We start from the raw sequence: 60,948 nt of genomic DNA, 5'->3' as shown, positions 1-60,948 counted from the left end.
TTCCCCTCTCCCTTCACACCTGTCATGTTCTTAAAATAATCACTGGCACACAGTGCAGATATGTTGAGGGAGCTAATGCAGTTATGCTTTGCCGCTAATCACATTAGAGCACACTGATACTCTCTCTGAAACAATGGTGTATTTGGGCATGAGAGGGTGAGCCAATTTAATTTGAGAGTAAGAAAAAGCTTTTAAAGTCACCTAGAGGATGACTGATGCCCACACTTGCATTTCTATAATGTATCCTCTTCAAGAATCAACGGTTATGTATCGTAAATAAAATTATCATTGAACAGAAGGAGATATTCCTGTTTGTGCCTTTAAACGCTCTGAGACAATAAAAGTCACCTAGAGGATTTGGGCAAGGTTCCAAGACCGTACAAGGCTACAGCCTCCCTAAAAGGAAATTGTATTTGGACTGCCAATGAATGTTAAAAGTTCACTCTATTGTTGGCCATAGAGGCAGCAAGTCCCCCAAGATCAAAGGTTAAGTTGGCCGAGGTTAGTCTGGACGTTTTGTTTTTCCTCTTTTGATTCCGCAAACCCACAGGATCCAGTTTTAATTAAAATACAGAGAATGTCTTAGATGTGATAAAGCAAGCCAGTCTGTGGCAGCAAATTAATTATATCACTGGTGGGTATTCTAATTTCTACAGGGGATTTTGACAGTGAAATTGTCTTCTGGGTGTAGCTTATCTAACCTCGACTGAGACCTTGCGTTAGGTCCTTGAGCAAGCTAACAGTCTTATAACATGCGGGAAAACCAGTCGGTCACATCCATAATGTAAGTGCCTTTAGCTTTATTATTGTTTATTTTTTATTTAACCTTTATTTAACCAGGTAGGCTAGTTGAGAACAAGTTCTCATTTGCAACTGCGACCTGGCCAAGATAAAGCAAAGCAGTTCGACACATACAACAACACAGAGTTACACATGGAATAAACAAACATACAGTCAATAATACATAGCCCATCCGTAAACAGCCCATCTATGTCAGGTGCAGTGATCTGTGAGCTGTTCTGACAGCTGGTGCTTAAAGCTAGTGAGGGAGATATGAGTCTCCAGCTTCAGTGATCTTTGCAGTTCGTTCCAGTCATTGGCAGCAGAGAACTGGAAGGAAAGGCGACCAAAGGAAGAATTGGCTTTGGGGGTGACCAGTGAAATATCTCTTTGGAAAGCAACTGATTTCGTAGATTTTGATAACTAGGGACGGGACATTAGCGAGTAATATACTCGGAAGCGGTGGGTGGTGTGTGCACATCCGAAGTCTCACTAGAAGATCGCTCCGGCACCCTCTCCTGCGGCGGCGTTGTTTTGGGTCGGCCTCTGGAATCAGTTTGAATGCCCTGGGAGGTGCAGACAAAGGATCCGCTTTGGGAAAGTCGTATTCCTGGCCGTAGTGCTGGTTGTGCTGGTAAGTTGAGGTCTCCCTGATATCCAATAGTTCTTCCCGACTGTATGTAATAACACTTCAGGTTTTCTGGGCTAAGAATGTAAGAAATAATACATAAAAAACGAAACACTGCACAGTTTCCTAAGGACTAGAAGCTAAGCTGCCATCTCTATTGGCGCCATCTTACTTTTGATTCTGGATTTGAACCAGGGACTGTAGTGACACCTCCCACAGTGAGATGCTGTGCCTTAGACCGCCGCGCCACTCGGGAGCTCATTATATATGGCGGTGCCTGCAGATCCAACTTTTCTCAGACATTCTTTTCCCTGACTAAAGGTCCAAAAGCTTCTGCGCGTGTGCGGATCACATTCTGCGTATGTGTTTCTGTACCTCTACTTTACACAAACCTTTTTGTGGTCTCCTTCCCTTCACATTTCCCACTGATAATCATTAATAAATTGTTCAAGTTTTACTGGTGAAACCAACCGTTTGATCCTGTTCAGTTTCATGGGGACATTGATTTAGAGCCTCTTGAGTTATACAGTGTTTGTCACGCCCTGACCTTAGAGAGTCGGTTTTATTCTCTATTTGGTTAGGTCAGGGTGTGACTTGGGTGGGCAAATCTATATTTATATTTCTTTGTTGGCCTAGTATGGTTCCCAATCAGAGGCAGCTGTTTATCGTTGTCTCTTATTGGGGATCATACTTAGGCAGCCCTTTTTCCCACCTGAGATTGTGGGATCTTGTTTTTGCATTGTGCTCTCTAGCCCTGCAGAACGTTAAGTTCGGTTTTGCATGTTCTTGTTTTGTTGGTGTTCATTATTAAAGTTAATGATGTACGCCTACCACGCTGCACCTTGTTCTCCTCATTCAAATCAAATCAAATGTATTTGTCACATACACATGGTTAGCAGGTGTTAATGCAAGTGTAGCGAAATGCTTGTGCTTCTAGTTCTGACCATGCAGTAATATCTAACAAGTAATATAACCTAACAATTTCACAACAACTACCTTATACACACAAGTGTAAAGGAATGAATATGAATATGTACATACAAATATATAAATGAGTGCTGGCCGAACGGCATAGGCAAGATGCAGTAGATGGAATAGAGTACAGTATATAGATATGAGATGAGCAATGCAGGGTATGAAAACATTATATGAAGTGACATTGTTTAATGTGGCTAGTGATACATTACATCAAGATGGCAAGATGCAGTAGATGGTATAGCGTACAGTATATACATATGAGATGAGCAATGTAGGGTATGAGAACATTATATAAAGTGACATTGTTTAAAGTGGCTAGTGATACATTTAATTACATCAGATGGCAAGATGCAGTAGATGGTATAGCGTACAGTATATACATAAGAGATGAGTAATGTAGGGTAAGTAAACATTATATAATATAAAGTGGCTAGTGATAAATTGATTATATAAATTTTGCCATTATTAAAGTGCATGGAGTTGAGTCAGTATGTTGGCAGCAGCCACTCAATGTTAGTGATGGCTGTTTAACAGTCTGATGGCCTTGAGATAGAAGCTGTTTTTCAGTCTCTCGGTCCCTGCTTTGATGCACCTGTACTGACCTCGCCTTCTGGATGATAGCGGGGTGAACAGGTAGTGGCTTGGGTGGTTGTTGTCCTTGATGATCTTTTTGACCTTCCTGTGACATCTGGTGGTGTAGGTGTTTTGGAGGGCAGGTAGTTTGCACCCGGTGATGCGTTGTGCAGACCTCACTACCCTCTGGAGAGCCTTCCGGTTATGGGCGGAGCAGCTGCTGTACCAGGCGGTGATACAGCCTGACAGGATGCTCTCGATTGTGCATCTGTAAAAGTTTGTGAGTGTTTTTGGTGACAAGCCTCCTGAGGTTGAAGAGGCGCTGCTGCGCCTTCTTCACCATGCTGTCTGTGTGGGTGGACCATTTTAGTTTGTCCGTGATGTGTACGCCGAGGAACTTAAAACTCTCCACCTTCTCCACTACTGTCCCGTCAATGTAGATAGGGGGCTGCTCCGTCTGCTGTTTCCTGAAGTCCACGATCATCTCCTTTGTTTTGTTGACATTGAGTGTGAGGTTATTTTCCTGACACCACACTCCGAGGGCCCTCACCTCCTCCCTGTAGGCTGTCTCGTCGTTGTTGGTAATCAAACCTACCACTGTAGTGTCGTCTGCAAACTTGAGGATTGAGTTGGATGCGTGCATGGCCACGCAGTCATGGGTGAATAGGGAGTACAGTAGAGGGCTGAGAACGCACCCTTGTGGGGCCCCAGTGTTGAGGATCAGCGGGGTGGAGATGTTGTTACCTACCCTCACCACCTGGGGGCGGCCCATCAGGAAGTCCAGGACCCAGTTGCACAGGGCGGGGTCGAGACCCAGGGTCTCGAGCTTAATGACGAGTTTGGAGGGTACTATGGTGTTAAATGCTGAGCTGTAATCGATGAACAGCATTCTTACATAGGTATTCCTCTTGTCCAGATGGGTTAGGCCAGTGTGCAGTGTGATGGCGATTGCGTCGTCTGTGGACCTATTGTGGCAGTAAGCAAATTGGAGTGGGTCTAGGGTGTCAGGTAGGGTGGAGGTGATATGGTCCTTGACTAGTCTCTCAAAGCACTTCATGATGACGGAAGTGAGTGCTACAGGGCGGTAGTCATTTAGCTCAGTTACCTTAGCTTTTTTGTGAACAGGAACAATGGTGGCTCTCTTGAAGCATGTGGGGACAGCAGACTGGGATAAGGATTGATTGAATATGTCTGTAAACACACCAGCCAGCTGGTCTGCGCATGCTCTGAGGACGCGGCCGGGGATGCCGTCTGGGCCTGCAGCCTTGCGAGGGTTAACACATTTAAATGTTTTACTCACGTTGGCTACAGTGAAGGAGAGCCCGCAGGTTTTGGTAGCGGGCCGTGTCAGTAGCACTGTATTGTCCTCAATACATTCAAACGACGAGCGTAACAGTGTTGTTTTCACGTAGCTTACAGTGTTGTTCTGAATGATGTACAGTGAGTGAATTTTAGAGCAGATGGTGTTAACAAACTGTGGGCTAACATACCTACATATTTGCCTAGTGGTGGCTGTTGAGTCTTGGCCACATGAGATAAAAATGCGGTGTCGTTTCTGTCTTACAGTAACGCTATACATGCTATTATATTCGGTTCTGTTATTTAGAATACAATCATTATGTGATCTTGCAGACATTGATTCAGCTTTGATCTAACTTTTAAACAAGCCCCATTAGCTAGAGTAGTCTGTTCTCCACAAGTAGAGCAGAGACTGCGTAAATTAGAGAATAAATGCATGTGCAGAACGTGATCCACACATGCGCAGAAGCTTCGGGATCTTTAGTCTGATGAAAAAAAGGTCAGGGAAAAGTTGGTTCTGCATCCCTTCTGCATTATATATCAGCAGAAAGTATCAGGAGAATCAGGAGAGTATAAGGTGAAATTTGATAGACATGTAGTTCATCCTATGACGCAGCTGTCTCTTACCCTTCGACAACCTACAGATTGTGTTTGTGCTGTATCTTGTAGCTCCCTCAGGTATTTTCAGTGTCTTCATAGGTCTACTGCTGTAGATTAATCACTATGGCTCTATTTACCTTACAGTGCACTGACTGTCCACCCACCCCAGGCCACAGAGGCCACGTCATACTCTGTGGCCTGGCGTAGAGCCTGCCACATGGGCAGTTGCCATATGCTTCCATATGCTTTACATGATAATTACATATCAAGTTTATAGCTACTGTAGCTTATAGCAAGACATACCTGTATAGAAAGATCAAGGACTGTTGATGGAGAGAGCAAATAACAGACAATGTATCAGCTTTCAACATGGATGCTTTGTGTTCTCATATTTTATGCTATACTCTACCATAGTACCTGGCCATGGGTGCAGCTACCCCAACAATTTATGTGGCAGATGCTTTATTGCTAACATAAGTTATCCACAGTTCAATTCAGATGAAATCAATTCACTAAATTTTTTTACAACAATGTTTTTATGGAGACCCATTGCAAGCAAAGAGTGTGGAGAATTCCATTACGTTATCAGGTTGAACGGCTTACTGAATCATATAACCAAAAACTCATTAGAAGAATACAACAAATCCCAAGGCTAGCTTCACACCACCTCAACCCCTCTAGTCTGTCCACCCATAAATTTCAATTATCCACCCTATAAGAGAGAGAGTGTGAGGGGGAGGGAGCGAGTGAGTGGGGAGAGGAAGAGAGAGAGAGTGGGGGAGGGAGGGAGAGAGGGGGAAGAAGCAGAGAGGGGGAGTGAGGGCGAAAGTGAGGAGGAGGGAGCGAATGAGCAAGCAGGGAGGGAGAGAGAGAGGGAAGAAGATGAAGGAGGAGGAGGAAAGATGGATGGATGGATGGATGGATGGAGGGAGGGATGGAGGGAGAGAGGGGGGAAGAGGCAGAGAGGGGGAGTGAGAGAGAAAGCGAGGCAGAGGGATGGAGTGAATGAGCAAGCGAGGGGGAGAGGAAGGGAGAGAGGGAGGAAGATGCAGAGGGAGGAATAGACAGAGAGAGAGAGAGAGAGAGAGAGAGGGAGGGAGCGAGGGAGGAGATGAAGAGAGACGGAGGTAGGGGGGAGGGAGCGAGACGGAGGGAGGAAGAGGCATAGAAGGAGGAGGAAGAGAGAGAGAAAAATATATATTTCCATCATTTCCATTATATATTTCTCAATCTCATTTCAACTGAATCTCTTGGGTCTGGGTACAAACAAGGCACACAGCCCAAATCCCTGCCTCTCAAGGCTTTCTATTCTCCTGCTGTACACACCCCAAAGATAGCTGTGTATCAGACCACCGCTCACCACAACCAAGGTCTCTGTCTTCTTTTGTGAATACCAGACATGAACAACAGCATCAGCTGAAGTGTCTGAGGTTAGATGAGATTTGGCCTGAGGGAACTGTAAATCCCCAAAAGTTTGCCTTGACCAGAGAAACAGAGAGAGAAAGAGAACATAGAGATCCAGACAGATAAAGAGCGTGACTAGGGGGGTTTCAAGCGTTTTTATTTCTATGTTGGTATTTGTATGGTTCCCAATTAGAGGCAGCTGATTATCGTTGTCTCTAATTGGGGATCATACTTAAGTTGCCTATTGTTCCCACCTGTGTTGTGGGATATTGTTTTCAGTTAGTGCCTTAGTGCGCTCTGTACTGGACGTTCGTTGATTCTTTGTTGTTTTTGTTAAGGTTTACTTTAAAATAAAATATGTGGAACTATACGCACGCTGCGCCTTGGTCCGCTCCTTTCGACGATCGTGACAATTTTAGTGTTCCACAGGCCCACAATGCCCCATAATATCAAAGCGAAAACAGTTTTTTAGAACTTTTGAAAATGTATTGAAAATAAAAAACAGATACCTTATTTACATAAGTATTCAGATCCTTTGCGACGATACTCGAAATGAGCTCAGGTGCATCCTGTTTCCATTGAACATCCTTGTTTCTACAACTTGATTGGAGTCCACCTGTGGTAAAGTCAATTGATTAGACATGATTTGGAAAGGCACACACCTGTCTATATAAGGTCCCACAGCAAAAAGCAAGCCATGCGGTCGAAGGAATTGTCCGTAGAGCTCAGAAACAGGATTGTGTCGAGGCACAGATTTGGGGAAGGGTACCAAAACATGTCTGCAGCGTTGAAGGTCCCCCTCCATCATTCTTAAATGGAGGAAGTTTGCAGCCACCAAGACTCTTCCTAGAGCTGGCCCCCATCCAAACTGAGCAATCGGGGGAGAAGGGCCTTGATCAGTGAGGTGACCAAGAACCTGATGGTCACTCTGACAGAGCTCCAGAGTTCCTCTGTGGAGATGGGAGAACCATCCAGAAGGACAACCATCTCTGCAGCACTCCACCAATCAGGCCTTTATGGTATAGTGGCCAGACGGAAGCCAAAGGACTTTCAGACCATGAGAAACAAGATTCTCAGGTCTGATGAAACCAAGATTCAACTTTTTGGCCTGAATGCCAAGGGTCATGCCTGGAGGAAACCTAGCACCATACCTACGGTGAAGCATGGTGGTGGCGAGCGTCATGCTGTGGGGATGTTTTTCAATGACAGGGACTGGGAGACTACTCAGGATTGAGGGAAAGATGAACGGAGCAGAGTACAGAGAAATAGTTGACGAAAACCTGCTCCATAGCGCTCAGGACCTCAGACCAGGGAGGAGGTTCAACTTCCAACAGGACAACAATTCTAAGCACACAGCCAAGACAAAGCAGGAATGGCTTCGGGACAAGCCAGAGCCCGGACTTGAACCCAGTCGAACATCTCTGGAGAGACATCAAAATATATATATTTTTTAATTTTTTAATTTAACTTTATTTAACCAGGTAGGCTAGTTGAGAACACGTTCTCATTTGCAACCTCAACCTGGCCAAGATAAAGCATAGCAATTCGACACATACAACAACACAGAGTTACACATGGAATAAACAAAACATACAGTCAATAATACAGTAGAAAAAATAAAACAAAAAGTATATATACAGTGAGTGCAAATGAGGTAAGATAATGGAGTTAAGGCAATAAATAGGCCATGGTGGTGAAGTAATTACAATATAGCAATTAAACACTGGAATGGTATATGTGCAGAAGATGAATGTGAAGTAGAGATACTGGGGTGCAAGGGAGCAAGATAAATAAAATAAATACAGTATGGGGATGAGGTAGATAGATGGGCTGTTTACAGATGGGCTATGTACAGGTGCAGTTATCTGTGAGCTGCTCTGACAGCTGGTGCTTAAAGCTTTTGAGGGAGATATGAGTCTCCAGCTTCAGTGATTTTTGCAGTTTGTTCCAGTCATTGGCAGCAGAGAACTGGAAGGAAAGGCGACCAAATGAGGAATTGGCTTTGGGGGTGACCAGTGAAATATACCTGCTGGAGCGAGTGCTATGAGTGGGTGCTGCTATGGTGACCAGTGAGCTGAGATAAGGCGGGGCTTTACCTAGCAGAGACTTGTAGATAACCTGTAGCCAATGGGTTTGGCGACGAGTATGAAACGAGGGCCAACCAACGAGAGTGTACAGGTCGCAGTGGTGGGTAGTGTATGGGGCTTTGGTGACAAAACGGATGGCACTGTGATAGACTGCATCCAATTTGTTGAGTAGAGTGTTGGAGGCTATTTTATAGATGACATCGCCGAAGTCGAGGATCGGTAGGATGGTCAGTTTTACGAGGGTATGTTTGGCAGCATGAGTGAAGGATGCTTTGTTGCGATATAGGAAGCCGATTCTAGATTTCATTTTGGATTGGAGATAATTAATGTGAGTCTGGAAGGAGAGTTTACAGTCTAACCAGACACCTAGGTATTTGTAGTTGTCCACGTATTCTAAGTCAGAGCCGTCCAGAGTAGTGATGCTGGACGGGCAGGCAGGTGCGGGCAGTGATCGATTGAATAGCATGCATTTAGTTTTACTTCCATTTAAGAGCAGTTGGAGGCCACGGAAGGAGAGTTGTATGGCATTGAAGCTCATCTGGAGGTTAGTTAACACAGTGTCCAAAGAAGGGCCAGAATTATACAGAATGGTGTCGTCTGCGTAGAGGTGGATCAGAGAATCACCAGCAGCAAGAGCTGATGTATACAGAGAAGAGAGTCGGCCAGAGAATTGAACCCTGTGGCACCCCCATAGAGACTGCCAGAGGTCCGGACAACAGGCCCTCCGATTTGACACACTGAACTCTATCAGAGAAGTGGTTGGTAAACCAGGCGAGGCAATCATTTGAGAAACCAAGGCTGTCGAGTCTGCCGATAAGAATGTGGTGATTGACAGAGTTGAAAGCCTTGGCAGGTTGATGAATACGGCTGCACAGTAATGTCTCTTATCGATGGCGGTTATGATGTCGTTTAGGACCTTGAGCATGGCTGAGGTGCACCCATGACCAGCTCTGAAACCAGATTGCATAGCGGAGAAGGTACGGTGAGATTCTAAATGGTCGGTAATCTGTTTGTTAACTTGGCTTTCGAAGACCTTAGAAAGACAGGGTAGGATAGATATAGGTCTGTAGCAGTTTGGGTCTAGAGTGTCACCCCCTTTGAAGAGGGGGATGACCGCGGCAGCTTTCCAATCTTTGGGAATCTCAGACGATACGAAAGAGAGGTTGAACAGGCTAGTAATAGGGGTTGCAACAATTTCGGCAGATAATTTTAGAAAGAGAGGGTCCAGATTGTCCATCCCAGCTGATTTGTAGGGGTGCAGATTTTGCAGCTCTTTCAGAACATCAGCTATCTGGATTTGGATGAAGTAGAAATGGTGGGGGCTTTGGCGGGTTGCTGTGGAGGGTGCCGGGTAGTTGACCGGGGTAGTGGCAGCCAGGTGGAAAGCATGGCCAGCCGTAGAGAAATGCTTATTGAAATTCTCAATTCTAATGGATTTATCGGTGGTGACAGTGTTTCCTAGCCTCAGAGCAGTGGGCAACTGGGAGGAGGTGCTCTTATTCTCCATGGACTTTACAGTGTCCCAGAACTTTTTGGAGTTTGTACTACAGGATGCACATTTCTGTTTGAAAAAGCTAGCCTTAGCTTTCCTAACTGCCTGTGTATATTTGTTCCTAACTTCCCTGAAAAGTTGCATATCACGGGGGCTATTCGATGCTAATGCAGAACGCCACAGGATGTTTTTGTGCTGGTCAAGGGCAGACAGGTCTGGAGTGAACCAAGGACTATATCTATTCCTAGTTCTACATTTTTTGAATGGGGCATGCTTATTTAAGAATGTGAGGAAGTCACTTTTAAAGAATAACCAGGCATCCTCTACTGACGGGATGAGGTCAATGTCATTCCAGGATACCCCGGCCAGGTCGATTAGAAAGGCCTGCTCACAGAAGTGTTTTAGGGAGCGTTTGACAGCGATGAGGGGTGGTCGTTTGGTCGCAGACCCATTACGGATGCAGGCAATGAGGCAGTGATCACTGAGATCTTGATTGAAAACAGCAGAGGTGTATTTAGAGGGCGAGCTAGTTAGGATGATATCTATGAGGGTGCCCGTGTTTATGGATTTTGGGTTGTACCTGGTAGGTTCATTGATAATTTGTGTGAGATTGAGGGCATCAAGCTTAGATTGTAGGATGGCCGAGGTGTTAAACATGTCCCAGTTTATGTCACCTAGTAGCACGAGCTCAGAAGATAGATGGGGTGCAATCAATTCACATATGGTGTCGAGGGCGCAGCTGGGGTCAGAGGGTGGTCTATAGCAAGTGGCAACAGTGAGAGATTTGTTTCTGGAAAGGTGAATTTTTAGAAGTAGAAGCTCGAATTGTTTGGGTACAGACTTGGATAGTAATACAGAACTCTGCAGGCTATCTTTGCAGTAGATTGCAACACCGCCCCCTTTGGCAATTCTATGTTGGCAGAAATGTTATAGTTAGGGATGGAGATTTCAGGGTTTTTGGTGGTTTTCCTAAGCCAGGATTCAGACACGGCTAAGACATCCGGGTTGGCAGAGTGTGCTAAAGCAGTGAGTAAAACAAACTTTGGGAGTAGGCTTCTAATGTTAACATGCATGAAACCAAGGCTTTTATGGTTACAGAAGTCAACAAATGAGAGCACCTGGGGAGTGGGAGTGAAGCTAGGCACTGCAGGACCTGGATTAACCTATATATCACCAGAGGAACATAGAAGAAATAGGATAAGGGTACGGCTAAAGACTATACGAACTGGCCGTCTGGCACGTTCGGAACAGAGAGTAAAAGGAGCAGGTTTCTGGGCACGATAGCATAGATTCAAGGCATAGTGTACAGACAAAGGTAAGGTAGGATGTGAGTACATTGGAGGTAAACCTAGGCATTGAGTAATGATGAGAGAGATATAGTCTCTAGAGACGTTTAAACCAGGTGATGTCATCGCATATGAAGGAGGTGGAACAACATGGTTGGTTAAGGCATATTGTGCAGGGCTAGAGGCTCTACAATGAAATAAGACAGTAATCACTAACCAGGAAAGTAATGGACGAGGCATATTGATATTAGAGAGAGGCATGTGTAGCCAAGTGAACATATGGGTCCAGTGAGTGGTTGGGCTGGCTGGGGACAGATTCAGACATGTAGCAGGCCGGTGCAAACAAGCTAGCAATTAGTAGGCCGGGGCTAACAAGCTAGCAGAGGCTAGCGAGGCCACACATCCAACCTGACAGAGCTTGAGAGGATCTGCAGAGAAGAATTGGAGAAACTCCCCAAAAAAAGGTGTGCCAAGCTTGTAGTGTCATACCCAAGAAGACTTGAGACTGTAATCACTGCCAACGGTGCTTCAGAAAAGAAAGTACTGGGTAAAGGGTCTGAATACTTATGTAAATGCCCAAAATTCTAATAACCTGTTTTTCCTTAGTCATTATGGTGTTAAGTGTACAAAGCGTTGAGTACACCTTCTTAATATTGTGTTACATCCCCCTTTGCCCTTAGAACAGCCTCAATTTGCCAGGGCACAGACTCTACAAGGTGTCGGAAGCGTTCCACAGGAATGCTGGCCCTTGTTGACTCCAATGCTTCCCACAGTTGTGTCAAGTTGGCTGGATGTCCTGTTCATTTTTGATACACACGGGAAACTGATGAGCTTGAAAGAATAAGCAGCGCTGCAAACCGGTGCGCCTGACATCTACTACCATACCCCACTCAAAGGCACTTAAATCTTTTGTCATGCCCATTCATCCTCTGAATGGCACACTTACACAATCCATGTCTCAATTGTCTCAAGGTTTAAAAATCCTTCTTTAACCGTCTCCTCCCCTTCATCTACACTGATTGAAGTGGATTTAACAAGTGACATCAATAAGGGATCATAGCTTTTACTTGGATTCCCCTGGTCAGTCTATGTCATGGAAAGAGCAGGTGTCCATAATGTTTTGTACACTCAGTGTAAACTGTGTGTATATATATATATATATACACTGCTCAAAAAAATAAAGGGAACACTTAAACAACACAATGTAACTCCAAGTCAATCACACTTCTGTGAAATCAAACTCTCCACTTAGGAAGCAACACTGATTGACAATAAATTGCACATGCTGTTGTGCAAATGGAATAGACAACAGGTGGAAATTATAGGCAATTAGCAAGACACCCCCAATAAAGGAGTGGTTCTGCAGGTGGAGACCACAGACCACTTCTCAGTTCCTATGCTTCCTGGCTGATGTTTTGGTCACTTTTGAATGCTGGCGGTGCTTTCACTCTAGTGGTAGCATGAGACGGAGTCTACAACCCACACAAGTGGCTCAGGTAGTGCAGCTCATCCAGGATGGCACATCAATGCGAGCTGTGGCAAGGTTTGTTGTGTCTGTCAGCGTAGTGTCCAGAGCATGGAGGCGCTACCAGGAGACAGGCCAGTACATCAGGAGACGTGGAGGAGGCCGTAGGAGGGCAACAACCCAGCAGCAGGACCGCTACCTCCGCCTTTGTGCAAGGGGGAGCAGGAGGAGCACTGCCAGAGCCCTGCAAAATGACCTCCAGCAGGCCACAAATGTGCATGTGTCTGCTCAAATGGTCAGAAACAGACTCCATGAGGGTGGTATGAGGGCCCGACGTCCACAGGTGGGGGTTGTGCTTACAGCCCAACACCGTGCAGGACGTTTGGCATTTGCCAGAGAACACCAAGATTGGCAAATTCGCCACTGGCGCCCTGTGCTCTTCACAGATGAAAGCAGGTTCACACTGAGCACGTGACAGACGTGACAGAGTCTGGAGACGCCGTGGAGAACATTCTGCTGCCTGCAACATCCTCCAGCATGACCGGTTTGGCAGTGGGTCAGTTGTGGTGTGGGGTGGCATTTCTTTGGGGGGCCGCACAGCCCTCCATGTGCTCGCCAGAGGTAGCCTGACTGCCATTAGGTACCGAGATGAGATCCTCAGACCCCTTGTGAGACCATATGCTGGTGCGGTTGGCCCTGGGTTCCTCCTAATGCAAGACAATGCTAGACCTCATGTGGCTGGAGTGTGTCAGCAGTTCCTGCAAGAGGAAGACATTGATGCTATGGACTGGCCCGCCCGTTCCCCAGACCTGAATCCAATTGAGCACATCTGGGACATCATGTCTCGCTCCATCCACCAACGCCACGTTGCACCACAGACTGTCCAGGAGTTGGCGGATGCTTTAGTCCAGGTCTGGGAGGATATCCCTCAGGAGACCATCCGCCACCTCATCAGGAGCATGCCCCGGCGTTGTAGGGAGGTCATACAGGCACGTGGAGGCCACACACACTACTGAGCCTCATTTTGACTTGTTTTAAGGACATTACATCAAAGTTGGCTCAGCCTGTAGTGTGGTTTTCCACTTTAATTTTGAGTGTGACTCCAAATCCAGACCTCCATGGGTTGATAAATTGGATTTCCATTGATTATTTTTGTGTGATTTTGTTGTCAGCACATTCAACTATGTAAAGAAAAAAGTATTTAATAAGATTATTTCTTTCATTCAGATCTAGGATGTGTTGTTTAAGTGTTCCCTTTATTTTTTTGAGCAGTGTATATATATATACACACTGTATATATACTGTATATATACACTTAGTGGGCAGTTTATATGGTACACCACCCCTTTCACGAAAGTGGTTCACTTCTACAGACAGTGAGTCATGTAGCCATGGCTTGCTATATAAAGCAGGCAGACAGACATCGAGGCATTCAGTTAGTGTTCGATTTAATATTAGACTGGGGAAAATGAGTGACCTAAGCGACTTTGAGATTGGTATGATCGTCGGTTCCAGTATCTTCGAAACGGCTGGCCTCCTGGGCTTTTCACACACGACAGTGTCTAGTGTTTATCGAGAATTTTCCAACAAACAAAAATCATCCAGTCAGTGGCAGTCCAGTGGGCGAAAACAGCACGTTGATGAGAGAGGTCGAAGGAGAATATCAAGAATCGTGCAAACTAACGGGGCCAAAATAAGAAGATCCAGAACTGCATCTTGGAACGCACAACTTGTTGGTTCTTGTCACGGATGGGCTATTGCAGCAGACGACCACACCAGGTTCCACTCCTATCTGCTAAAAACAAGAAGAGGCTCCAATGGGCATGCGATCACCAACACTGAACAATTGAGGTGTGGAAAAACATTGCCTGGTTTGAAGAATCCCGGTTCCTGTTGCGTCATGCAGTTGGCAAAGTCAGGATTTGGCTTAAGCAGCATGAGTCCATGGCCCCATCCTGCCTGTTGTCACGGTACAGGCTGGTGGCAGTGGTGTAATGGTGTGGGGAATGTTTTCCTGGCATGTTGAGTCCCTTGATACCAGTTGAGCAATGTTTGAACGCCGCACCGTGTAGAATCCATGCCAACAAAAAAAATCAAGCTGTTCTGGATGCAAAAGGGAGGTCTGACCTGGTACTAGATGGGTGTACCTAATCAAATCAAATGTATTTATATAGCCCTTCTTACATCAGCTGATATCTCAAAGTGCTGTACAGAAACCCAGCCTAAAACCCCAAACAGCAAGCAATGCAGGTGAGGAAGCACGGTGGCTAGGAAAAACTCCCTAAAAAGGCCAAAACCTAGGAAGAAACCTAGAGAGGAACCAGGCTATGAGGGGTGGCCAGTCCTCTTCTGGCTGTGCTGGGTGGAGATTATAACAGAACATGGCCAAAATGTTCAAATGTTCATAAATGACCACCATGGTCAAATAATAATAATCACAGTAGTTGTCGAGGGTGCAACAAGTCAGCACCTCAAGAGTAAATGTCAGTTGGCTTTTCATAGCAGATCATTGAGAGTATCTCTACCGCTCCTGCTGTCTCTAGAGAGTTGAAAACAGCAGGTCTGGGACAGGTAGCACGTACGGTGAACAGGTCAGGGTTCCATAGCCGCAGGCAGAACAGTTGAAACTGGAGCAGCAGCACGGCCAGGTGGACTGGGGACAGCAAGGAGTCATCATGCCAGGTAGTCCTGAGGCATGGTCCTAGGGCTCAGGTCCTCAGAGAGAGAGAGAAAGAAAGAAAGAGCGAAAGAGAGAATTAGAGAGAGCATACTTAAATTCACACAGGACACCGGATAAGACAGGAGAAATACTCCAGATATAACAGACTGACCCTAGCCCCCCGACACATAAACTACTGCAGCATAAATACTGGAGGCTGAGACAGGAGGGGTCAGGAGACACTGTGGCCCCATCCAATGATACCCCCGGACAGGGCCAAACAAAAAGAATATAACCCCATCCACTTTGCCAAAGCACAGCCCCCACACCACTAAAGGGACACTTCAACCACCAACTTACTATCCTGAGTCAAGGCCGAGTATAGCCCACAAAGATCTCCGCCAACGCACAACCCAAGGGGGGGAGCCAACCCAGACAGGAAGACCACGTCAGTGACTCAACCCACTCAAGTGACGCACCCCTCCTAGGGACGGCATGGAAGAACACCAATAAGCCAGTGACTCAGACCCTGTAATAGGGTTAGAGGCAGAGAATCCCAGTGGAGAGAGGGGAACCGGCCAGGCAGAGACAGCAAGGGCGGTTCGTTGCTCCAGAGCCTTTCCGTTCACCTTCACACTCCTGGGCCAGACTACACTCAATCATAGGACCTACTGAAGAGATGAGTCTTCAGTAAAGACTTAAAGGTTGAGACCGAATCTGCATCTCTCACATGGGTAGGCAGACCATTCTGTAAAAATGGAGTTCTATAGGAGAAAGCCCTGCCTCCAGCTGTTTGCTTAGAATTCTAGGGACAATTAGGAGGCCTGCGTCTTGTGACCGTAGCGTACGTGTAGGTATGTACGGCAGGACCAAATCGGAAAGATAGGTAGGAGCAAACCCATGTAATGCTTTGTAGGTTAGCAGTAAAACCTTGAAATCAGCCCTTGGATGCATGTCATATGACCTTTTGAACCTACATTATTCAGAAATGAAGATGGGTGTTGTTAAGAAACATTACTGATGACAAACTTAACTGACCCACTATTTGTTTTGTGTCCCATCTATGATCTATTATCGATACTAGAATATTGCCTTAGCTATTGCCTTAGCTATAAAGATTAGTATAAAGCTTTATGTTAAGGAATATTACCGAGGTCAAAATACCAGACCCATCATTAGTTTCCTTTGCAGCTGCAAAGGAATACACTGCCAAAGCGTATATCAGCTGCCAAAGCGTATATCAGCTGCCAATCCATATATGAGCTTTAGGAGGCTGAAACTGCACTTAGGCAGTAGGCTGGCTGTGTGCCTGTGCACTTATATAAACCATCCTAAATTCATTATTGGTGCCAAGAGAATGTTGTCCTTGTTGTGGCCAATGTTACATTCATTTCTGTTTTCACTTACAGCCGTTGAAAATTAGCCAGCTGGCTAAATCTGGCACATTTACAGAGATGTTGGTTCAACAGTAAATGCCCCAAATAGTCATATTATACTGAATTATTTATTTCCTCACCCAGCCAACATATTGAAATTTGTCCCAGTCAGATAAACCAAATCAAGTCAAGTGAATCACGTTCTAAAGTGATTTCATTACAAATGAAAACTATTATGATGAGGATAAGAATGATGATGCTGAAGATGAGGAGGATAATGATCTAATTATTTTCTTACTCCCAGGATGTCGGATGACAGGATGTCGGGAAACTTGTCTCTTTGGTCGGCGACGCCAATGTTCCCACCAGAGAACTCCTCATTTAACTCCTCCCTCCCTCCGTCGTTCACGGACTGGGAGGCACCCACCTTCACCGCCGCTGCCCGCGTCCGCGTGGCCGCCACCATGGTCCTCTTCGTGTTCGCTGCCTTCTCCAACCTCTCCGTGCTGATCAGCGTGGCATGGGGCCGCGGGCGCCGCCTGGCCGCCCATCTCCGGCCACTCATTGCCAGCCTGGCCTCTGCAGACCTGGTGATGACGTTCGTAGTAATGCCGCTGGACGCGGTGTGGAACGTCACCGTGCAGTGGTACGCCGGTGATACCATGTGCAAGCTGCTGTGCTTCCTCAAACTGTTTGCCATGCACTCGTCTGCCTTCATCCTGGTGGTGGTCAGCCTGGACCGCCACCATGCTATCCTGCACCCATTGGATGCGCTGGATGCCGGGCGCAGGAACAAGAGGATGCTGCTCGTTGCCTGGGTCCTCAGCCTGCTCCTGGCCTCCCCACAGGTGGGTGTACATACGGTAGCATCTACATCGTTCTCAGACTACAGCATATCAACATGGATAGCCAATTAGTAAACCTTGTATTGATTGATTGCTGATCCACTATCTTACTAGCCTGTTATCCACATTGAATATCACTCCATTTCACTATAGTTTGACTTCACTGAATCATTTTGCGCCCGCATTCAATTAATCATTTGCGCCTATGTTTGTAATGGTTATGCATAACAATGCGGTCCATGACTGGATCACCATTTACGAATCAGAAAACCAAATCTTTTGATCGACAACATTTTCCCACATGGGTCTTAAGCTAAACCTTACCATTGTTTCTTAGAGGACTACTTTCTAGCTGATCAAAGTGTCCTTCTACTGGAACAGGTCCAGACTGAGTCGTGTATAGGAGCAATAGTGAAATGGAGAGCTATTCAGTTTGGATTCCGGGCTAGTAAGAGAGCAGGGCTGCAATCGATCATAAGTTGCTCACTGTCTTCCTCACACAATAGAGCATACAGTCAGTGTTCTGCCAATCAAATTAAGTCCTATGGGTAGGTGGGTGGTGCATTGTGAGGAAATTATCTCTCAGCAAAAAAGAGAGCATTTTTAAGGTTGGTGTATTCAACTGTAATTCTATAGGACAAACACACCAGCTCTTGATTGTTGGCTGTAGTAATGTGAGTAGAATGGCTTAGAAGAGGAAGCAGCTGAAGCAGTCGTCAGCTTGGTAACAAAGTGTTTCTCTAGTCAAATAAAATGATCAAATTGGCTGAGGAGGTCAACTGCATATTGATTATAGTCCCATCCCAATCCAAACAGTAGTGCTGTGAATGATATAAGCCTTTACCCACCCTGACAGGCAGGGAGAGAGAGAGAAGGCAGGGAGGGAAAGAGAGATTGCTTTCACTCAAGTGTATATACAGTGCATACGGAAAGCATTCAGACCCCTTGACTTTTTCCACATTTTCTATGTTACACCCTTATTCTAAAATGTATGAAATTGTTTTGTCCCCTCATCAATCTACACACAATACCCCATAAAGACAAAGCAAAAAAAGTGTTTTAGATTTTTTTGCAAATGTATAAAAAATTCAAAGTATTCAGACCCTTTACTCAGTACTTTGTTGAAGCACCTTTGGCAGCTATTACAGCCTCAAGTCTTCTTGGGTATGACGCTACAAGCTTGGCACACCTATACTTGGGGAGTTTCTCCCATTCTTCTCTGCAGATCCTCTCAAGCTCTGCCAGGTTGGATGGGGAGCATCGCTGCACAGCTATTTAAGGTCTCTCCAGTGACGTTAGATAAGTCCAGGCTCTGGCAGGGCCACTCATGGACCATGGTAGACTTGTCCCAAAGCCACTCCTGCATTGTCTTGGCTGTGTACTTAGGGTCATTGTCCTGTTGGAAGGTGAACCTTCAGCCCAGTCTGAGGTCCTGAGCGCTCTGGAGCAGGCTTTCATCAAGGATCTCTCTGTACTTTGCTCCGTTCATCTTTCCCTCGATCCTGACTAGTCTCCCAGTCCCTGCCGCTGGAAAACATCCCCACAGCATGATGCTGCCACCACCATACTACACATTAGGGATAGTGCCAGGTTTCCTCCAGATGTGACACTTGGCATTCTTGTCAAAGAGTTGAATCTTGGTTTCATCAGACCAGAGAATCTTGTTTCTCATGGTCTGAGTCTTTAGGTGCCTTTTGGCAAACTCCAAGCAGGCTGTCATGTGCCTTTTACTGAGGAGTGGCTTCCGTCTGGCCACTATACCATAAAGGCCTAATTGGTTGAGTGCTGCAGAGATGGTTGTCCTTCTGGAAGGTACTCCCATCTTCACAGAGGAACTCTGGAGCTCTTTCATAGTGACCATCGGGTTCTTGGTCACCTCCCTGGCCAAGGCCCTTCTACCCCGATTGCTCAGTTTGGCTGGGTGGGCCAGCTCTAGGATGAGTTTTGATGGTTCCAAACTACTTCCATTTAAGAGTGATGGAGGCCACTGTGTTCTTGGGGATCTTCAATGCTGCAGAATTGTTTTGGTATCCTTCCCAGATCTGTGCCTCGACACAATCCTGTCTCGGGGCTCTACAGACAATTCCTTCGATCTCATGGCTTGGGACCTTATATAGACAGGTGTGTGTGCCTTTCCAAATCATGTCCAATCAATTGAATTTACCACAGGTGGACTCGAAACAAGTTGTTGAAACATCTCAAGGATGATCAATGGAAACAGGATGCACCTGATTTCAATTTCGAGTCTCATAGCAAAGGGTCTGAATGCTTTTGTAAATAAGGTATTTCCGATTTTTATGAAAAAAACAGTTTTCACTTTGTCATTATGGGGTATTCGGTGTAGATTGATTAGGATTTGAATTTATTTAATCAATTTTAGAATAAGGCTGTAAAAACAAAATGTGGAAAAAGTCAAGAGGTCTGAATACTTAATAAGGCACTGTGTATATTAATTCATTTGAGATGTATTGTCAATTGGTCTTTATAAACAAAGCATGTGGACTTTTTCAATTTTACTCCTATTGAAACCATTTTTCTTTTGCAATATTTTTGTATTTACATGTATTTCATGCCAATAAGCACTGATTTTGAATTTGAATTGAGAAATGAGGGAGTAGATTTCATTCCATGCTCACAGATCAATTTGTAGCCGAAAGTACAGTACTTTGGACACTCAATCAATTCCATTTGATTTGATTTGAGTTCAGAGTTGAAGGCCCCATTGCACTGCACAGAGAGAAAATTGCTTTCCCTCCCAGCATGGCTAGATTTCTGAGTGTTCCCTCTTTTTTTTTACTGTCACAGAGAGAGAGTTTACCACAAATCCAATCCCCTTAATGTCAGCGCCTCGGAGAGATGACATTTCTGGCTGTCAGTGGACACAACATTGGAGGTGCTAGTCAGTGGCTGTTGTTCCAAATTAATAGGAAGGGAACAACACAGAACTTCTGCTGTAGGAGGGAGGGAGAGACACAAGGCGGGGGAGTCAGTCGACCGTAGACAAGGGAGAGAGATGTTAGCTCAGAGAAAGGAGGGTGGGTGGTGAGTTGTGGAGAGATCAATGTGGACCCTTTACCAACCACACACACACACTAGACATGGATTGCCATTCTATGGGAAATACATGTTCCTGGTTAAGCAATTAAGTCAACCCATCTTATGGTGACTGAACACAGCGCTGGTGACTGTGAAGAGAAATAAATGGATTAATCAATCCATCTCATTTACTATGTACGCAGGCACGCACACACGCAGGCACGCACACACACACTTTAAATGATGATAATCATGGAGCAGATATTATGTGCAGACAGAAGCCATCTCATCTTGAGTGTTTCCATGTTTATGCTTACTAATTGACCAATGATTTTCAAGGATTGGTGAAGTTGGTCAGTGGTTCAATTCATTCAGCACAAAACCTGGTTGAATCAACATTGTTTTCACATCATTTCAACAAAATAAATCTACTGTATGTGATGACATTGAATCAACGTGGTAAACTGACTGGATTTTCAGAAAGTCATCAATTTAATAAGGGAATTTTGTATTTTTTTCACCCGGCTTTTAACCTAAATCCAATGACATGGTGACAATTTTTGTTGATTTCATGTTGAATTCATGTTGGTTGACTTTACCACTGAACAAAAATAAAAATGCAACATGCAACAATTTCAAAGATTTGACTGTTTAATCTGCTTCTTGATATGCCACAACTGTCAGTGGAATGGATTATCTTGGTCAAGGAGAAATGCTCACTAACAAGGATGTAAACAAATTTTGGCACAACATTTTAGAGAAATAAGCTTTTTGTGCATATAGAACATTTCTGTGGTCTTGTCACGTCCTGACCATAGTAAGCTGTTATTTTCTATGGTAGAGTAGGTCAGGGCGTGACAGGGGGGTTTTCTAGTTTAGTTTTTTCTATGTTGTTATGTTCTAGTTTTGTATTTCTATGTTGGGTTGTTCTAGTTTTGTATTTCTATGTTGGGCTTTGTTTGGGATGATCTCCAATTAGAGGCAGCTGGTCATCGTTGTCTCTAATTGGAGGTCATATTTAAGTTAGTGTTTGTCCCACCTGGGTTTGTGGGAGATTAATTTTGAGTAGTGTATGTTTCACCTCTGCGTCACGGTTTGTTGTTTTGTCATTCAGTTTATTTATGTATTGCATAGTTTCACTGTATAAATAAAATGTGGAACGACACACACGCTGCACTTTGGTCTTCTCCTTTCGACAACCGTGACAGGTCTTTTATTTCAGTTCATGAAAAATAAAGAACACTTTATATGTTGCGTTTATGTTTGTTTAGTATAAATGTATTTACGTTTGTGCCCAGTGGTAGGTGACTGAAAGACGATTTTATTAGCACTTTATTAGCACAGTACAGCAGAACGGTGGCACCCTCAAAGGCCCTCATCAAAAACAGTGCCAAAAATAGAATAGCGAAGTGAAGCTCTCCCAGCAGGCAAAACTGGTTGCAGTGATGTTTTTCTGACATCTTCTGTAATGTCATGGTATACTATTTGTAAAAGTTGTATTTTCCAGAAAAAAACATCTTTACCTAGGCGTAATATTGCTGACTTTTCTTCAACCAGAAAAACTGTTTACATTCATAAGTCCTTATGATATTTTCTCAACTTTTGTCTGCTACGATAGCTATAGATATGAGGACATTATGATGGAAGGTGTTATAAGGGAAGGGAAGCTATTATCTTCTGGTTCCCCATGCCATTTGTATTTGTGTAATTATAAGAGATATGTGTGTCTGAGAGTGATGTCTGCAAACAGTGCCTTCAGAAAGTATTCACACCCCTTGACTTTTTCAAACTGTGTTGTGTTACAGCCTGAATTTAAAATGGATTAAATACACTGCTCAAAAAAAATAAAGGGAACACTTAAACAACACAATGTAACTCCAAGTCAATCACACTTCTGTGAAATCAAACTGTCCACTTAGGAAGCAACACTGATTGACAATAAATTTCACATGCTGTTGTGCAAATGGAATAGACAACAGGTGGAAATTATAGGCAATTAGCAAGACACCCCCAATAAAGGAGTGGTTCTGCAGGTGGGGACCACAGACCACTTCTCAGTTCCTATGCTTCATGGCTGATGTTTTGGTCACTTTTGAATGCTGGCGGTGCTTTCACTCTAGTGGTAGCATGAGACGGAGTCTACAACCCACACAAGTGGCTCAGGTAGTGCAGCTCATCCAGGATGGCACATCAATGCGAGCTGTGGCAAGAAGGTTTGCTGTGTCTGTCAGCGTAGTGTCCAGAGCATGGAGGCACTACCAGGAGACAGGCCAGTACATCAGGAGACGTGGAGGAGGCCGTAGGAGGGCAACAACCCAGCAGCAGGACCGCTACCTCCGCCTTTGTGCAAGGAGGAGCAGGAGAAGCACTGCCAGAGCCCTGCAAAATGACCTCCAGCAGGCCACAAATGTGCATGTGTCTGCACGTGGAGGCCACACACACTACTGAGCCTCATTTTGACTTGTTTTAAGGACATTACATCAAAGTTGGATCAGCCTGTACTGTGGTTTTCCACTTTAATTTTGATTGTGACTCCAAATCCAGACCTCCATGGGTTGATAAATTGGATTTCCATTGATTATTTTTGTGTGATTTTGTTGTGAGCACATTCAACTATGTAAAGAAAAAAGTATTTAATAAGATTATTTCTTTCATTCAGATCTAGGATGTGTTGTTTAAGTGTTCCCTTTATTTTTTTGAGCAGTATATATATTTTTTTCACTGGCCTACACACAATACCCCATAATGTCAAAGCGAAATTATGTTTTTTTAATTTTTTTACAAGTGAAAAGCTGAAATGTCACTAAGTATTCAACCCCTTTGTTATGGCAAGCCTAAATAAGTTCAGGAGTAAAAATGTGCTTAACAAGTCACATAATAAGTTGCAATACTAGTGTTTAACATGATTTTTGAACGACTACCTCATCTCTGTACCCCACACATACAATTATCTGCAAGGTTCCTCAGTCGAGAAGTGAATTTCAAACACAAATTCAACCACAAAGACCAGGGAGGTTTTCCATTGCCTCGCAAAGAAGGGCACCTATTGGTAGATGGGTAAAAATAAAAAAAGCAGACATTGAATATCCCTTTGAGCATGGTGAAGGCATTAATTACACTTCAGATGGTGTATCAATACACACAGTCACTACAAAGATACAGGCGTCCTTCCTAACTCAGTTGCTGGAGAGGAAGGAACCCACTCAGGGATTTCACCATGAGGCCAATGGTGACTTTAAAACAGTTACATAGTTTAATAGCTGTGATAGGAGGATGGATCAACAACATTGTAGTTACTTCACAATACTAACCTAAATGACAGAGTGAGAAGAAGGAAGCCTGTACAGAATCCAAATATTCAAAAACATGTTTGCAACAAGGCATTAAAGTAATACTGCAAAAGAAATAGGCAAAACAATTCACTTTTTGTCCTGAATACAAAGTGTTGTGTTGATTTGGATTTGCCCCAAACACACATTACTGAGTACCACTTTCCATATTTTCAAGCATAGTGGTGACGGCATCATGTTATAGTTATGCTTGTAATCATTAAAGACTGGGTAGTTTTTTAGGATAAAAAGAAAGGGAGTTACAATTTTGTCTTAAATCTACTTGAAAATCTATGCCAAGTATCAGAACTCAGGATAAGGCCCAGATGCAGACAGCTAGAGTCACAGATGTTTATTGACTCAAACAGGGGGCAGGCAAAAGACTTGTTTACCTCTATTGTAATCGCTCCTCTTTCACCCCAGCTGCCAAACTAACCCTGATTCGGATGACCATCCTACCCATGCTAGATTACGGAGACAAAATGTATAGATCGGCAGGTAAGGGTGCTCTTGAGTGGCTAGATGTTCTTTACCATTCGGCCATCAGATTTGCCACCAATGCTCTTTATAGGACACATCACTGCACTCTATACTCCTCTGTAAACTTTTCATCTCTGTATACCTGTTGCAAGACCCACTGGTTGATGCTTATTTATAAAACCCTCTTAGACCTCACTCCTCCCTATCTGAGATATCTACTGCAGCCCTCATTCTCCACATACAACACCCATTCTGCCAGTCACATTCTGTTAAAGGTCCCCAAAGCACACACATCCCTGGGTCGCTCCTCTTTTCAGTTCGCTGTGGCTAGCGACTGGAACGAGCTGTAACAAACACTCAAACTGGACAGTTTTACCTCAATCTCTTCATTCAAAGACTCAATCATGGACACTCTTACTGACAGTTGTGGCTGCTTTGTATGATGTATTGTTGTCTCTACCCTCTTAACCTTTGTGCTGTTGACTTTGCCCAATAATGTTTGTACCATGTTTTTGTACTAGTACCATGTTGTGTTGCTACCATGTTGTTGTCATGTTGCTACCATGCTGTGTTGTCATGTTTTGCTGCCTTGTTATGTTGTTGTCTTATGTCTTTCTTTATGTAGTGTTGTGTCTCTCTTGTTGTGATGTGTCTCTCTTGTTGTGATGTGTGTTTGTCCTATATTTATATAGTATTTAAAAAAAAAAATTATCCCAGGGCCCGTCCCCGCAGGAGGCCTTTTGCCTTTTGGTAGGCCGTCATTGTAAAGGAGAATTTGTTCTTAACTGACTTGCCTAGTTAAATAAAGGTTAAATAAAAAAAATACATTAAAAAAAGACAGGTCAAAGGCAGGCAGAGGTCCGTAATCCAGGGCAGAGTCATTAAGGTACAGAACAGCAGGCAGGCTCGGGGTCAGAGCAGGCAGAATGGTCGGAACCAGGGAAACAGAACTTGAGACAGCAGGGAGAAAGGAAAACATGTTGGTAAGACTTGACAAGACAAGACAAACTGGCAACAGACAAACAGAGAACACCGGTATAAATACACTGGGGATAATGAAGAAGATGGGCGACACCTGGAGGGAGGTGGAGACAAGCACAAAGACAGGTGAAACAGATCAGGGTGTGACAATACCTGAAAATTGTTGTCTAGCAATAATCAACAACCAATTTGACAGAGCTTGAAGAATTTTGAAAAGAATAATGGGCAAATGTTGCTCAATCCAGGTGTGGAAAGCTCTTAAGAGACTTACCCAGAAAGACTCACAGCTATAATCACTGGCGAAGGTGCTTCTACAAAGTATTGACAGGGGTGTGAATACTTATGTAAATTAGATATTTCTGTATTTATTTTCAATAAATAAATAAAATAAATCTAAAAACATGTTTTCACTTTGTCATTATGTTGTATTGTGTGTAGATGGGTGTAATTTGTATTTATTTGATCCATTTTGAAATTGAGGCTGTAACACAACAAAATGTGGAATACGTCAAGGGGGTATGAATACTTTCTGAAAGCACTGTAGCTGACAAAGCCAAAGGAAATACGCTGATTAACATTGATTTGTGTGTGTCCTTGTGCGTTTAATTGATATTGAGTACTGGTGATGGAGGAAGTGGAAAACAGCGAGCAAGAAGCGGTGTGTATGACAGTCTGTCATGAATTGCATGAAACACTGAGAAAGTGCAAGAATTTGCCTTAATAGTAAATTATAATACAGCAAAGGGAAGAAAACGATATTATGCTAGTTAAAATATATTTTTTAAGACTATTTGAAATATAAAAGCATAGACAGTTAATTTCCTCCATTCCAGATAGGAATGCAGGACTAGGGTAAGATGTGAGAGCAATATGAACCCTATCTATGGATCATAACTGGAGTAAAGATAATTCATTTATTTCCAACCTCAAGAGTAACAAAGTATTGGCCTAAACATTCACAAAAGCACCCATGGGCTATCACACTTGTGCTCAGTGTTAAAATAAAGGAGCTGGCAGCCTATTTAGTTGGTGTGGAGCAGCAGCTGTCTAGACAGTCAGTAGGTCAGATGTAAAAATAGGTGGTATTTATTTACTGTACAGGTAATGGAGGAGACTGGATACAGAGGTTGTATTTACAAAATATATAAATGCAGAAACATTATACCAAAATAGCTAACAAAAATATGTTCTTAATACTTAATACTTATCTTGTTAAATTTATAAACATAAGCATTTACAATAAACAGTTAAAACACCCCAAAATGGGAGTGGCAAAAGTCATGAACATGACTGGCGATTGTGCTTGCTCAGTACTGTACAAGATTACTGTATTATATTACAGATTCCTGATATGCTATAACAAGGCAATTTAAAAACGATAGAGATTAAAAAATGATAGAGATTTATGCTTTAGGACTTTAGTCTTCACATTAAATTCATATAACTGTTATATCATATCACTTCTATATCATATCACCTCTGGTGCAGAAACTGTTTTGAAAGGAATCATCATTCTAACAGATTAGAATAGATTGATTTTGTAATAGATTTCTGATTAGGTCATTCAAAGGCGGCTGAGTGCGTGAAATTGTCTGTCCTATGTAATTATACTTTTCTTCACTCCATTAACGTATGTATGTATAGTAATTCTGTACTTATTAATGCATCATTGCCCTCATAACTGACCAATCAATTTACCACACCAGGAGACCAAGTTAACATGGTATTTTATTTCTGATAGGCGCTACATATCATCTACCCTGTACAGCCAGAGAATGGGCCCCACCCTCTGAGGGCTCGATTCAACCCTTATCGCGGAAGTTCAGTACTATAGCGCAATTGGAATTTAAAGGACATTTCTAATTGAGCCGGATTATGCATTGCTTACTGTGAATGCAGTCTCCAAGGATCAATGAACATTGCCTTTAAACTTCAATCACACTATAGCGTTGAACCTCCGTGATACGGATTGAATCAAACTCCGAGTCTCATTCGTCTCTAGGTTTCTTCCCTCTAGGGAGCTTTTCCTTGTCACTGTGCTTCGTATGCGCTTGCTGGTCAATAGGTCAGGTTTACTTTAAAGACCTGTTGCTGTCAAGAAGGCTTGAAATACATTTTGTATTGATTGATTAATAGACCTTTATCATGATTTCTCACTACCCGTTTGTCTTTCTTTATCTCATAGCTGTTCATTTTTCGAGCAATCAAAGCCGAGGGAGTGGAATTCACTCAGTGTGTGACGCATGGAAGCTTCCACCATCGCTGGCAAGAGACGGTCTACAACATGTTCCACTTTGTCACGCTTTATGTGTTCCCCCTGTTAGTAATGAGCTTCTGCTACACCCGAATCCTCATCGAGATCAGCCGTCAGATGCACAAGGGCAAAGGTGTGTGTCTGTGTGTTAGTGTAAAAGGTGAAGAGACTCTGCACACTGCATTCTTTGCTTTTGTGATATATTTGACTATTGGATGTTTCGACAACACATACTTGATTGTCATATTTAGAGCCCAGAGTTGTTACTGTCCACAGGATCTGACCAAGAAAATCTCTTCTTTTTTTGTACCTTTATACACTGAACACCTTCCTAATATTGAGTTGCACCCCCTTTTGCCCTCAGAACAGCCTCAATTCGTCGGGTTATGGACTCTACAACGTGTCGAAAGTGTTCCACAGGGATGCTGGCACATGTTGACTCCAAAACTTCCCACAGTTGTGTCAAGTTGGCTGGATGTCCTTTGGGTGGTGGACCATTCTTTATACACACAGGGAACGGTGTATGTTACAGTTCTTGACACACTAAAACCAGTGCACCTGTCAACCCGTTCAAAGGCACTTAAATCTTTTGTCTTGCCCATTCACCCTCTGAATGGCACACATACACAATCCATGTCTCAATTATCTCAAAGCTTAAAAATCCTTCTTTAACCTGTCTCCTCCCCTTCATCTACACTGATTGAAGTGGATTTAGTGATATCAATAAGGGATCATAGCTTTCACCAGGTCAGTCTATGTCATGGAAAGAGCTTGTATTCCTAATGTTTTGTACACTCAGTGTTATAATCTCACTTTTTGTACATCTAATACATGAATCAATCAGTCATAGTCAGGTCCTGATCAGGTTACATGGTCAGGAAAACCCAGGGCTCTTGTTATCGTCAACGCCTTCAACTTACATAGTACCATTCCATATCTCCTCACAAACTGTGTATGTCTGTTATCACTTCAGGTGGGGAGCCGTGCCTGAGGCGAAGTGGTGCCGACATGATCCCCAAGGCGCGAATGAAGACCCTGAAGATGACCATCGTGATCGTGGTGTCCTTCGTGATTTGCTGGACGCCATACTACCTCCTGGGCATCTGGTACTGGTTCCAGCCAGCCATGCTCCAGGAGACACCCGAATACGTCCACCACGCCCTTTTCGTCTTCGGCAACCTCAACACATGTTGCGACCCAGTGATCTATGGCTTCTACACGCACTCCTTCCGGGCTGATCTGGCTGATGTGGTCGCCTGCTGCTGCCGCTGCCGATCGCAGAACATCTCCCCGAGGTCCTTGGACCGCCTGGCTTGTCGGAGGGGCAGGGCAAGCAGAGAGGCAGAGTCTGACAATCCCAGTGGTGACCAGCCAAGTGGAAACCTGGGGTAGATATCCGTGGGCCTCTTGTTCAACTGCAGTGTAAAAAAATACATATGTTGATTTAACGTACAATTGTAAACCAACCAGCTGCAATAGGATTGTGAGTTTGCTCACATTTGGGCATACAGTAGCTGAAGTAACATACATTCTCAAGTTGAATTGTATGTTCACTCGACTTTGAATTTTAGGTTGAGTAAACATACAATTTAACTAGAAAATGTATTTAACCTTATTTGCATATTTCCCTGAGTGCCTTGCCTTTTGAGTGAATTGTATTTACCACCCATGACTGTATTTGTTAGTGACAGAGACATGGTTGATGTATTCAATGGTTTTCAGTACTGTAGCTATCCCCAAGTGAGTGTCTAAGTTAATATGTCATCTTTAAAATGTATCTATTTATGATAATATATTCTATAAATCGTAAGGTATTTTTTTGAGGGCCTAGTTACACCCTAACACAATGGTCTGAAACTCTTAGTTATAGGTCACACCAAGCCTGCATGTCACATTATGCTGGCTTGCAAAGTGGTGTATAATTCCTGTTGGAATCTAGCCAGAGTGAGGATAGCCAACAATTGGAACTTTTAATAACCCACAAGGTCCATTCAGAATGACTGCCGGGGTAAGGAATGTTGATTATTAAGACAACCTAAATCATATAAACTGGAACAGACATCTCAGAAACAGGTGCATTAAGTCCAACTACTAACAGATTGGATTAGTTTAGAAACATTTATGTTATTTATGTTTGTGTAGCATAAGATTAACCAATCAAAGTACATGCAAAAACACAAGTATTGAAACAAACCATTCTGAAACTCAACCTGCAAAAGAGCATGCTGGGAAATATGAATATGTTGGTGTGGTTTTGATTTGTTTTGAGAAAACATGAATTTGTAAGTTTATTCAACAAGCGTTTTAAAATTCAGCTAACTTCGAGCAGAGACTGTTGAGTAAACACACTTTAACACATTAACTCAAATGCCGCTCAACTCACAGAATAACACTTGGTTAAATTGGCTGGTTTACAGTGTGTGGGATGGAGATTATTTTACTCCCTGATCTGTTTAGTGCCCGTTTCCCAGACCCAAATTAAGGGCTCTTGTCAAAGCGACTCTAACAGGCAGGAGGGGTGAAGTCAGGCGCAGGAGACTAAGGTAGATGAAACACACGTTTAATGAACAAAGTCCAAAAGTGACGTAAAACAAGGCAGGGTACAAAACTCAAGCGACAGGTAAGAACCCTAAATGAGTCGGGACGCAGCCCAGCAAACCCTAATGCCTAAACACAGAATGGCAGAGGAAAATCAAATCCCCAACCTACGATAAAACGACACAAAATAATCCCGCACAAACCCAAACCAAAAACAGACAGACTAAATACCCCCACTAATGAACTAACACAAAACAGGTGCTAACCTAAACAGACATCACCAAATGAAAAGGAAAAGGAAAAGGAGATCGGTGGCAGCTAGTAGGCCGGCGACGACGACCGGAGAGGCGCCACCTTCTGTAGACGTTGTGACAGCTCTATTCAATCTGTATCGCTGAAGTTCAGCTTTACAGCATAATTGAAATTTAAATGCGAAGACTGCATTCACGGTAAACACTGATTAAATAGAGTCCTAAGACTAAACCAAACACGTGGTCAATTGAGACTCCATTGAAATAGCTTTTTAGTCTAGGTTATGGCTTAATCTGGAAAACTGGCCCTTTTTCTATTTCCTGTGTCACATACAGCTTCATAAAGCTTGGTAATGGAAGAATGGATTCTAGAACATTACCCGTATTATTGAGTGGGTCCTGGCAGTTCCACTATGAATGTAAAGACCTCCAGTGTCTTACACAGAACACTCAAACACTTCCTTTAAACCAGTCTCTAGGGGAATATCTAGTTAACTAGTACCTTGGATTAAAAGTACATTTCTTCAATGAATGACTTTGTATTTTGGGATTTCAGTGACGACCCTGGTTGCAGTACAGTACATTCCTAGAAAGGACAGCCGTTGAACCTTTTTTTCTAAGAGGTTAGATATATCCACAGAACAGTATAGACTTCCTAGAGAACTGCTTCGCTTCTGACACTAACCAAACAACTCTTATGTACCCAAGGAGGATCATATTGAACATCAAATATTTGGACCACATACTTTGGGTCTTTGGCCAGGGAGGACAGAACCTTGGGACCTCTTTTGAATTTCTATCCTCTGGATCATCACACGGGAATTACTACAAGATGAACTAACTGGGCATTGTTGATGTCTCAGCAAGAACCAAACGCTCATTACAACTAATTCCTGAGTAAGTCTGTCCACAGGCTTCTGTATGTCTTAAACAAATCCTACTGTATCGAGACAGAATTGTTTTGGTGATACAGCGTAGGCTCAGTTGAACTGTTTCTGAGAAATGTTTACTGCTTTAGTCAAAGGGAAGGCAATTACAATTTAGGTCTCCATGGAGCCAGTGACGTTATAAGCTAGACCCAGAAAAACAAATGCCAGTGAGTAGGCAACGGGTCAGTGTTTAATGAGGAACAAATTCCTATACAGAGATTTGTGTTTTCTCAACGTCTTGTGTTGTACTCAGCCTAATCATCTCTGTTTACGCACCTGACATATTCAACTCTTGTAATCATCCCATGCATGGCTAAAACGTTCCACAGAATCTTATTGGTCCAGTATGGACGAATTTCGCTGTTTGGATCAGGTTGTCTTATTTTTCCCCTATTTATGTTTGTCACAGAAAAGGGTTTGTTAACAAAAATATAGCAAACAACTACTTAGCGCTATCTCAAATACTTTTTGTAAGGGGCCAGGACTGCCAAACGCCATATTCTTTTCGAAGTCTTCCATTGGGTAATCTGAGTACGTTCCCCCATATATTATACTAGCAGTGGATAGACGGTCATCACTGAACTCTATGCAGGGCTGTGACTGTATCCCTGAAGGAGGGTCCAGTCGTAAAGTACACCACCTCTTCTAGTGTCAACTCTTCTCCTGGTCCCTCGAGATTGGACTGGAAGTTGCCCCACTCCTTCCTGTTGCTTCCATCGTCAACAACCTCTTGACCAAGAGCGTCTCGATGATCTCAACAGTCTGTTTGATGTCGATGAAGCACATTGTGCCACAGAATAGCTCTGGGTGCTTCTCCAACGCCTCCGAGTTATTTCATCTTTAAACTTAGCGATGGCTGCTTGATTCTTCATGTTGAAATGCCAGTAAAGGTACTCTGAAACCACCTTCCTCTATTATTTGTCCTTGATTTTCTGTCGGTAACAGTAGCACCCAGCGTTCTTGAACATATGGATGTTCTCCAGCATGGTGCAACTGAAAGTGTTGATGTCCTTTGACTGGAACAGTTTATCCAAGATTTTCTTGACACACAAATCCAACATTTATTTAGTGTCAGTGTTGAATTTCACAGTTATTTTTCTTTGTGACCGCCGTTGTCCACTGCCTCTTCGTTAGTGCCATTGAGTATTGTCTGTAAACTTCACTATAATGGCATGTTACGGATCTTTATAGGGCCAGACTACAAACAAAACAAACGAAACACAACAATAATGTGGTTTTAATAATAAGTGCAAGATACAGTGCCTTCGGAAAGTATTCAGACCCCTTGACCTTTTCCACATTTTGTTAGATTACAGCCTTATTCAAAAATGGATTCAATATTTTTTTCCCTCATCAATCTACATACAATACCCCATAATAACAAAAAAAAAACAGGTTTTATAGATGTTTGCTAATTTCTTAAAAATAAAAAACGGAAATATTACATTTACATAAGTATTCAGACCCTTTACTCAGTACTCTGTTGAAGCACCTTTGGCAGCGATTACAGCCTTGAGTCTTCTTGGGTATGATGCTACAAGCTTGGCACACCTGTATTTGGGGAGTTTATCCCATTCTTCTCTGCAGATCCTCTGAAGCTCTGTCAGGTTGGAAGGGGAGCGTTGCTGCACAGCTATTTTCAGGTCTCTCCAGAGATGTTCGATCGGGTTCAAGTCGGAGCTCTGACTGAGCCACTCAAGGACATTCAGAGTCTTGTCCTGAAGCCACTCCTGCGTTGTCTTGGCTGTGTGCTTAGGGTCGTTCTCCTGTTGGAAGGTGAACCTTTGCCCAAGACTGAGGTCCTGAGCTCTCTGGAGTAGGTTTTCATCAAGGATCTCTCTGTACTTTGCTCCGTTCATCTTTCTCTCAAACATGACTAGTCTTTTAGTCCCTGCCACTGAAAAACATCCCCACAACATGATGCTGCCACCGCCAAGCTTCACCGTAGATATGGTGCCAGGTTTCCTCCAGACGTGATGCTTGGTATTCAGGCCAAATAGTTCAATCTTGGTTTCCTAAAACCAGATAATCTTGTTTCTCATGGTCTGAAAGTCTTTAGGTGCCTTTTGGAAAACTCCAAGCGGGCTGTCATGTGCCTTTTACTGAAGAGTGGCTTCCGTCAGGCACTCTACCATAAAGGCCTGATTGGTGGAGTGCTGAAGAGATGGTTGTCTTTCTGGAAGGTTCTCCCATCTCCACAGAAGAACTATGGAGCTCTGTCAAAGTGACCATCGGGTTCTTGGTCACCTCCCTGACCAAGGCCCTTCTCCCCCGATTGCTCAGTTTGGCCAGGCTAGCCAGGTCTATGAAGAGTTTTAGTGGTTACAAACTTCTTCCATTTCAGAATGATGGAGGCCACTGTGTTATTGGGGACCTTCAATGCTGCAGACATTTTTTGGTACCCTTCCCCAGATCTGTGCCTCGATACAATCCTGTCTCGGAGCTCTACGGACAATTCCTTTGACCTCATGGCTTGGTGTTTGCTCTGACAAGCACTGTCAACAGTGGGACCTTATATAGACAGGTCTTACCAAATCATGTCCAATCAATTGAATTTACCACATGTGGACTCCAATCAAGTTGTAGAAACATCTCCAGGATAACAAATGGAAACAGGATGCACCGCAGCTCAATTTCAATTTCGAGTCTCATAGCAAAGGGTCTGAATACTTATTTTTAATACATTTGCTAACATTTCAAAAAGCCTGTTTTCAATTGTCATTATGGGGTATTGTGTGTAGATAGATGATCCATTTTAGGTTAAAACATCTTTAGGATAGGGGGTGGTCTTTTGACATCCGGATGAAAACCGTGGCCAAAGTAAACTGCCTGCTACTCAGGCCCAGAAGCTAGGATATGCATATAATTGGTAGATTCGGATATAAAACACTCTAAAGGTTATAAAACTGTTAAGATTATGTCTGTGAGTATAACAGAAGTTATTTGGCAGGCGAAACCCGAGGACAAACCATCCATGAAAATATTTGTTTTGAGTTCACTGTGTTTTCAATTATTTTTCTATGGTAAACTAGATTTTTGAGGCACCTGGTTGCAGTTCCTATGGCTTCCACTAGATGTCAACAGTCTTTAGAAATTGGTTGATGTTTTTCCTTTGAGAAATGAAGAAGTATGGCTATTCAGAATGAGAGTCAAGTCAAGTGGACTCTTTTGTTTGGGGCGCGTGACCTGTAGCTCGCTCCACTTTGATTTTATCTGCTATTGAACACAGTATATTCCATCTTAAATTGTATTGATTATTTACGTTTTAGGATACCTAAGGATGAATTAGGAAAGTTGTTTGAAATGTTTGGACAAAGTTTACAGTAACTTATTAGATAATTTGTAGTCATGTTGGGCGAGTTGGAACCGGTGTTTTTCGCCAAATAAATTGACATTTTGGGGACATAAAAAAGGAGTTTGTCGAACAAAGGGACCATTTGTGATGTTTCTGGGACATATTGGAGTGCCAACAGAAGAAGATCTTCAAAGGTAAGGCATGAATTGTATCGTTATTTCTGACTTTTGTGTCACCACCTGCCTGGTTGAAAATGATTGTTATGCATTTGTATGGTGGGGTGCTGTCCTCAGAGAATCGCATGGTTTGCTTTCGCTGTAAAGCCTTTTTGAAATCTGACACCGCGGCTGGATTAACAAGAAGTTCATCTTTATTTTGACATATTGCATGTGTATTTTCAAGAATGTTAAATATTTACAATTCTGTAGTTTGAATTTGGCGCCCTGCACTTTCACTGGATGTTGGTCTAGAGAGGTTTTAAGGCTGTAAAGTAACAAAATGTGGAAAAAGTCAAGGGGTTTGAATACTTTCCAAAGGCACTGTATATCAAAAGCGCTGGGTTATCATACATTTTTGTTATCAGTACATACTATTTTTATTATTATTTTAGTTTTACAGATTCTATTTCTAAAGCCTATTCAATTGCTTGAGACAATTTATTGTATTGTTGCAAGCTTGATTTTCCCAGTTCAACAACATCTAAAGAGGATGTCCAGATCAGGTCATCTTCTGATTGATTGAACGCAATCTGTAACAAGGGAGCGGTCGAAATGTACACAATTGTTACCCGGAGCAAAATGAGGAAGGGGGAAGGTTTAATGTTTTTTTATTTAGTCCAGGGGAGGGTCATGTATTTGTAATCTATTAAATGTTATATTGCTCAGGGTTTCAGGATTAGTTGCTTATTATAGTATCTCGATGTGTGCCCGATGATGCCCCTCATCTCTGATTCCCTGCTGGTCGTGCAATATCAAGTGCTCCTAGTGTGGTCTATATATACTATAGGCTATAAGCATAGGCTATACAAAGAACATGCTCAGAGAAGCAAAGGGAAAATATATATTTCTAAGAAAATGCACTTCCTTCCCAAGTTTTGCGCTGGTATGGTGTACAGTATATAAAACTAGGCTACACTGCATTACACACACTGCAATGGATTGGCCAGGCCTGCCCTGCTCTTGCTGATTTAAACACTTTTTAGCTGCCTAATCAATGACTGTGCTGTGTATGGTGGCACTTCAGGAGGCAAGTCAAAGCTTTCTTCCAAAAATAATGTTTTATTTGTCCAAAAAATGCAATATATGTTGTGTGCGGAACTAGGCCTACTGACGTCCTGTTCAATTTGAAAGGGAGAACATGAAGATGAGAAGGAAGACTGGAGGTAAGCTTGCTACGGCTATAATTCTGAAGCTATTTATCAGCGTTAATGACCTCACCATAAGCCTTATTTGAGGAATTGGCATAACTTGCATTACTGTGACGCGGCAGCCGCGGAGATGGACAGCGCTTGGGTGCTGATAGGAGGCTAATTCATTTAAAAAGTCCTCCTTTTAATTTTACTTTAGGCTACTAACCACAAGATGGCTTTGTGTTGGAGCATATTTCTTCCTATTCAAGAAAGAGCTTGTTGTGTTAAGTTAAAACCAGGGCTAGAATTGAGGAGAAATGTGAGTGTATTGGGGCTTTTGTTAAAGAAAATGACTCAAAGCATAGGCCTATCCCTTGTTAGCTTAAGATTTTGAAAATACTTACATGGACCTGATTATATCAAGCAATCTATAATGACTCATTAGTTCGCAATTCTTTATGCTAGAATCTATGTGAAATGCTGGGAAAGACGCGACTCCGATGTATATGGAATATCTTTGGTTTGTCTCTATGACATTTAGAGGTTGCACAACAAACTTCGATAGCCGAGGAGACAAAAAAATGTACTTTGCTTGGGAAGTAATGTGTGATTCTGTCACTATCAATTGACGTTGGACATTTAAACAGGCTATTAAACTATTTACTAACCATAAATCAGTCAGGCGCAAGCCAGGTAGCCTATATTATTATTATTTCAAAGCTATAGACTGCCATTTAAGAAATCAATTGTGAAGCATTTGTGATATGCTACAGGCTGGCAGGAGCACTCAACATTTCAACACATCAACAACTGCAATTCAGAAGGCTATACAGTCATTCTCCAGTGCCTTTGAATTAACTTTTAGAAACATGAGTTTGTGGATCATGCGGTGAGCTATGCATGCCTAGTTTGTTCATTTAGCCTAGCAGATGATCTTATATTACCATGCCCTAATCACGGTCAAAACAAATCTATTTTGTAACAACAATATAATGGAGTAATAGAATAGAATAAATTAGAAAATGAACATTTCCCAAATTCCCAAGTGCATAGGCCTACCTGATGATATGCAGCTGCTGTGCTAAACAACACTTGTCTTTTTCTCGAACTCATTGATGATCAGATACTTCACTTGTAACTGGTTCTGTTGCGTTCAATGTTTATAGTTGATAGACAACTATAGCACTCTTCCAAACTTGGACTATCCTCTTTTTTAGCAGTAGCTTGTTTTGATATCAAAACGTCTCCGGTGCGGGTGCTGTAGCATGCGTTGTCATGCTCTGTTGGGTTACTCTTGTACATTCTGCTCTTCTTCAGTCATGTAAAATGACGTATAATTGCATGAAAGGCGTTTATAAACGTTTTTTTTCTTCTCGGAATGCAAATAATATGATAGATTCATGCAGTGCTTTCATTATAATGAATATCTTTTCACCCTTACCCTTGTCGGAGGTGGTCTGCGAATCCACAAACTTCTGGTTACTTTTCCATTTAATGCTTAGAAAACGAAGAACAGTCTCTAAAACTGCATATCAGCACTGGTCTGACCTATGAGTGAGGGTAAATGGTTGGCATGTTCTCTGCTATCCACTTTATGTTTTAATTATTATTTTGGGTACAGTGGAGGGTCACTTTTTTTCAAGTATTCAGGAAGGGTTGGGAAAAAATATATTTTACTGAAGGGAGTGCCATCCATTTTAATTTCAAAGGGGTCCGATTATAAATAGATGTATCCTTCATTAAATACTGAACAAAAATATAAACGCAACATGCAACAATTTCAAGGATTACAATTACAGTTCATATAAGGAAATCAGTCAATTGAAATAAATTAATTAGGCTTAATCTATGGATTTCACATGACTGGGCAGGAGCAGGTTATGGATGGGCCTGGGAGGACATAGGCCCACCCACTTGGGAGTCAGGCCCACCTACTGGGGAGCCAGATCCAGCCAATCAGAATGAGTTTTTCCCCACAAAAGGACTTTATTACAGACAAAAATACTCCACAGCACCGCAGGCGAAGAAGCCAGATGTGGAGGTCCTGGGCTGGTGTGGTTACACCTGGTCTGCAGTTGTGAGACCGGTTGGACGTACTGACAAATTCTCTAAAATGACGTTGGATGTTGTTTATGGTAGAGAAATTAACAACAGCTCTGGTGACATTCCTGCACTCAGCATGCCAATTGCACGCTCCCTCAAAACTTGAGACATCTGTGGCATTGTGTTGTGTGACAAAACAGCACATTATAGAGTGGCCTTTTATTTTCCCCAGAAAAGGGTGCACCTGTGTAATTATCATGCTGTTTAATCAGCTTCTTGATATGCCACACCTGTCAGGTGCATGGATTATCTTGGCAAAGGAGAAATGCTCACTAACAGGGATGTAAACAAATTTGGGCACAATATTTGAGAGAAATAAGCTTTTTGTGCGCATGGAAAATTTCTGGGATCTCATATATTTCAGCTCATGAAACATGGGACCAACATTTTACATGTTGCATTTATATTTTTGTTTAGTATAAATAAAGTACAGTCCCAGTCAATAAATTAGTTTTGAATATTGCCCCTCATTACAGATTTCGTCTCACGGTTCCAATGAAGAGATGCCCAGACTGATATTGTAAAGTGAAACAATTCAGTTTAGATCCAGGCTAGAATTGTGACGCTTGATTCTACCAACCAGCCTATGTTATGAGTCCCAAACAATGTTAGTCATGCCATTAAACTATCAAAATAAACTCCCAGCAATTTAATGGGTATTTACCAATGTTTCGCCATCACTGTGCGTTCCTCAAGTCATTCCATTAAACATGGTATATTATATGATCAACACAACATAACCAACCATAATAATGCTAATGCGGGTTCTGGTTGTTGTGTCTCTTTAGTATATGTTCAAAGTGTATTAATGTTGATTGACAATAAAAGTCTATGCTCCATCACAGGAGAACTGTGTACTCTGATTTTGCTCTCCTCAGCTGAACCATCCAATGTTCTATCAGGGTTTGTTACCATACTTGTTACAAATGTTACATTTCTGATAACCATATTTCAGCCTGCACAAACCACGTGATAAGTGTTAGTCAACTGAAAACTGAACACCTCATTGATACAACTCTGCAATGAAGATCTGGAGTCTGATTCCAGGCCCAATGACAAACGGTTCACATAAAAAAATACTTTAAATTGTTCAGTCATTTAATGGTGCATTTAACAGTAGGTCCATTACTTTAACCATCAATAATTTTAAAAAACTACACATAAATAAACAGTTATGGTTGAAATTGTGAGAGTCATCATGCTTGTAAGCCTATTAAGCTTGAATAATGGTATATAAATGCGCTTAAAATGGTCATAAGACAAAACTCTTATTCCATCATGTAGCCTTGCAAGGGTTTCACTGTTGAGGAACATTCTCACTTTTGGTTGGGATGCATTGGTGAAATTATTTATTATGGCATCATGTCAAGATCTGCCCAACACGCTCTAAATAACAACAACCTCAAATGTGCCCACGTGTTGACACTGACGCCATGTAACAGTACACAAAGAACGGGGTCTAGAAGGTCAGTGTGCAAAATCCATGAAAGATCACCGAAAAAGAAACAAAGTGTTGTATGTCAAATATGTCAACACAGGAGAGAAAAAGTATGTTTTCCATGCAATTTGTTTAGCTTTTTTGGGATACATGAATTCTGATGGACGATTTAGCTTAGGTAGTTAGCTACAGCGATGGGAAACCGAGGCTTTCTGAAGCCTTTGGAGCTTTCACCAAATTGCGCAGAAAAACAGTTGATTACTCTGAACATGAGGCACATTAGTAACATCTGCTGGTCAGCAATACATACAGTGTCAGCGTTTGATGTTCACAGAGGTTTTCCCCCCACAATATTCACCAAACTGTGGCGCAGCACTTAGTCGGGGGCCTTAGTAGCCTACAAACAGTTAGAATAACAGGTTTGCATCATACATCATGCTTCCCTTTTTTGCATTCAAGTTTACATATATAGTTTTTTACTAAATCTATGGTATTATTTAGGATGTTTAAGACAGAAGCTTACACTATACTAAATAAAGCAAATTATTTGAACAACAATGTGCAAAAAGTGTGGTTTAACATAAACTAAACATTAACTGAAGATTTTAGAGTGGCCTTTTATTGTCCCCAGCACAAGGTGCACCTGTGTAATGATCATGTTGTTTAATCAGCTTCTTGATTTGCCACACTTGTCAGGTGAATGGATTATCTTGGTAAAGGAGAAATACTCACTAACATGGATGTTAACATATTTGTCCGCAACATTTGAGAGAAATAAGCTTTTTGTGCATATGGAAAATGTCTGTGATCTTTTATTTCAGCACATGCAACATGGGACCAACATTTAACATGTTGCGTTTGTATTTTTCTTCAGTGTATTTACCGTCTACAAAATAGACTTTCCATGCAATCTGTTGAGTTTTTGGTGATTAGCTAGCACACTAGCTAGCTAGTTTTCTAACCTTGACTAGCTAGCTAGCTACCTAAAGCTGCCAAATATGCTATGGTCGCTACTCCCTAGCTAACTAGCTTGCTAACATTAGCTGGGCTTGATTTTCTTATCTTCCTTGAACCTTGTTCTCAGGGTATTACGTGAAACACACCCAGCATGTTAACATCAGCTAGCTTGCTAGCTAGCTACTTGTGTCAACACAAGCACTATAATTGCCAACTGGATAACACAACAATTAGCTTCTCTACCACAGATTCTCACAAGGTCTCAGACTCCAGGATGGGAAAATGCTTACAAGAAAGAAACAGATTAAGACAGACAGTTGTCGATTTCCATTGTTGTAATGTTAAAAAGGGAAGAAAAAGACAATCCCATTTTCTACATTAGCAAGCTATGTCGGCTACTCACCATACAATACACTACAGATTTGAGTCACCACTAGAATAGTTATTTTTATGTTATTGAGTAGGCCTATGTCTTTATTTAATCTAATTAATCAAATTATCCATCTAACAATAAAAATACTATAGGAAATGTAAGGTATTTTTACATCTTGCAATACATTTTACAAAAGTAGAAGCTCATCGTTTGTTTGTGGGTATTTGCACTTGGGGAAAGGGGGATACCTAGTCAGTTATCCAACTGAAATGTGTCTTCCGCATTTAACCCAACCCCTCTGAATCAGAGAGGTGCAGGGGGCTGCCTTAATCAACATCCACGTCTTCGGCACCCGGGGAACAGTGGGTTAACTGCCTTGCTCAGGGACAGAACGGCAGATTTTTACCTTGTCAGCTCAGGGATTCAATCCGGCCACCTTCCAGTTACTGGCCCAACGCTCAAACCACTAGGCTACCTGCCGCCTCAATACTAGGTAAAGAGTAATAAGTAATTAAATTACAATTCACTTTAAATAGCTAAATCCTGTGTAACAACTAGTGATAATCTTGTACTTATTCAAATATTATAGACATGTACTCTGTGGTGTATTACTGTGTTTATTTTCTCACTAGGATGGCACTTTCAGAAGCTGAAGATTAGATTGTCAGAATGGGTAATGTACTTTGTAGGTCCACAATAATTACAAGTAAGTACACCTCAAGATACTCTTCATTTTAAATCCTGTGTAGCACCTAGTAATTACATTGTACTTATGCAGATATTACATGTAATCTGTACACTAGTGTGTTTATATTCTCACTTGGATGTTGCTTCTGGAAGCCTTAAAATAAATGCCAGGTTGTCAGGATGGGTAATGTACTATATAAGTACACATTAGTTACAAGTAAGTGCCCCTCAAGATATACTTCTTTACAACTATCTAAATCCTGTGTAACACTGAGTACTTACATTGTACTTATGCAGATATTACACGTACTCTCTTGTGTACTAGTGTGTTTATCCTTTCACTTGGATTGCAAGGAGGTTCAGGTTGTCATAATGGGTAATGTACACATTAATTAGAAGTTATTTTTGTATTATTATAACCTGTGATGACACCCATATGGTAGACCCCAGTCAGTGAGGTTGACCTATATTTGATCTGTTTTTGTAAACTCAATCAAGTTAACCCAGATGGTACACTTTTTGGGGGCAAGTGCTAGCAACAACATTGAGTGGAGATTTTGAAGAGTGCGCATTCACGGGTAGGTAACTAAAACCTATTGATCCTCCAACCTTTGTAATATCAAACACCCAGCGCATCAGTTCACAAGAGATTGCATTTTGTGACAGTTATTACTGAATCAAATGCAGCTGAGAAGAAACTAAACACTTGTAACAACCTCTGTAATTACAGACTGCAATTACCACCAGTTACATGCTGTTATTACAGTGTAACTATGAGTTATTACAATCAACTACAATACGTGCTACAGTGTCATTATATGTGTAATAATAAGGACCCCTTAAAAAAGTGGTTCTCAATCCTGGTCCTGGAAAAAAAATTACAAATGTTTTTGTGCTAGCACTACAAAACTGATTCAAATCATCAACTCATCATCAGGCTTTGATGATTTAAATCAGGTGTGTAGTGCTAGGGCAAAAACTAAAATGTGCACCCCTTTGGGTCCCCAGGACCCGGATTGAGAACTACTGCCTTAAAATGAAGTGTTCCCAAACATTATCTGCATCAGCATACCCTCTGGGTAACCAAGACAAACTCATTTTCCCGATTTCACTAATATCATCAAAATCAATGAATCACAACATGTTTTTGGGTTCATTCAGTAGTTGTTACCTGATTAGGTAGAATCAAGTTGAAAAATAATGTTAAAAGTACCATTTATATTCCTAAAACACAAGATGAAAATAATACTGCTGCTGCTTCCTGTTGTGATGTATTTTTGATATATAGCCGACTGCATAAACACAGATTTTAAATGACCAAATGTATTATCAATATGCTGACATAAATTGCAATATGTTGAAGACAAATACATCAAAATTACTCCCTATACACACACGTGTCACACTTTTATTTAACCTATATTTAACAAGGCAAGTCAGTTAAGAACAAATTCTTATTTACAATGACGGCCTACCCCGACCAAACCCGGACGACACTGGGCCAATTGTGCGCCGCCCGATGGGACTCTCAATCATGGCCAAATGTGATGCAGCCGGTGTTCAGATGAATCTGCACTTGTATTCAGATTACTGGTATTTTGCTAAATTAGTACCTTCAAAATTGCTCACGAATCAATATTTAGCAAGCGGTCACCCCAGACTGAAACTGATTAGTTTGTTCTACTATAATCAATAGCTGTGCAGATTAATGATTCACATCAATATTGTAGGGAAATCAATGGAACTGGGACAATTCACTGCTGCTACATGTGCTATTTGCCCTCCTCTAAAACACAAACCACAATGAATTTGGGTATACTACATATATACACTTGTTAATTAATCTCCTTCTGGGACAATGTTTATGGTAGATCGCCAGTAAGAAAAAGGAAATAACACTTTTTTGACTTGATAATTTTAACAAATCATCTCTCGTAGGGTAGGTCTAAATAGTGACAAGGGTTGTCTCTTCCTTGAGTGATAGGTTGACTGTCAAATCCGTGTATTTGTTTGTGGCCGGTTGCTTTTATAAAGAACTGCGTTCTAAGTCCTGCGACGGTATGATCAAAACAACGGTACCAAATCAAAGATATGAATCTGTTTAAAGCAATCAATTCATTTTCATCTGGATGACTATAAACTTTTATATTATCACCAACAATCTGAGGTAAAAATTTGGACTAATTTCACTCAATTGTATGATGTGAAATGCGAGCTTGTAAGGTAGTAACACAAACTGTCCACATTAGGGAATTTTTAGTTGTTGCCCACAAACAAACTATTCCAACAATGACATCTATTTCTTACTCATTTAACTGTTTAGAGAGCTTAAAAATGCTCTTAAACACAATTTAACTGGGTGCGGTAGACTACAGTTTCTATAATGTCTATGCAGCTGCCTGAACGTTTGCAGTCCCTACTCTGTGGATCTCAAGCTGACGCTTTTTGATGATGTTTTAATTCATTTTTTACCGTGTGTGTCTGCCTGTACAAAGAGGGAATGAAGGGGTGAGGGTGGATGTTAGAGATAAAGCAGTGGAACGTTACAGCTTTCTGTCTCGTTCTCTGTCTCGTTCTTTCTCTGTCAATCTGACAGAGGGACACGCCATTACACACTGGGTGGCTCTGATGTGCTTTCCCAGTTCTAAGGGGATATAAATCATTATTTAATCTCTCTTGCCAAAAATATAATGCATGTGTGTGTTTGTATGTGTGTGTGAATTGGTGTGTACAGTATGTGTGTGTGTGTTTTGTGTATGTGTGTGCGTGTGCGTTTTTGTGTGTGTTTCGGATTGAGGGCTTTAGTACCATAAATCACAGGAATCACTATAGGCTTGTTTTTGACACAATAGTTAGGAAGCATCCTGTACAGCAACGGATGAAATCGGTCTCACCGTGGCCATCTAGTTGAATCACCTCAGGACAGTAAGTGGCACCTTATCTCCAAAGGTCTTGCCCTCGCCACAGCCACCCATCACTGTGTGAGACAATGGGCAACTGAACTTATCACCCACCGACTTTCACTGCTCCCACCCACAGACACAACTATCACAGACACAACTATCACCAACACAACTCCTATGGGGTGTCGGCATGACGAAGAGTGACCTGAATAAACATCACATCACTCCTAATTTGAATGTATATTTTTTTCGCTTCCCCTGGTGAAATGCGGCCTTATTCGCTCTTCTCCACGGATTCGTGCTTCCAATTTGCGGAGTTCAGTGGATGATACTGAGGGGAGAATGACTCATAATAATGGCTGGAATGGAGTAAATGGAATGGTATTAAACACATAGTTTTCATGTGTTTGATACCATTTCATTCACTACATTCCAGCCATTATTATGAGTTGTCTTCCCCTCAGCAGCCTTCACTGGTGGAATTAGATTAGAGCAAAATGGAAGATGAATATAATGTGAAGGCTCTGGAAGGACCTCCTGTTTATACTCCTAATTCAGCCTTAATCATACTTTAATGAAATCAACTGACATCAGAAACCACGGCTAGATGAACGCTTTATTTTACCAGTAGCGTTGCGTGGGTTAAATCCCTGAGGAAGCCAAGCCAGAAAAAAAAGCCATATTACAACCTATGTGTTGTGATAATTGGGCTGTTAGCTCTATAACCTGTTAGTTCATACGCCTTGCGACCGTGATATACAGGCCTGAGGCTGAGACAATAAGAAGACACAGTGGCTGAATAAATTCAATTCAACACCTTTGTTTCATGGGCGGCAGCGTAGCCTAGTGGTTAGAGTGTTGGACTAGTAACCGTTACAAGATCGAATCCCCGAGCTGACAAGGTACAAATCTGTTGTTCTGCCCCTGAACAAGGCAGTTAACCCACTGTTCCTAGGCCGTCATTGAAAATAAGAATTTGTTCTTAACTGACTTGGCTAGTTAAATAAAGGTTAAATAAAATCACAAAACTGGAGAGCAACCTCTGTGTGGTGAAGTCAACAAAGCATATTGCATGTAACAAACCATGACCTACATCATGGTCAAGCAAGTTAATGTTTCTGACTTTTTCTGACCACTAAACAACCTCTACTATCCCAGCACCATTTCAACATAATCAAATCACAGTCTAATACAGTGACAAATTATATATACCAAAAACAATTTAGTCCAATCAACGTAAGCTAAATATGATGTGGCTGTCCATGGTTCTGATTGCTGTGTGTGTGTGTGTGTGTGTGTGTGTGTGTGTGTGTGTGTGTGTGTGTGTGTGTGTGTGTGTGTGTGTGTGTGTGTATGCGTTTGCTTGCAAGTAGAAAAACATGTTGACTCACCCTACTTGTAGAGAAACGCTAATGCGTTTCTTTCATGGTGACAGGAAATATTAAGAACTCTTTCAATCTAGAAAAAGGTGTGAATAAGGCACCTAGTAAACGTTGCAGTTTGACAAGATCTAAGACCTCTTTCATGATGAAGAAACAGTCTATCCCTCTGTCATACGGTACCCGCTTTCATTTTTGTTGTCCCAAGGCTACCTGGCTAAAAAGCTTGCTCGCTAGCCTAACTTCCTTTCATGGGCAACGTTAACTAGTTAAGATTATCCTTCTACATCTAGCTGTATATATTGAACTTCCATCCTCTCAGGCCCATTGGCGTGTATTCATTGATGCCAAGGGAAGCCAGGCTTCCCCCAAATATTTTTATTTTTTAAATTAAAAACATTAAATAATTTATCTTTCGTCTCTCTGTGTTATCTGATGTATCTCATCAGAAAGTGAAACAGTGCCACTCTGTCTCTGTATGTGTAGGCCATCTATCTGATGCTGTCTGGTCCAAAAGAGTATGACATTATTGCCGCCCGCAGCATTGAATGCAAGGGAAGCCAGCGAGCATTTGGCCTCCCTTGATAAAAAATAAATAAAGTGTTGAGCTAAACTAAGTGAGCTAAACTGTGAATGGTCCTGGTACACAAACAAAAAGTGTCAAGGGAAGCCAGTTTGGATTTGGCTTCACTCCAATCACATCACATTGAGAGCATACGTCACTGACAGAAACTCATTGTGCATTTTGTTGTGTTGTCCTCCAGTGGCCAGCTAGCTAGCTAAAATTGTCCCTTCCCATAATTAGTAATGGATGGAGATAGGGATTTGGACTTGTGGGTTTACTTAATTCTCCGTACTGGCCAATGATTATAATGGTGATTCTGATCCAACCCTACATTTATACGTTCCTCATTACAGTGTTGTTTGCCTGGCTACCCAGACTCCTTGCTCTGGGCAAACACTACGCCATGCCCACAGACGTTAGTTTCTTCTCCGCAATAAGGTTCTTGATTTTTTTTAATGATATCCACACTATGAGGTTGAAATAACACTGAAATTGTGAAATTGATGAAAGCCATTTAGTGATATTGGATAACTTTGCACTAAAGATCTCTTCTACTGAGGCTTTGTGCTCATGGGACACCAGTAGAGCGGAGTCATCCGCATTCAAAAACAAATGACGAAAGCAGGCTGATTTCATATCGTTAATATACAGTAGGAAGAGAAGTGGTCCAAGCATGCTCCGCTGTGGGACCCTACAGGTAATCCCCTTCGCACTAGAATGTTTTTGGTTTACATCCACCATTTGGTCTATCGGTCAATGGCCCTGCTGTTAAAACCAATGGTTATTTACCTTTAGAGCATGATACTATGATCAACCGTGTCAAACGCCTTCTGCAGATGCAGCATTACCATTCCACAGAAATGTCCCCTGTCAACTTCAAGAATGATTTTCTGGTAAAGTCAGTTAAAAATAATAGACATCAGTGGAGTGGGACTTTCTAAAACCAGACTGTAGAGTATATAAAGTATTATTCTTGCTAGTATATTCCTCTATTCGTAAATTACTTTTTCCATCACTTTAGACAGTGTGCTAAAAATAGATACAGGTCTATAGTTACCAGTGTCTGTTTTATCCATGGGGATTCCACCCTGCTCAATAGAGATATTTATTAAATGGGTGACACAGGGGACATTAAGTTCAGCACCATTTAAAACCTGGCAGGGATATTGTTGAGGCCTGTAACTTTATGGCAGTTTAGTTCAGACAGTCTCTTGACAACTTTAGCATGAGACACTGCTGTAGAGGAAATCACGTCAGCTTGTACACCGATCTTGGAGTAATAGCGTAGGACCTGTTAATGATGGCAAAGATGTTTCCAAATAATTATTTGCCTACTTTAGCAATGTCATCGTATGTTCAGGCCACTATAGTGTCTCCTCAGATAATGTTAGCTAGATTAACTTGACTTTGGTAGCTAGCAGTCTGTTGACTGTTGTTCAAGCTGCAGTCAGTCAGTCACCCAAAACGGACCAAGGTAGCCTACTTAATTTAGCTTGTGGCTTGTCTTTTTGATCTTAATGTTTTTGATGACTACAAAATAAAATGCTCAAATAGACAAATTCAAGAGTATTTGTCATTAGGTATTAGCTAAAATGAAGAACTGGCTTGTGATTGGATTAGTAGCTAATAGCTACTAGCCTACCGGCCAGAAGATAGGGTATATTATTATTAGCTAACTATATTATTAGTTAACTATATATCTCATTAGGGGTATGTTTATTTGTGATATAATCACTAATAAATAGTATGGCTGTAGAATGCAAGAATTAATGTATAACCCCTATGATAGATCATATGTGTAACGGTTGTCCAAAGGAGTAGACCAAGGTGCAGCGTGGTAAGTGTTCATCTTGATATTTATTTTTACTCAGAACACTTAAACAAAATAATAAACAATGGTAAACGACCGTCACGTCTTGCAGGCTTACCGAGCAGTACAAAAATAAGATCCCACAACTCAAGGAGGGAAAAAGCGCTGCCTAAGTATGGTTCCCAATCAGAGACAACGAATGGCAGCTGCCTCTGATTGGAAACCATACCTGGCCAAAACATAGAAATATAAAACGTAGAATGCCCACCCCATGCCCTGACCTAACAAAATAGAGAAATAAACCGTCTCTCTCAGGTCAGGGCGTGACAATATGACTTATGAAAGCTCAGGCTGGAGGTCTAGCTGGTTTCATCATTTTGCGAAATAAACTTTGTAATGATACTGAAGTGTATAACTTATTTACATTTTTCTAATGAGTAAACACTCTTGAATTACACATTTTGGAATGTTTTCTGTTGAAGGTAAATAAAGAAACCAGACTGCAATGAAAGGTTGTCATTCTTCATAAATTCTCTTGTCAGTTATTTACATAACATAATAAACATGTGCTCAAGGTCTGGAAGGCTGTGAGAGGAAAAAAGTTAATGGTGAAAGTAAGAGCGTGTTAGCTAAACATAATCGGAAAGGAAGTATAGTGCAGCAACATAGTAGTCATCGATGGAATTAAGTACAAAAAACAAGTGGTTTTATTTGCATTGTCATCACCAGCTTTCTCGAACACTGACATTGCAATACACAACTACGATATTATAATGTCATCCCAAGAGGAAAAGTGGAAAAGTTGCAGTATTGCACACACACAATTACACTTAGCTTCTCACCAATACATTTTTGGCAGAATCTACCGGAGAATGGATCTCCAGGAGGATGTTTGGTGCCACTGCCCCTACACACTACAAATGTGTCTTTGAATAATAATTAAGTCAAACAGATAGACATAGCCCCTACTCATTGATAATTCCTACTAATCAGTTATAGGGCATGGTTTAACCACTTTAACACTCTCTGAAAAAAGTAATAGGACAGGGGTGATGTGCTGCTAGGAGTTGGTGCCGGTGAGAAGTCGGGCTGCAGAGTTTTGAACCATTTGGAGTTTATGGAAGGAGCTTGTGTTGATGCCAGAGAGTAGTGAGTTACAGTAGTCTAGTTGGAATACATGAATTAGGGTTTTAGCTCCAGGACGGGAGGGGGAGGACCTGACTCTGGAGATGTTGCGGAGGTGGACAAATTAGGTTTTGACAGTCTGTCTGATGTGGGGGTTGAAGGAGAGGGTGGAATCCAGGATGTTGCCAAGGTTGCATGCGTGCGGGGGAGAGGGAGAGTTGCCAACTTTGAGTGTGGATTTAGTGCCTTGTCTGCAGAAAGAAATGGACCAATACAATGACATTCAATACATCTAAATCACTTTCATATCCTTAACATAATTTGCAACAGCTTTTGACTTATACAGTGAGGGAAAAAGTATCTGATCCCCTGCTGATTTTGTATGTTTGCCCACTGACAACGAAATAATCAGTCTATAATTTTAATGGTAGGTTTATTTGAACAGTGAGAGACAGAATAACAACAGAAAAATCCAGAAAAATGCATGTCATAAATGTTATGAATTGATTTGCATTTTAATGAGGGAAATAAGTATTTGACCCCCTCTCAATCAGAAAGATTTCTGGCTCCCAGGTGTCTTTTATACAGGTAACGAGCTGAGATTACGAGCACACTCTTAAAGGGAGTGCTCCTAATCTCAGTTTGTTACCTGTATAACAGACACCTGTCCACAGAAGCAATCAATCAATCAGATTCCAAACTCTCAACCATGGCCAAGACCAAAGAGCTCTCCAAGGATGTCAGGGACAAGATTGTAGACCTACACAAGGTTGGAATGGGCTACAAGACCATCGCCAAGCAGCTTGGTGAGAAGGTGACAACAGTTCGTGCGATTTTTCGCAAATGGAAGAAACACAAAATAACTGTCAATGTCCCTCGGCCTGGGGCTCCATGCAAGATCTCACCTCGTGGAGTTGCAGTGATCATGAGAACGGTGAGGAATCAGCCCAGAACTACACGGGAGGATCTTGTCAATGATCTCAAGGCAGCTGGGACCATAGTCACCAAGAAAACAATTGGTAACACACTACGCCGTGAAGGACTGAAATCCTGCAGCGCCCGCAAGGTCCCCCTGCTCAAGAAAGCACATTTATGTACATGCCCGTCTGAAGTTTGCCAATGAACATCTGAATGATTCAGAGGACAACTGGGTGAAAGTGTTGTGGTCAGATGACACCAAAATGGAGCTCTTTGGCATCAACTCAACTCGCTGTGTTTGGAGGAGGAGGAATGCTGCCTATGACCCCAAGAACACCATCCCCACCGTCAAACATGGAGGTGGAAAACATTATGCTTTGGGGGTGTTTTTCTGCTAAGGGGACAGGACAACTTCACCGCATCAGAGGGACGATGGACGGGGCCATGTACTGTCAAATCTTGGGTGAGAACCTCCTTCCCTCAGCCAGGGGATTGAAAATGGGTCGTGGATGGGTATTCCAGCATGACAATGACCCAAAACACATGGCCAAGGCAACAAAGGAGTGGCTCAAGAAGAAGCACATTAAGGTCCTGGAGTGGCCTAGCCAATCTCCAGACCTTAATCCCATTGAAAATCTGTGGAGGGAGCTGAAGGTTCGAGTTGCCAAACGTCAGCCTCGAAACCTTAATGACTTGGAGAAGATCTGCAAAGAGGAGTGGGACAAAATCCCTCCTGAGATGTGTGCAAACCTGGTGGCCAACTACAAGAAAGGTCTGACCTCTGATTGCCAACAAGGGTTTTCCCACCAAGTACTAAGTCATGTTTTGCAGAGGGGTCAAATACTTATTTCCCTCATTAAAATGCAAATCATTTTATAACATTTTTGACATGCGTTTTTCTGGATTTTTTTGTTGTTATTCTGTCTCTCACTGTTAAAATAAACCTACCATTAAAATTATAGACCGATCATTTCTTTGTCAGTGGGCAAACATACAAAATCAGCAGGGGATCAAATAAATTTTTTCCCTCACTGTAGAATGTGGTGAAATAAACATTGTTATTTAGTCCATTTTAAAGATTGGAAAAAATGGGCCAACCAGATTTGTCTGTCCAGGAGGGTTGAGTAGACACCCATTCAATCTTTATAAGTTGGTTAATTGCATAAATAGTTATAACTAAGTGACTCCAACTGTAAATTAGGTTTCAATGCGGCATTGATGATGCTGCTAAAACATAGCTAGCCAATTACTGTTTTTGCCTAAATTACACTATGGTGACCAGGAAATATAATGACATTGCTAAAATAATTAGTAGTAAAAAACTATGCAATCATTATGATGTCAGCACATTTGATGACAATGTTGCCATTAGCTAGCCAAGTTAGCAATGCTAATGTTAGCTCGTTAAAATCTGGTGCAGTCCCCTCAACTTTAGCTAGCTAGCTAAAGTTATGCCACATCGAAAGTCAATCTGGCGACATACCAATGATGACAAAAAGTTTTCCTATTAATTATATGCCTTGTGTTTCCAAGCCACACTTTTGGAAAAATCTTCATCAGTGCCAATTGGGAGTAACGTTACAACTTTCAGTCAGGCACCAGTTTCAAAAGAACATTTGAAACAAAACGTGGAACCCTTGAATAGCATGTTCTTTACTTAATAAAATAATAACTATCCAGACACTTACTTCTTGAATAGTTGCCGCCACTGCCGGGTACAAGGTGGATGGGATGGAGGATCAAGCTGCTAGCAAATCCACATATGTGTATAGCCTGCAATGCAGTCCAATGTGACATGAACTTCTCTGACTAAATCAGACAAAGTGATTGTTCGGATGCAAGACAGTGCAAAGAAGCATTTGCTGCCTTGCAGCCAGCTACTGCACAATGTATCTTCCTTTTGCTCATTGCCTTAAAGTAGGAAGTAACTCCAGAAATAGCCTAACTGCACGCTGCAAACAGGAATGCTGCCAACATATGACCGGGCAGGGCCAGCAGCAGTGTAGGAGGATATGTGCAAATAACAATACATTTGTCTATTATAATCAAATCGCCTTGTGACTTTATGCAGCAGGCTAAAACTCCATCCCACCGGAACAGGCTGACATTCCAGGAATTGTTTTCAAACAGCTCTTTTCACAAAAAAAGGCATGATCATCATTTTCACAATTTCAGAGTGTTATTTCGACCACATTGTGAGAAAAAAAATCACTTTTTTGACGGCACTGGGCCTGGGCGCTCTAATGGGAAATTGTTTGTTCACATCAACATTTGTAATTGGCTGATGAAGAATTTGTTCGAGGATATTATCACCTCTGCCTGGTGAAGTTCGCATAGGGCTAATGTGCGCAATGCTATCTGATGGGACCAGCTACAAGTGAAGTAAATAGACATTTTTTTCTGCCGGAGAAACTGTTTACATTTAAATGATTGCTTATGTTCGCAAGTATGGCCCCTAGGATAAAAGTATAATTTTGATATCATGGATGGTCAGTCCCTGCATCCATAGCTCTTTCTATGAATTTGAGGGTGGTTACATTTCTCCAGCTCCATCCCTCAGCTTTTTTTCCCGAAACAGGGGCGTTTGCTACTTTAACAAGGGTCACACTCTCATACATCAGTGAGTTCCATTGTGACATAATTAAACTCCGTAGCTCATTTGGAAGCTACGTTATTTATTAAGCATGGAGCTTGCTACACCAGGTTAGTGGGTTCTATTCCCAGGACCACCCGTACATAAAACATGTACACACATGACTTTTGCTAACTGGCATACTATATTATAAATCGGATGGACTTGGTCCCCTGATCCATACCAGCATATTGGGGCTGCTGAACTGCATGTATCAATAAATAATTAAGCCCTGTAAAGTCCACCTCTACAACCACTTAAAAATGCATAGGTACTTTCGATTGGATTGTTGCAGTTGTCAAGGTTAATTTGGAATTAAATGCATAAGTTTTCTAATGTATCTAAGTAACACAATAAAACAATCCCCATCAAAATCTAAACTAGAGATATCTGGGTTTTTGCATGGGCTGCTGCGTCTCAATCCACCGCTTCCGCCTATGATAGCTTTCCACATCTGTGGTGGATGGTGGCCGAGCTACATCAGCGTTTGTCAGACCATGAGACAGCGCAAAAATAGGTCTTCTCATGAAAACATCTGTAGCATCTGAACCATTTGGGCTTCAAACTAATATGAGTGGAGGAAATCACGAGCACGATGGTGTTCTCCATTTTGCTCTATGTACCCCACAAATGTCACTGGACTCAACTGGATGTAACCCATACAAATGAATGGAAGTATGGAGGTTGTTTTGTGCCAATAAAAATAAGGGGTTAAATATATGTCCAAAAAACCAAAATATTTTCTGAGTTTTCTTATATCTCCTAGATATAGGACCAGTGGCGACCTGTCATTCAGAGCAGGTGGGGCAGAGCCATTTTTGCAAAAATCTTTGGGCTTGCCTGTTTTGCATGTTATTTTAGCATTAATACGTGTCACATATCAGTTTGCAAACAATGTAATATATATATATCATTGAGTTAATAAAGCCGCATACAAACATTGTCTCTTTTTTGTTTTCTTGAGGAAGGGAACTCCAAAATGCAGGTGTTTCAGCCTAGCTCAGTGTTTTCTGAGGCAGAAAATATTGTCTCAGTGTTCTGTCACTCATGGGGACACTAAGGGTAGAGCTCGAAAATTCAAACCCCTTGTTTGCTGCCATAGAGTTACATTAGAAGTGCCCATCCAAGAAGGCTCAAGGTCATTGGCCACATATAAAATGACATCAAATCACATTATATCTACAGTAGCTTTGATTGGACTGATCTTGTCAATATCATACTTTCAAAATCTTATCTAGCAGTCATTATCATGAATCAAGTCGACAATCTACTGGCACATCCCTTTTCATCCTTGTCATATTAAGATAAATAATGAAGAGAAACTATTGATAAAACTTATCGGTTCTCATTGGCTATTGGACATAAACATTACACAACAATTTGGAAACTGCAAATTCAACAATGACTGGTTTGGAAGGAATCAGTGGCTAACTGCAATTGCAAAGCAATTAGCCTGCTATTCAGTGGAGTGGCTGTATGGTCCCAAGTCTAAGATTAAAGGTCTCTTTTCCTAGTTTAAAATGATAAACATTCAACATTGGCCTTGCTGTCAATGAAGCATGATTTGTGCCGCGCTCAAAACAACAGTTAACTTGGAACTGCAAAATCTGACTTTAGTGAGTTCAAGACAACTGGAAACTCGGGAAAAAATGAGCTACGACTGGGAAAATACATTTTAAACTTTCATCCAACTCGGAATAGTAAATCGGGAACTCTGGCCTCTTTCTAGAGCTACAACCTGAAGATCGCTGACGTTATCATGATTCAACCTTTTTTTGAAAGTACCATGAATCCAGAGAATGCCAGACTTTGATGACAAAGTTTGCCACAAAGGACCGCCGTTGTTTGCCTCACCGAGATTTACATGCTAAAATTGGCACTGTATAGGACAGACACTTCAAAACCTTATTCCTTATGATACATTTTCTACTGTCTTTTTTTGCCATTTATGAATGTGTTATTCAATGTTTCTATGCTTTTAAATTTTTTATACCTGAAGGGGTCCTAAAATTCTAAATCAAATATCTAAATGATCCATGGTATGATCAGGGTAACACTTTATTTGGATAGTCCATCTGTAGATGCTCTACAGCAGTGGTCACCAACCGACTGGTCAATCTCCAAGGCATTTCTAGTTGATCGCCAAACATTTCTGTAAAAACCCAAATAGGTGCACCCAATTCAGCTGCCCTGGCACCGTGTGTCTGAAGGTACAAACTCTGCCTTCACGGCTGCCCAGGGGGAGCAAATCAAGTGCATTATAGGCCTATCTAGGGCTGTTGCAGTGATTGTAGGCTAGGCCTACTATATTTATTTCTCAACTTTCCTAATAATAAGCACATTGTTTATCTTTACAACAGGAGTATAGCCTATCTGGCTGGCATAAAAATTAACCAACGGAAAAATGTCCTCCATTTGCTATTTAAGTACATGGAGGTGCATGATAATGGTCCATTCTAAATCAAAACAAATTTTACACATACAGAATATTATTTGGTATATGTAAAGACAAGATTAAATCAAGAACAGTCTGATGGGTGACAATATTAGCCTATCACTTGTGAATTATATACAGTTGAAGTCGGAGGTTTACATACACCTTAGCCAAATACAGGTAAACTCAGTTTTTCACAATTCCTGACATTTAATCCTAGTAGAAATTCACTGTCTTAGGTCAGATAGGATCACCACTTTATTTTAAGAATGTGAAATGTCAGCATAATAGTAGAGATGTTGGACGGTGGGTGTAGCGGTGCATGGAAGTCAGGCGCAGGAGAGCAGAGATGAGTGGACAAAGCACTTTACTGAGGCATATTATAGAACAGAACGCCACAAAAACAAATGCCCACAGAACAAGTGAGGCAGCACAAAGAACAACAACCAAGTACAAAGTACCGGCTGCCACAAAGTACGGGTACAAAACACTACCCGGCGCAAACCAGCCGGAAGTGTGCCAATCTTGACAATAAACAATACCGCACACAGACATGGAGGGAACAGAGGGTTAAATACACATAGTAATTATGAGGAGATGTAAACCAGGTGTGCAGGAAAACAAATGGAAAATGAAAGGTGGAGCGGCGATGGCTAGAAGACCGGTGACGTCGACCGCCGAACGCCGCCCTAACAAGGAGAGGGGACGACTTCGGCGGAAGTCGTGACAAGAGAGAATGATTTATTTCAGCTTTTATTTATTTCATCACATTCCCAGTGGGTCAGAAGTTTACAAACACTCAATTAGTATTTGGTAGCATTGCCTTTAAATTGTTTTATTTGGGTCAAACGTTTCGGGTAGAATTCCACAAGCTTCCCACAGTAAGTTGGGTGAATTTTGGCCCATTCCTCCTGACAGAGCTGGTGTAACTGAGTCAGGTTTGTAGGCCTCCTGGCTCGCACATGCTTTTTCAGTACTGCCCACAAATTTTCCATAGGATTGAGGTAAGGGCTTTGTAATGGCCACTCTAATACCTTGACTTTGTTGTCCTTAAGCTTTTAACACAACTTTGGAAGTATGCTTGGGGTCATTGTCCATTTGGAAGAACCATTTGCGACGTAACTTTAACTTACTGACTGATGTCATGAGATGTTGCTTGTCACAATTGTCGTAAGGAGAGGACCAAAATGCAGCAGGGAAGTGTATACTCATCTTCTTTATTACGGACAAAGAAGGAAAAACCAAAATAAACACGTATACAAAAACACAAACGAACTAGACAGTCTTGTCAGGCACACACAGCAAAACAAGAAACAATCTCCCACAAACACTAAACCAAACACATACCCATATATAGTACTCTGTCAGAGGCAACTAGAAAACACCTGCCTCCAATTGAGAGTCCAACCCCAATTAACTAGACATAGATATACTACTAACCAGAAAGAACATAGAAATACTAACACAGAACATAACCCCAAAACCCGGAACTAACTAACTAAACACCCTACTAAATAAACCACCACCCCGAACCACATAAACAAAATACCCTCTGCCACGTCCTGACCAAACTACAATTACAAATAATCCCTAATACTGGTCAGGACGTGACAGTGCTTCAATATATCCACATAATTTTCCTTCCTCTATGATGCCATCTATTTTGTGAAGAGCACCAGTCCCTCCTGCAGGAAAGCACCCCCACAACATGATGCTGCCACCCCGTGCTTAACGGTTAGGATGGTGTTCTTCGGCTTGCAAGCCTCCCCCTTTTTCCTCCAAACATAATAATGGTCATTATGGCCAAACAGTTCTATTTTTGTTTCATCAGACCAGAGGACATTTCTCCAAAAAGTATGATCTTTGTCCCCATGTACAGTTGCAAACCGTAGTCTGGCTTTTTAACGGTGGTTTTGGAGAAGTGGCTTCTTCTTTGCTGAGCGGCCTTTCAGGTTATGTCGATGTAGGACTCATTTTACTGTGAATGTAGATACTTTTGTACCTGTTTCCTCCAGCATCTTCACAAGGTCCTTTGCTGTTGTTCTGGGATTGATTTGCACTTTTTGCACCAAAGTATGTTCATCTCTAGGAGACAGAACGCGTCTCCTTCCTGAGCGGTATGACGGCTGCGTGGTACCATGGTGTTTATACTTGCGTACTATTGTTTGTACAGATGAACGTGGTACCTTCAGGCGTTTGGAAATTGCTCCCAAGGATGAACCAGACTTGTGGAGGTCTACAATTTCTTTCTGAGGTCTTGGCTGATTTATTTTGCTTTTTCCATGATGTCAAGCAAAGAGGCACTGAGTCTGAAGGTAGGCCTTGAAATACATCCACAGGTACACCTCCAATTGACTCAAATGATGTCAATTAGCCTATCAGAAGCTTCTAAAGCCATGAAATATGGTACAAGGGTGGTACATGGGTGAGAATGGATGTTCAGCTATAGACAATGAGGCTAGACCCTCGTGACATTTACCTAATCAACATAACACAAGAATGTTCATGGTCATGTGTAGTGGCCTTTCTATGGAGACCTTCCTACTTTGGTACATGGGTAAGAATGTATGTCCAGCTGTAGACAATAAGGACAGACCCCCAAGACATTAACCTCATCGACATAGCTCATGTACAAAGCAATACAAGTTTACTAAGTGACTGAATCAGAACAGTAATATTATATCCACACAAGTACAAATAACCAGACAAATGCAAGATGGTGAATACATTAGAATACATGGACAGATGGTGAATACATTAGAATACGTGGAAATATGGTGAATACATTAGAATACATGGAAAGCGATCTTAAAGCATCTCCATGGGCTCCTTTGAGTTAAAATGCTTACTCAAAATAACGAATTAGCACACACACACACCACAGTGTCTGTTTTTATATGTTTGAACTTTCCCTGCTAATCATTGTGATAACAACACAGGCACAGAATATTTCCCATTCACAATTTCTCCCATCCAGAAAAGAGCTGATTTCACATGATCTGCCAAACAAAGGATCACAAACACTCATTCTGTACAAAATGACAAGAGGACAGACACTATCTGGCATATTGGTATAGTCTGACGATGTTTCACATGAACACTAAGCCAATCCAGTTGTCAGACAATCGGTGGGACACACACACCAGCGGCAGCTCCACTCCTCGTCTCCTCCAGCCTTTTCAGATTGTGAACATACCGGTCCCGAATCTTTCTCATCCTACAGTCATCCTACTGCCTCTGATCTGGCGGACTCATTAAACACACATGCTTCGTTTGTAAATTATGTCTGAGTGTTGGAGTGTGCCACTGGCTATCCAAACATTAAAATAACAAGAAAATGGTGCCGTCTGGTTTGCTTAATATAAGGAATTTGAAATTACTTATACTTTTACTTTTGATACTTATGTATATTTTAGCAATAACATTTACTTTTGATACTTAAGTATTTTTAAAACAAAATACTTTCAGACTTTTACTCAAGTAGTATTTTACTGGGTGACTTTCACTTTTACTTGAGTCATTTTATATTAAGGTATCTTTACGTTTACTCAAGTTTGACAATTGGGTACTTTTTCCACTGCTGTCTATTACCGGTGTGATCATATAGCCTACCTCAAAATGGTCTGAGAAGAACAGCAATGCATTGGCAGGGCAATTCAAGTAAAGCCAATATGTGGTGATAATGTATTGTGCCTATAGCCTGCTGCACAAACGTCATTGCTACAGTGCTGTTTTTAATATTTTTTTTAAAGTAATGTAAAAAGATACATCTGAGCCGTTATTCTTGCATTTTGACTCAGAAAGTGATCTTGACTGAGAAAAGGTTTGTGACCACCTCTCTATAGACTATCAGTAACATTTCAACTAACTATCTACTAACCCTAACCTTACCGCTAAGCCTAACCCTTATCCTAACCATAACCGTAACCTTAGCAAGCAGTTGCTTATCAACAGATAGTGTGTTGATAGTATGACCATCTGTAGAGCATCTACAGATAGACCATCTAGACTATCAAAATAAAGTGTGACCAAATGCAGAGCCATCTATTGCAGCCATTATAGAAACACGTGGGGGAATTGTCAATATAGATATCACTGATTGTCATTACAATGAAGATGATGATGTCAATGGTGTGCGCAACTGGTTAACTGAAGTCAGGTACAGGAGAGCAGAGATGAGTGAACAGGCACATTTTATTTGGCAGAAGGAAAACAGTCGGACGCAACTGCCTAACGACACTCCCGCCAAAGGCAAAAGCGAATAGCGCACTCGTCACACAAATAATGTACAGCATACAATACCACTGGTTCCAAACAAGACCCGGTGAAAAACCAGCATGAAGCGTCACACATGACACAATACTGAACAGAGGATAATATACACGATCAGTAATGCGGAGATGTAAAACTGGTGTGCTGGAAAAACAAGACAAAACAAATGGAAAATGAAAAGTGGAGCGGCGATGGCTAGAAGACCGCCGAGCGCCGCCCGAACAAGGGGAGGAGCCGACTTCGGGAGTTGTGACAGATGAGGATGACAAGAACATGTAATGTTGTACATGATGTTGTTGTTAAGTGTTAAGGCACAGGAGGTCTTAATGGAAATCAGTATAAAGAATACAATGACTCACCTGCCTGCAACATGTTTTTAAGGCATCTGCTGTGCCTTTAAGAATCCGTGTGTGCCAATATTATTGTATATTTAGTCACTAAGGCTGCGTTTACACAGGCAGCCTCATGATATTTTTCCATTAATTGACCAGTCAGATCAGCTCTTTTGTCAATAATTGGGCTGCCTGTGTGAATGCAGATTTTTGCTATCTGTCTCAGGTTGCACATTTAATAAGCAACCCATATGTGCATATGTTCAGTGACTGTTACTTACACTCTTAGAAAAAAACATGTTATCTAGAACCTAAAAGGGTTCTTTGGCTGTCCCCATAGGAGAAACCTTTGAAGAACACTTTTTGGTTCCAGGTAGAACCTTTTGGTTCCAAGTAGAACAGTTTTGGGTTCCATGTAGAAACCTTTCCACAGAGGGTTCTACATGTAACCAAAAAGGGTTTTACCTGGAACCAAAAAGGGTTCTTCTACGGGGACAATCGAGTGTATGAATGTATGTAATAAAAATACACCTGTTTTAACAGCTGGTCCTGCTGGAAAATGTGTCCTCAAATAATCTACCCTTTAAAGCTCTGTAAAGAGTATTTTCTATGGCACATTTCATTGGTAATATGCAGGGCGTAATAGCTCCATACTCTTAGATGAGCTAGCGTAATGTCATTGAGCAATGTTGAATTGCAATGGGGAAATTCTCCTTGGGGGGACCATGGCTGGGCAAAATGGAACAATATTGGATTGATGAGAGACTTGAAACAAGTGAAAGTGTCCGGGGAAACGAATAAGTGACAAACGCATTTCCAGATACACGCCTCATAACGGCTGAGATGTCATTGTGGGCGCACTGAGTTCACGTTGTCTTAATGTCAGCTAGTCTTTTTTTATATTCTCTTCATCCCTCGAACCCTCAGGACGTGTTGCGCCACATAATTTTTCAGCTGTCATGACATTGAGCGTGACATTGAGCTGTGTTCAGTTTCTGGCTTTTTACGGCTGTAAGTGTCAGCTGGCAAGTGTCCTCACTGACATTTTCAACCTCTCCCTGACCCATGCTCTGTAATAATTACATGTTTCAAGCAGACCACCATAGT

The 60,948-nt window shown here is 41.8% G+C and overlaps 1 protein-coding gene across 1 annotated transcript; it reads left to right on the top strand.

The window, feature by feature from the left end:
- The first annotated feature begins 16,932 nt into the window (after window positions 1–16,932).
- On the top strand, window positions 16,933–29,050 carry LOC115175783 (gonadotropin-releasing hormone II receptor-like). Its single transcript, XM_029735295.1, has 3 exons — window positions 16,933–17,475; window positions 27,484–27,685; window positions 28,526–29,050. Exons 1-3 carry the CDS (start codon window positions 16,933–16,935, stop codon window positions 28,942–28,944), a joined length of 1,164 nt encoding a protein of 387 aa, XP_029591155.1. The 3' UTR covers window positions 28,945–29,050.
- The last annotated feature ends 31,898 nt before the right edge of the window (window positions 29,051–60,948 follow it).

This window comes from Salmo trutta, chromosome 36 (genome assembly GCF_901001165.1).
Source record: "Salmo trutta chromosome 36, fSalTru1.1, whole genome shotgun sequence".
NCBI lineage: Eukaryota > Metazoa > Chordata > Actinopteri > Salmoniformes > Salmonidae > Salmo > Salmo trutta.
The sequence above is the reverse complement of the archived record's forward strand: the minus strand, read 5'-3'. Positions and strand labels throughout refer to the sequence as shown.

What these genes read in the sequence shown, in the direction of transcription:
- LOC115175783 (XM_029735295.1), top strand. Translation starts at nt 16,933, where the DNA reads ATGTCGGATGACAGGATGTCGGGAAACTTGTCTCTTTGGTCGGCGACG. An exon ending in TGCTCCTGGCCTCCCCACAG is followed by an intron (nt 17,476 to 27,483) that starts GTGGGTGTACAT and finishes TTTATCTCATAG; the next exon opens with CTGTTCATTTTTCGAGCAAT. An exon ending in TCAGATGCACAAGGGCAAAG is followed by an intron (nt 27,686 to 28,525) that starts GTGTGTGTCTGT and finishes TTATCACTTCAG; the next exon opens with GTGGGGAGCCGTGCCTGAGG.